The following is a 72089-nucleotide window of genomic DNA, read 5'->3' on the forward strand; positions in this document are numbered from 1 at the left end:
TGAAAGTATCTTATTTCTCCATCAAGTTTGACAGATAGTTTTGCAGGGTACATCAATCTGGGTTGGAGGCCATTTTCCTCTGAAATACATCACTCCAAGCTCTTCTTGCCTTGAGGGTTTGCATTGAGAAGTCTGCTGTGATTCTGATGGGCTTTTGTTTGTATGTGATTTATTTCTTTTCTCTCACTGCTTGTAGAATTTTGTTTTTCTGTTGGGTTTCTGGAATCCTAACTATTATATGCCTATGTACAGATGTTTTTTGATCAAGGCTAGCTGGAGTCCTATATGCCTCACTTATCTGTATGTCAAGTTCTTTTCCCCTGCTTGGGAAGTTTTCTGCTATCACTTCTGTGAACAGTTTTTTTTATGTCATCTGCACTCTCTCCTGTTTCTTCATTGACTCCAATCAGTCATATTATTCTTCTTTGCATCATCTAGCAGCTGCTTGATTAATTGCTTGTGTTCCCTTAAAATTTTAAAACAATTTTTCTTTTCCTGGTCACTAATTGCAATCTTATCTTCTATATCTGAAATTCTATCCTCACATTGGTTCATTCTGCTGCATAGGCTTTCGATGGAGTTTTTAATCTCCTGGAAATCTGTTTGGATCTGTTTTATGGATTCCATTTCTTTCCTATGTTGAGATTCCATCATGTTTCTCAGATCCTCTGTTTTTTTTTGTCTGTGTCCTCTCTAGATTTATTAATCATGTCTTGCACTATGGGCACAATCTTTGATCTTATCTGAGAAATTATTTCTGATTTCATGTTTCCTTGATCCTCTTTTGTTACCAGTTCAGGGAGTCCAGGTTATTGAGTATCAGATTGTTCCATCTTGTTTCCCTTTGGGGTTGCTGTAGGTGACCTGGAAGTCTGTTTTTGAGGCTTGTTTACATGCCTTCTCATTTCCACAGTGGGGAGGTGCATCTGGCCTCTGCGTGGCTCACCTTCTCTGCCCTAGGAGTGTGGAATGGCAGTGGGGGAGCCTCCTACTTGGCACTGGGCCTGGATCACCTTCTCTGCCCTAGGAGCATGGAATGGTGTTGGGGGGGAGCCACCTCCTGGGCTAAGCAAGGTATCTTTTAGCAAATCATTTGAAATGTTTTTCTTTGATATTATTAGTTTAATTATCTAAGAAAGTATTATAAGTGATAGAAATTTTCCTCAGTAGTTTCTTCCTGAAATTTCCTAACATTTTAAACTGCACCTAGATAATTTTACTCTCTAACATGAAATGACCAATTCCCTAGATACATCTAGTGATTTGAAGAATGCATATACATTAAATGAAATTCTCAGGTCATTGAGAAACAACTTTTCATACCTGAAAAGTAGCTGGCACAATAAATGGTTTAAAAATTCCCAACTGAATGATTTAGTAGCCCAGGATATAGCTACACAGTGATTTTTCTATTAGCTTGAAATATATACAGATTGCCAACTTCATTCTCCCGATGAGACCCCAGATTTTCACTTTAGAAAATTTACTTTTGGGCCCAGAGTATTTTTTTCTATGAGTTAGTTGTAACTTCCAATGAAGACAGTATGGCTACTTTTATATCATGGCTCAGTTCTTGCCTCAGAAAGAACTGGAGAGGTAGGGATGTGGTTTAAGGGATCACATAAGAATGTTCCACATAACATAGAGCACTTCAGCCTTCTAGGAAATCAATGTTCAGGCTTTCCATAATTTTATAATATCATGACAATATTCAGGGATAGCTTTCATCCACCCCATTTCTGAAAAAATGTTTTTCTTATATTGGCTATTTTCTCTAAAACCCTGTAGAAATGATTTTTAGAATCACGTTAAGTTTACCTTTAGATTTACAGAAAAATGAACAAATTTCTCCCCACATCTGGCCCTCTCCCATCACCCAGATGTGCTGAGGCAGTGGAGTAGGATTCTAGGAGATAGAATAAAAATATTTGGAGATGGCTTCCATGAGAGATCAGGTGAGATGAACTATTTTCCTCTTCAGGTTACTGCCAGGAGCAGTTTTTATAGATTAAACTGCATCAGTGACATCATTAGCTATTCTTTTTCTACCATATGACCAGCATTCTAAAGATTGGGTGACTTAGCATACAGGCAGGAAGGCTACTCCTACAGTTATCACTAGTGGTCCAAGTTACCAGCATCTTTCAGAGAGCACCCACTGGACATTCTGGTCCCTGTCCACTTAGAATGCCCCCTTGACTTGGCAAGTGTTTGGGAACAGAAAAGAGAGGTTTCAGGAACATGGCATCAAACATTCTTACAATACTCAGGCACAATATACCACAGCCCTTAATATTAGTGTGCATGCTGGCCCAGTTTCCATGAGCTATCACCTGAGACACTGGCTTTCTGGCTTCCAGTTTTCTCACTCTCTAAGAAGCTTCCAACTAAGAGCTGGAAGAATTGAAGGACAATTATCCCCAAGGCATAAAAACATTTATCCTCTTACTTGGGTTTAGATTTTGTCTTTGATTGATCTGTATGTCTTAATTCTACTTCTCTCTCCTGAATAAATATCTGATTTCTATAAGACTTCTAATTCTTTCTCATAAATTTATTCTATGCAAATATACTATATTAAAGACTCTATATATTCATAGATTTGACTTCATTCCTGTTTCTAAATAGTCATTGGATTCAAGTGCCCTCCACATTTTAAGGGTTGAACTATCTCAGTAGTGTATCATTATTATAAATTGTCAAGATAATTCAGTGTAATTAACTTAGTTCATGAACTGCTCCATGGAGGATATGGTGTCCATCCAGACCTGCATATTCAAGGCCTAGGAGTTGTAGTTCTGTAATATAATCACAGTGAATATATTCTCCAATAAGATTGGGGAAGTAATAATTTTAGAATCAGTTTGGATCAAGAAGCAAAAGTTAGAATATTTAATATACCCATGCATAATCTTCTAAAGGTAAACAATTGGTTAGGGAAAGTTCAAGCTTTCCCATGAAGTGCACCCATGTCTGGATACTGCAAGAAGGGCCAGGTATAGGTTTTTGTATACACTTGGTATAAATTTTGCTAAAAGATGCACAAGAAATAAATTATTTTATTGTTCTCTGATCAGCATCTTTCAGAAACATGGACACACACAGCCTGCTGAAATCATTAAAAGAACAACTTTTTAATTTCTATTATCTAAAAGGCTCAATTTCATATTAACATTCCATCAGTCCTCCATGGTCTTTCCTTGGCTCAATACTTTCTTCTGTTTCCATTCTGTCCTTGTGGCATAGGAATCTTTTCCAAACCAGAAAATCCCAGTGACTAAAGTCTGATTTTTTTTAAAGCACAAAAACCACATTTCTTGATTTTAATTTTTTAAAGTGATGAATACAAATTTTACATGCTTATGTGATACCGTATATTGATTCAATATATGTATACATTGTGAACTATTTAAATTACATTAAGCATATTTACCTCTTTATTTCTTTGTGGTGAAAATATATTTAAAGATCTTTCCAGTTTGTTTAAAATGTACAGTACAATACCACTAACTATAAGCTTCTTACTGTGTAATTGAACACCAAAACTCATTTTCCTTATATAACCATAGTTAATACTCATTGATCAATATTTTAAAATTTAGGATTTGCCTACTATATTGATTATCATTGGTGTTAAAACCTGCATCCAAGCTTCTGTAGAACACATAAAACAGCTTCATTCTTGCTATTCAAGTATTTTCTTCCTACTTGTGGGGAATTTTCTTATACCTTCCCTATGTCTTCCTAATTACATCTTGTATGATAGGGCTCAGCCTTTGAAAATCTCAAACCAAGAATTCTTGGAGATTTTGTATCTTGGAAGTAGTGAGAAACAAGTGATTAATTATCTTGGTCACAAAAATTGAAGGAGGCACCAAAATCTCAATAAAGAGGACTAATTATATTTTGATACAACTTCTAAAATTCAGTAGAACATTCATGATGAACAAAGATTCAAAGTTTTAAATAAATACATGAGTATTTCTGATTTTTCTTTTTTCCTCATATTGAAATTTCAGTATTTCTTAGAAAAGTGCTGTTGGCCACATAGTTCCTAAGACAAGGAAAGACCAAGTATGCTATTTACTTACATAGTGGAGAGAGGAGAGAGGAATATAGAAAGTCATATCTCAAAGTATTATCCAGCTCAGTACAGAGGTGTGATTTTGTTTTGTAGAGTGAAGTTTTGAGAACAGCAGTTTAAACTCACATATTTGGGAACTACATTCTCTTGCAATTCCGTTAGGATAAATTGCATTTGAAAATATCTGGTACCAACTGTGAAGTCTTGTGAAGCTTGAGACCTCTTGTTCTTTCCAAGAGGCTTTTGTTAGATCTCCTTGTTAAAAATGCCACAGGTGAAATGGCAACTCAGTGGCTTTAAGATAGGCCTCTTATATTTCACTAGAGCCTAGAAGGAAGGAGACAGTTCCCAACTCCGTAGTGATAGGTGAGGGATAGAAAACTGACCAAGGTACTTTCTCTCCGTGCAGCTAGGAGAGATTTACTCACTTATCTCCCATACCCTCCTCTTCACCCTGTGGTAAGTTCCAGTATGAGCAGGTATGGCTTCTTCCAAATGTTTCAGAAAATAGAGCAGGATTGTTCCTTCTCAAAACTTCAGAGTTTTTCCAGCCTTTGAAACTATTTGACATTACTCCCTGGTAAATCATCAAGCAAACTAATAACTAATAAAGCAATGGCTTTCGTATCTTTTTTTTTTTTTTTTTTTTTTTTTTTTTGGTGCTGGGGATTGAACTCGGTCCTTGAGCTTGCGCAGCAGGCAGAGAAACCACTGAGCTAAATCTCCCGCCCTTGCTTTCGTATCTTACACTTCATAGGAATAGCTGAGTTATCACTTTGCCCCCCAAAAACCCACTGGTGCTTACTTAGCATTTTTTTTGGAGTAAGTTTCAGTTTTCTTATAAATGAAAAACTGAAGTTATTAACCTAGTAACTTGTTATCCAAAATATGTTTGATAGACTAAAAGGATCAATAATAACTATCAGAAATATGGTATCTCAGTCTTTCTATTCCTAGTGAATGAGAATTTGCAAGCAATTGAGGTGATTTATGTATACATCAAAGATTGAGAAGTGCTGATACAATGCAAATTGCACTTCTTTTCCTCTAGTTTATATTTATCTTATTCTCTAGTGTATGCTTTGATGCCTAGTTTGCCTTTAATTTCTTACTATTTGTATCTTTTCCTTGGTTTTTAAGTAGAATATTTAAAAACCTAAATTTTTAGCATTTAAATTCTACAGAATATTATCTTACCACTTACTATCCCCTGCAAATATCTTTCATATAATTAGAACTAAATCTGAGTCATTTCTTTACCTGTCACTCTAGTGTTTCAAAATTGTTCATGAGATCATGAATTTTTTCCATGGATGTTGTAAAGAATGAAGTTTTTTTTTTTCAACCTGTGCAAACTCTTTATTAAAACAACAATCAAAATTCAGGATGGATCATATGTTTTGTTTTGCTACAGAATGAAGATTTTTTTGACAACCTTGATAAAAGTCAATTTGAACATGGAATCCAAACTGATAAAAGGATCTTTCACCAGGTAGACAGTGAAGTACTAAAGCCAACTCATACTGGCTCAAGAGAGTCAGTTGTATGCATAATTTCCCAATCTTATGGCCATTGACACCATCACAGTAGCCTTAAAATCACCCATAGTAGAGTTATTGACACCACAATAATTGGCAAATGCTACATATCAGGTTTTAGAATTATTTTTCGTATACCACTGGAGTAGAAACAATACAAGTTATCCTAAGTCATACTAATAAACATTGCTTGTGCAAGAATAGTTTAGCATATTTTTGTTGATTTTTTTTCCTTTAAAATATTACCTTGAATTAACTACAATGTGAAGCACAGAATGCAAAACTTAATTTCAAATAACAGAATATGATGCACATTTCCAGGTAAGGAAATTGAGTCTTAGGGATTATTAGTAGTTGGTCTAAAGTCATATGATTAATAAATAGTAAAATAAGTAATGATATATTTATCTTTATTTTCTCTGAAGCCCTTCCTGTTTTTGACATACATAATGACTTTAGACAGGTCCATAAAGATTTTGATGTTTGTGTGTACACTGCTAATTTGTTCATGCCATGGAGAAAGTTTCTTAGGAATAATAAAAACATAAGCCAACCTTTAAAGAACAATTGTCATAAACCAGGTACAATTTAGATTATGTCACAGATATTATCTTGTTTAGACCACATGAAAAGTAAAAGTTTAATTCACTTTACATGTGGCATTAGAAACTCTGACCAATCTTTGATAAGCAAGCAGTAAGAGGTTGACATGAAGTTTAAACACAAGTTATGTTACATTATTGGCCACAGAAATGGATCTTTGTTTATAGAGGCTACACTGTAGTAATCAGGATGGCTATGTCCTTAAGTGTTTTGATTTTGAAATAAGAATATGCCTTTTGTTCACATAACTGTCAACAGTAATTTTACAGTCTAAATTTTAATTTGATGGAGTAAATTCATAATAATTTTTTTCTGCCAAGATTTCATCCATGAACAGATTTACACTGAAAAGTATGGCTACACTTCAGTATAAAGGCACATGTAGCCCAAAATATATTCTGATAAAAGAACGACAATATACATAAATTATCCTTCAAGAAAACATTCCATTAAGTATAGACAGTTGACCTTCATTGCGTACAAAGTGATTTATAATGTAGGCTGTTTGTGTAAAATAAATTCTGGGAAAGGCAACAGTTGTCTAGATCTTGGCAGTGGTTTGGTGTCATTTTGTAATTGAGCATTAGATTTATGAAGTCAATAACATCAACAATATATTCTGATTTTATCTTAATTGGATGCAATTAGACCTAGGTGTGCTTTTCATAAAATTAAAGATCTGAAGGACAGAAATATCAAACATGCCAGTGTACTTAGCTTAAATTAAGCTTTTATGTACTACAAGGATTTCCACATATTTATGGAGATAAATGCTCCAAAGTGGGTCATATTCTCCTGATTTTCATTTCTCAAGATTGACAGGAGAAAAAAAAATGCACTCCCTAAAATTCAGTTTTCATTCATTAACTCAGTTAACAAACATATTTTGAGGATAGCTAAGTGCCAGGCATGAGTGAAAGCTCTGAGGATACCTTGGTAAACACAAGACAAATGTACTAAAATGGATTGTCTTGGCATTTGCAGAAGCAGACAAATATTAACATAAATTAATATTTTTAACATGATATGGTTTACCTATACATAAATATACATGGACTACTATACATATATATGTAGCATATAATATGAATATAAATTTATATGTACCATAAATTCTACCTATAATCCTTCTTTTGAGACTTCATGGTGAGGGGGTATTTATTGGAAGTAGGAGGAAATTTAACTAAACAATTCTGGAAATAAAACAACTATCAGTAAAGTTTGTAGATAAAATGAGTATATTTTGAAGAAGAAAATAGAATTGGAATATTTGTTTATCAAGGAAGAATCTTCCCAGTAAAATAGGTAACCATGTTTTGGAGTATGAAGAGCAAAGTTATCCTGGGTGAAGGAAAAGCAAGTAGAAAGCACTTAGAAGTGGACAGTGCTGTGGAGAAAAGGAAATGGACATGAGAGGGAATGGTCAGTGGCCCAGGTAATTCTCACAACAGCTCTATGAGGAAGATAATGGGATCTCCATATGAAAATAACTTTTCTGGAATAACATAGGGCTCAGGATTTGAATTAAATCTTTGCCACTGGATATATAGTAGAGTCTAATTTTAAAAGAGGTGACTTTCAGATTCAGACTAAATTCTAGCTTCTCCACTTGGTATAAAAACTTGATCAAGTTTTTCAAATACTCTATAGTACTATTCAAATCTTTGTAAAATGGGACAATAACAGGACTTGCTATAAGAAGCTACTGTAAGAATTGAATTAAAAATTCATTTTAGTTGCTGGAAAGAGAGTTTGGATATTATAAGGGTTCAATTGGATTTAGCTGATAGTGTTTTTATCTATTATGTTTTTAGCCGTTCCTATAACTTTAGTGGCATGAACAAAAGAATGCAGGCTATAGATGAAAATCACACTCAACCACTAGAAAGGGGCTACCACAGCTAATTCTGCCTAGATTTATCTCAGGGGCATGATCAGGGAAAGGAATTGCTGAAATAGTTTGTCAGAGTCTAATTGGGTCACCAGAAACTAGAAGGCAGGTTTAGTGGTAAGTGGGTTTACTATGGATTGAAAGATAAACTCCTATGAGAATTTCTGCCTTCTGTCAGGTAGTAAGATCTACACTAGGTCTGGATCCATAGGATAGTGTCTTCTTTCTTTATCTCTTAGTCTTTGTCTTCACTCACTATCTTCTTTGTGCTTTCAGCTTGTTGCGAAGTTATCCATCTCATTTTATCCACAAGTCCTTTTCTGCTTCTGCATGGTTTTGTTAAGCTCTGCTTTGTTTATTTCCTATATGTATCCAGACATTTTACTGAAATCATACAATGTAGATTTAGGCTAAAGAGGAGGTAGATGCTAGGTCTATCTCTCCTCTGGAAAATACTTCAATTTAGTCTTGGTGTGACAGTTAAGCCAGATTGTTCTCCTGATTTCCTTAGGAGCCACCTGGGATACTAGTACAAAACACTTCTTAGTGTGTCACAGGGGATCAGGGAGGCATGACTTTGGGTACTAGGTATTGTACTTGGCCTCTTTCTTTCTGGTGCTGTTGCCCTGCTCAGTTCCTTGGCTGTTCCATGAATTGAGCAGCTTAGCTCTGCCATGCCCTTTCTCCATGAAACTATGAGCCAAATTAAACCTCTCCTCTTTTAAGTTATGTGTGTCAATTATTTGATTCGAGCAGCAAAATGGAGACCAATATACTTGGTATAGCCATTGGTTTTGGAAATATGACTCCTCTCCTAATAGTCTTCTTTTTTTGCAGTAAGTGTGGTGACAAACTGTGGAGATGGTAAGATGGGAGCGGGGACTTACCACCCACAGGATCTTACTCATGTCCTCTAACCGTAGCATGTGTTTCTCCATTGCTGCACGACCCTATGTACTTTGGGAAGCTATTCATGCACTGTGTTTGTGAGAATCTCATTTTATTTTTCTCTTTCTGGGTGTCTCAGTTAAATAAGCAGAGTACTATTTAAAATAGACAGGTTTTCCAAGAACACTTATGTTTGTGTTAAAATTCTAATATACAGACTTTGTTTAAAATAATATAGTCTGAAATAAAATCACTGCTTGCCATTATTTATTTTAAAAGTAACAAATATATTCTGTGTACATTATGTATTAACACAAAAGCCAGAAAATTATTAATTTCTTACTTTAGTGGAAAATTAAAAATTTAAATACTTTAGCACAGTTGCTTATTCAAAAATTATGCAAGTTTCATTTTATTTTAATAAGTAATAAATTATATAGTTATATTTAATTTCTCTTTTAATATTATGATTTACTTACCATTCCATGTCTGTCACTTCTTTTACAAGTATGCAGCTAAATGTTTTCTTTTAAAAATCTGAATAGAGATGTTGGATTTGTCTCTATTGAAATTTTTCTTGATTTTCTTTTGTCTATTCAGAGTTTAAGATACAAAGACCCTTCTTATGTATCATCTTTAGAAGTGGAACTATTATTATCATTGGCTGTTACGTTTAAGACAGTCTTCAGATCCCACTCTTCTCAATTTGTAACACAAATTCTACCCATACCTTCATATCATCACCCTGGAGAGAATCTTCTGTTGCTCTGTCTGCCTGAAAGCTTGCTGTTCTCTCCACTTATGCTCACCCAACTATTAGCACCTGCTGAACCTCTCCCATCAGTCATCAATCATTGGCAATCAGGCAGCTCCTTGATAATTAGTCGAGTGGGGGAAAAACACTTCAAAGAACTAAAAATATTTTCCACAGTGACTCTGTGCATAAAATAATTATTTTCCTTCTATTAATCCACTTATACATCTCTGTGCAATAGGGAAACATACAACTGTGGTGCACATGTGTTGGTGTTGTTTAATGCACAGTACGCTTGCTCAGTCACAGTTACCAGTTTATGGCTAATGTAAATAATTCTAAGGCATTATATAAGTAATTTTCTTCATTTTATATGTATCATTTCATCTTTATCATCTTTCTTGATCAGAGATTGAAGAAAAAAAGAGGCCCACAGAAAAGAGCTAAAAGCTGCTTTGTGTTCAGTGCCAAACACTGCACTAGTATTGTTATGTAAATTATGTGTGTCCACTCTCTGAAGGCATACAGACACCTAAAAAGAAGGTACAATTTTTATCTCTACATTACAGATGAAATCTGAGGCAGTATGTGTATAGGGACGTGGGGAGTTGCCCCAGAAACTTCCCTAGCTGAGTTTCCAACACAGGCAGTCTGGTTCCAGATTCTGTCTTTGACCACAGGGTTTAGGCAGGGTGCGAAACCCATGAAATGACACATCCAGCATACACATTCATGGGAAGCATTTTGTGCCTATTGTTTTAGTGAATATCCATTTAATTAAAAGCCACATATTTTCCCAAAGTATCAATATAGAGATGTCTTCTAATAATAAGATAACATTATATAGTTACAAAAGATGATATTGAATAGTAGATAATAATTTGGGGGTATTAGTCTACAGAAGACATTAATATTCTTTTTATGTTTCATCTTCTATGACATGTTTAGATCCCAGATTATATACCAAAGTTATGGTTTTAATTACTGCTTATTAATTACAATAATGCCAAATGTATTACTTTTCAATCAATTTTCAGATATTGCCAAAACTTCGGTGAAACATTTTCAGTATGGCTTTTTAAAGTATTTTATAATCTTTCATTTTTTTTTTTTTTTGCTTGGGTCTGTTTTTCTCTCCTGCAAAAACAAAAAATAAAACAAAACAAAACCACCCAAAATAAAAGACAGAGAACAATATTTATAGAGTAACAAAAATACAGAGAAGCTTTTGGTATAAAAAAACCTTTGTGTTTGACTTTTGCCCATGTTGTATTTGAAATTTATATACATATACATATATGTATTACACATATACACATAAAGATATATTAGCTAGTCCTTTACCAACTGCAGAATCCATTACATCTAATTTATGAAAATATTTCATTTTGTGTAAGATGTGAATTAGAAAAGATGTAGAATACATCCCTCACTTTCTTGGTTGAACCATATTTCAAATATCTATCCAAGGTTTTAATCAGCTTACTTACCCAGCCCCTGTGCTGGCCTGTCTCATGAGGCTGTTTTTGCATCGAAATGTCTTTAACACAAAGACAGAAATAAACGTGAGTGGCAGCTTTGAAAATATGCATTTCACATGGATATTTCATGAATGTTTCCACTTTCTAGTAGTTATAAATTCATTGAATAATTATTCTATTTTTTGTACATGAACACAATTTTGTCCTATTCTTGTGTGAAGAGTAATGAGTAGCCACAAATATCCTAACTCAGTAAAATACTGAAATAGAAAAAAAATTGATGATCCATAAATGGCACCATACCATGAAGATATATGTTTTTTATCACTATTTTTTCAAGTATTTTGGAATTAATTTTCTTTTTACAATTTAGACTTACGAGTCTGAGTTCAAATTATCTCTGACAGTAGAACTTTAAAAGGGAAAGTACTGGTTATTTTTTATTTTGTTTTCCAAGATAGGAATCATTATATATTTTTATCCTTAAACTTGTGTCTGTAATTACACTGATCCTGATGCTAGTTCTCTTTCCTGATATATTTACATGACGAGGAGATGCAAAGTCAGATCTTAAGGTGAAATTTAAAGGAAACATTGCAAAGGCAAAGAAAGGAAAACAGAAGGAGAAAGCTTCATGAAGTCTTTCAAGCCATAAACTTACACATCATTCATTTTTCTCATTGTTTTAATTTTGATAGAAGCAAAAGTAGGAGGAAAGACTACTTCCTTGTATGCTTTCAAAACAGTGACAACCTACATAATATTTAATTCAGTAATTATAAAAAAAACTCTTCCGGACTTGCCATAAAGCTATTTAAGAGATCCAATAATGTTAAGTAGAAGAAAGAAAAAAAAAAAAACACCTGATAAAGTAACAAAGTGAGAAATACAAAACAGAGAACAGAAACTGAGAAACTGAGATTGGGGTTTAAATAAAAGATGTAGACATCCAACAGCAGATAAAACTTGGGAAAAGATGCAGACATCCAAGAGGAAATTAAGGTTGGAAAATGTTAGAGCTGAAAGCACATATGCATTGGAGTCCAGCAGCTTCATCCCAACTGAGTGTGATATGTGAATTATGTGGTACAAATGTGTGACATTGCCCAGCTTAGAGAAAATTTTAAAGATATTTTATACAACATTCCATATAATTTCTTAATGGAAACTTAAAAGTAATACTTACAACCATATTTAGAGGGAAGAATCACAAATGCCTAAGAAAAGTAAAGGATGAAAACAACACCCTCCCAAAAAAACTGCTAAAATCAGAGAGACATATAGAAAAAGAGATAGACAACAAGGTTAATTTTAATTCAAAGATAGGTCTTTCAAATCACAGAAAATTGATATCGTTCAACTTAGTGGATGCTATATTAGAAAGTGCAAATTAACTTGGCTAAACTTTGGGAATATACAGTCTTAATATTTCTCCAAGCACCAAAAGGTCAAGATTAAAGACATTTTAATTTTATTCCCCTTAATTAAGGGAAAAATGGTCTCTTGGATAAAAATAAAAGTCAGTTTTTGAGGAATTTATCAGGAAGGACTAGCTGAGCAGTCAGAAATTGTATATTTTCCTTCTTATCAATAGAAAAATACTAACATTCTATTCGTGTGTTTGAATTAAAAAAGGTGATGGATGTTTTCTCTGAAAAATAAAAAATATAACCTTTTCTTTTCTTTTCTTTTTTTTCTTTTCTTTCTTTCTTTTTTTTTTTTTTGGAACTGGGGATTGAACTTAGGACCTTGTGCTTGCTAGGCAGGCTGGGTGCCAAAGAGCTAAATCCCCGGCCCAAAAATATAACATTTTCAAAGAGAGGGCTTCAATCTATTTCCACCAAAAGAGTTTTAAAATTTTTTTTTATTAGTACATATTTGCAGTACATAATGTTTACATTCTTAGTGTGGAGTTAGTGACACATCATGTAAATAACACATCTCAATTCCTCTTAAAAATTCCCTTTCTTTCCCCTTACTTCCCCCTCCTTCCATCTGTTGATCCTCCTTCCCATCTGTTGATCCCCTTCCCCTTCCTATTTGAGAAAGGTCTGTCTTCTTACTTCCTATTATTTATCTTGTATTTTCTCTCTAAGTTGGGTTTCTCACATAAAAAAATCATGTGATATTTAAGCTTGTGTGTCTGATTTATCTCATGTAACATCATGGTCTCAAGGCACATTCACTTTCCTACAAATGACTCAAGTTAATCCTTCTTTATGGCAGAGTAGTACTCCATTGTGTGTCAATATCACATTTTCTTTATCAGTTCATCTGTTGATAGAGGTATAGCTACTTCCAAGGTTTAGCTATTATGAATTGTGTAGCTGTACACACCAGTATGAATGTATCACTGTAATACGATGTGTAACTCTTTTGGAAAGGTACATTTTCATTTGTACATTTATATATGGAGATCTCATTTATTTTTTGCCCTACAAAAAAAACAAAGTGAAACAGACAGCTGAATTGAGTTCAGTATTCACATTTCTCTTCCCACCACAGTCAAAGTTTCAAAGTATAGACTTTTCTAAGGTGCTTAAAGTTTTCGATTTGATCATTAGTTCACATATGCTCTCCAGATTTTAGGTAAGAGACATAAATAAGTAAATTTCAAAATAAGGAAAATTCTTAGTTAGTGGTTTGTGCAGAACAGGTGATGAATAAATTGTTTTGATGATATCTACCTAAATTCCATGTAAATGTGGAAGTACTAGATTAAGAGCCACAAAGCTCATGTTTAAGACAAGTAAGCACATAAGGCCTAAGAGTTGGATTCATTAAAAAAAAATGATTACTTATTAAGAGGCATTTTGATTTACCTACTAGATTATAAGCTAGACTTATGCTTTTGACAGAATCCTTATTTCAGACAGAATATGTTGGAAGAAGCCATATTTAGTATTTAGCTGGACTAATCTTGCAAATGAACATGTATTAATTATCCAAACTGAATTACATGGATAGTTCATTTCATTTTCCTTATCAATATCCATGTTTTAAAAAAATTCCTGAGTTGTTTTGTGGGTTTTTTGGCAGTAATATCTAATCAGTAATTATTGCCTAAAAGCTTTATCTGAGAGTTGGCTGCACGTAAACATCCAAAATAACCCTCGCTCCTATAACAATTATCAGTGTCATCCTTGTTTTTACATTGATTTCACTTACATTATTCACTTGTACAAGTCAGCAAACCTGTGAAATAGATACCAGTAATTGTGTGCATGTGTGTGTGTGTGTGTATTAGAGTAATTTTACAGAACTTTCTGAGAAACTAAGTGGAGGGGCAAAGAGTTACTCCACATCTTATGATGTTAAGTTCTGTGTTATTTCTGCTATACTGTATCACGCTGTTTGATGCAGTGGTTTATATCATAGTTTCTCCCAACTTACTGCTTGGCTTCAAGTTCTTGCATCATATATTAACTGTTTGGTATTGAGAGGCTAATTAATCTCTCTGAGTCTTGGTTTCCTCATCTGTAAGTTAGAAATGATATTAATAATATCATCCTAAAGGTCCACCCACATACGTTGCAGGCACCATTACATAATAAAAATGCAAAGATTATGTTCAAGAAGCAAGAAAAGTGTGTAGTTGAAATTATGAAAACATAAAGTTTTTCCTTCTAGCTCTGTTGACTGGTGATATTGTTTCATATTTATTATCATTCTAAGAAAAATTCTAATGGTTAAATTATTAGCACAAATTATATCATTTCTGTATTATATCATCAGTTTTATATCAAATATGCATATTTAACTCATATATGGAAAGACTGATATTACCCATTTTTCATTTCATACCTCGGTCATATACATACAAGTTTTGCTCTTACTAAGAATGAGAACTGCAAAACTAGCTCAACTGTTTTTATTTTACTTTTTGGTACTGGGGATCAAACTCAGGACCTTGCGCTTGCCAGACAGGCGCCGGAACCACTGAGCTAAATCCCCGGCTATTTTACTTTTTGATACATATACATTCTACCAATACTCTTTACTTGCTGAAGAGGAAGGAATGATAAAAAGGAAAAGTGGTTGGCCCTATTTTTCTTTTCTTCCTGTGTCATCCTTTTAGTATACAAAATTGGTTAATATTTTGAAATAATATGAGTAGGAAAAGATGGGAAAGATTCCCTAGTTGTTCCTTTGTCTTGAATGGCATTGGTTTCTTTCTGTGTCAGAAACAAGTTTTATTGAAAGAGAAAGTTCAGCCTGCTTGCTCATTAGTAGATACAACACATTGATCTTCGATCGCCCTGAGTCTCACTGAATCCTGTGCCACTGGTGATAATCTGCAATCTGGGGCAACGCGAATGCTGCATGCAGATCAGATGGTAAAGAGCGGGGGCTGCAAACTGCATGCACTTTCTCTGCTCATGTGCTTTGCTTTACTGTGCCATCAATGTCAATACTCTGAAATATATTATTGAATAGTATTGAAACATTACATATGATATTATTTAAACATGAAGATGTGGACAGCAGCATCAAGCCTGGGCAAAGCTACAGATCACAAATACATAAGACTGGCCCTGTCTACCTTGAAGCATTGCAGGATTGATTTCAGGAGTAATACATATGAATTACCTAGAAGAGTTCTTCATTCTTAGTTAATGGCTAACAAATGTTGACCATTTCTTTGCCTATAAAAAGCTAATGATGATCACACATGAATAAGGTTAGTTTTGAAAATTAATTCAGGATCTACAAGTAGTCACTTATTCTTCATCACATTATAATTATGATTATTATATTTAAAGTCTGAAAACAAAAATTTAATCAGCTCATCATAAAAGATATGAGAGAAGGATGAGTACAATTAAAGTAAATAAAATTATAGGGATATAAATACCTTAGTACCTTTCTTCACAAAGTTAATCTGTGTTACAGTTTTGGAGAAGAGGGCCATGGTTGTGTTTGTCACCTGATGTAGAGGGCAGGAATGGAAGCAGAATTTTGTCGAATGCTTTTGAGAACCAAATTGTTTGCAAACAGAAGCATTTGTGAAACAAGGTATTAGTGTACCTAATTTATGTTTATCTTTATTAGTTCAAAAATGTACTGGCTATTGAAAGACAAGCACTAAGTGCAATCTATGTTGGTTCCAACATTCTAAGGCAGGAATGGTGAACATTTCAGAGACTGGGTGTCCAAACTACACCCCCAAACCCACTTATTTATTGCAAAGTGCCAACACTGCAATTAAACCTGAATACTGAGATCTTAAGTTGAGAAAAAACAATTGTTATCTGGTGCTAAACTGCTGGGGCAAGTTGGTTTGGATCCCTCCCAACTGAGAGGGCTTCATGTGCCCACTGTGGCACGTGTGCCATAGCTTCACCACCACTGTCCTAAGAGCTACCCATCTTCTTTTGGAGCAGTGGCCCATACACCTGCAAGGCACTGGCTTTGTAACACACATAATTCAGTGTCATTGTCTTGGAAACTTTTACCCTGCTTTAAAGAATTCAGGAGCAGAGCAAAGAAGTGAAAGAACTGATGTGCCAGATGTTATAACATGTTCTAAGAAAATAACTTTAAAAAACATGAAAATTTGATTTCCCATATCTCTTTTGGATACCAGGTCAGTTAATCTAAATTGATTGATAATATTTGAACTAGTCCTTCAAAAGACAGAAAACATCACTGTAATATTCAAATGATTTGATTTGTCATTTTGCTCATTGTAAAAATTCTTCAGGGATTTTCTTATGGTGTGCCATATTCTCATTTCCTAGGTTTCTTTACTTCAAACCTGAATTCATATTTTGATATTCTACTCTGAGATTTTTCCATTTGATCTTATTTCTCTCAAGTTTTCACTCAATCAAGTAATGTTGTCAGTTTGAAATGCTAATCCTCATCTTCATATAGCAATTGAAAAACCCGTGACAATTGCATTTAGCCTATGGTAAATGTTTTAGTTTTTTTTTTTTAAAGGTCTCTTGCCTTATGATTAAATAAACCATCTCAGCTGGTTCTGAAATGTATAATATTTTTAAACCAGTGTGCTTATTTTTATTTATTTTATACTGCTATAATTTATTTAGGACTTTTTCTTCCCAAATTCTGTAATATACAGTCACAATAATATCCTCAAATACGTAATAAGTGAATACATTAATCAATAAATGTTTAAATGGTTTATATTTTAACATAATCTTAATAAATTGATTAAATGCTGCTCTCTCTACTTACAATTTTTTCTCAAGAAGTTAGAAAGTTTTGAGCACTCATTGTATCATGTTAAGTAGAACATTTTAAGAGTAATGCAGAGACCATTACGCTATCAGAAGTTACTTCATCTCCTTGTTCAAATCTTGTTTGCAAAATATCTTCTGTGTTAAATATTTTAACAGAAAAATGTCAGCTTAACACACACACACACACACACACACACACACACACGCACACACACACACATACAGAAACTAAAGAACTGGTACGCCGCTAAGTAAACTTTTGGTCACCCACTAAGAAAAAAATACTTTTAAAAAAATTCAAAGTGAATAGGATTACTTAAACAAGAATGAAAGAAATAGTAGAAATTAGTTTGTAATTGCAATGATTAGAACCTATTTTACAGATAAGTTTTATACCATAATCACCATGAAGTGAACGATAAAGAAGATATTTCAGTACTAACTCAAATACTATTCAAGCCCTAATTGCTTAAGTCAGTTTTACTGATACACATATTCATGCCAATATTCTCTTAAATAATGATAATGAGGAGACTAGAAGACCACTCATATTTACTTACGGATAGAGCCCTGATGGCCTATTTGGGAGCTTGCACACTGGCATGGTTTGTTGGCACAAAGAAATATGGGATAAAGCCAAGCCCTTTTCATACCCACGAAAAGTGCCACATTCACAAACTCTATGCCAGCTGTCAGATATTACTGAGATGGAAAACAGCAAGGTTGAATGTTTTTCTCTCATATTAAAAGTACGTTAGCCAAACAAAAGGTCCAATTACCTCTTGAAACAGCATACTTAAAATGATTTCTGCAAATGTATGAGATATTTGACCTCAAGTAAAATGTTTACATATATATCACAATGGAAGAATAATATACACTTGTTTCCCCCAATGCATTTTAGAAATTCAAACAATCTCCTAAAATTTGCTTCCTTATTACAAGACATACTGTATTTTTGCATTTTTGCTATGTTAAGCACATCTTTCTGTCAATGTTTAGAATGATTAAGCTAGAGGGAAGAATGACTTCACACTGGAAACTGGTCATTGTACACATTTGTTTAGTAAGCAAGTCATGTGGAAAAATCCCTCAGATCTAAGTTTGCCTCAAACATAATACATCTATCCATTCGATCAGATATAGGGGGACCGGAGACAGTCATGCTACAACCTCTCCTTCATGCCTCCACCTTCCAAAGCATTCTCAGAGCATCTCGTCCAGCTTCCCACCTTACCTCCTACCAGTGTGCACAACGGAGCATTGCAGAGCAACAATTAACATCTGCCTTTTGCAGAAAAGAAAGACAAAAAAGTAAATAAAAATTTAACAGGTAAAATAAAAGCTTAACTGCTAGTAAATGTAAAATTTTTGTAATTCTAGTTCTTCACATCTCTTAAATATATTTGTCCTCACTTGCTACAAAAGAAAAAAAAGTGAGCCATGTAAGACCAGAAAATGAGCTTTCCTAACTAGGCTTTATTAGGTGGAATGTGTAGGGGAGGAAAAATATCTTTTCTCTAGAATTTATAAATTATTAGTTGGAAATGATATCTGTAACAAAAGACAGATCAATAAGATAAAAACAAATAGGAAAGTTATAATAGCAAGAATCAACAAGTGGGTTTATAATTGACTAAAAAGCTTCAGCATAGCAAAAGAATCAGTAGAGTGAAGAAATAACCTACAGAATGGAAAAAATATTTAGCCAGCTACTTCTCAGATAGAGGACTAATGTCTAGAATATATAAAGAACTCAAAAAAATTGAACGAACCGAAATGAAAGACCTAGTCAAGAAATCGTCAATAGAAATGAACAGACACTTCACAGAGGAAGAAATAGAAATGGTCAACAAATATATTAAAAAGTGTTCAGTATCTCTGGCCATTAGAAAAATGCAAATTAAAACAACACTAAGATTCTGTCTTACTCTGGAAAGAATGGCAATCTTTAAGAAATAAAAAATAACAAATTGTAGCATGGCTCTGGTGAAAAAGGAACTCTCCTTTATTGTTGGCAAGAATATAAACTAGCACAACCGTTTTAGAAATAAGTATGGAGATTTCTCAAAGAACTGAAATTAGAAATTCCATATAACTCAGCTATCACCTTTATATAGGTGTCTTATAGGTGTCTTACCCAAAGAGCTTAAGTCATTATACTAGTGATACATGCATATCAATATTTATAGCAGCAAAATTCATAATAGCTAACTCCTGGAAGCAGCCTTTATACTCATCAACAAATGAATGGATAAAGAAAATGTGGTATCTAGATACTATATAATGGAATACCACTCAGCTATAAAGAATGACAGATTTGAGACATTTGTAGGAAAATTGGTGCACATGGAAAATATGATGTTGAGTGAGATAAACCAGACACACAAGCTTAAATAAAAATATGGTATCTCTCATTTGAGTGAGGTGAAGTACAAATGAAGAGAATGATAAAGGATGAATAGGACAAGCATATAGATTTCTTGCAATAATGAAGTGGTCCATGGTAATAAGGGTAAGGCATGAGGAGGAGGGGGAGGGAAAATAAGCAGAATAAAGATATGCCACATACAGGAATCTAATAATCCAATGAATATAAACATTATATGCCATAATATGAGCTAAGATGAATAAAATCAACCAGAATGAAAATCAGGATAGGGGAATTAGAAGAGGAGGGAGGGAGGGAGGAGGGAAAGGGAAGGGGATTTTTAAAAAAGAAACAATCTAGATCATGGTGAACTGCATGTACTGCAAATGTATACTAATAAAATTTTTTAAAGTTATAAAACCAAACAAGAATATATATAATATATAATGTGCAACATTATCAACACTAACATTAATATATATAAACATCATATATTTAATATTAATAAGTTAATGATTCTTCCCATGTTTCTGTCTCACGGTTTTGATATTCACATTTGTGTTCTGTTTGTCTCGATTAGTATTTTTTCTTTAATAGCTTGTAGCTTTATTTATAAGGGTCCCTCATGTGCCTTGTCTCTTTATACAATTCTAAGGTCTAATCACATGAGAAATATACCGTAAAATTAAACATTATAGGGTTCAAAATGTACAACGATAATATGTCATTTTCACTTGTGGTGTGTGTAACCTACTCTCTCATGCTCTGGGTGCACATATGTAATTATTTTTACTTTGGCCATATAGCAGAGGGAACAAGCACCCTATTAATTGTTGCATAGGTGTTACAACAAATTCATGCAAGTTTGCAAGGCTACAAACTGCTGATGGTTGTAAAAATGAAAGAAATTCTTTTAATATAGAATTAATACAAAGGCTAAATAGAGTGCAACTATTTCATGACTAGGCTGTTTACATATAAAAATGGGTTTTCTTCCTACTAGATGTAAGGCAGAATTTCACTTTCAACTCACTTTGAGGGTAGACATCGTTGGTAAACTACTGAGGCCAATGAAAAGTAGACTTGACAGGAATCTTGTCTTGATGACAGTCCCCAAAACCAACCTGAAGGTCTTCATGTATGTTCTCCCTGCTGTCATCAACCAAATACTCACGGAGACAGAAACTCTGTGATAGACAATGTTATAAAAAACACTTTGTCCCATTCATACCAGCATGCTGGTTGAATGGGATTGTGATTGTCTTTTGACATTAAGAGAAAGTCTTGAAAAAGAAATTGACATTTTGTGGCATTTAAATTATATCATTCTTACCTAGACATAAGTATTGTTTAATGCTTCTACTGGAAAGCATGAGTCAGCAAACTTGAAACAAATTTTTATAAGAGATAAATAACCTGAATGTGAATACAGATGCAATATAAATGTTTTGCAACAATAAAAGGTAAACTAGAGAGATGTGGACAATTTTGTATTTTGAATCTGTAAAGTTATGAAATACCTGGTGATATCTCAAACCAAGAAAAGAATTAAATGCTTTAATACTGATTGTCTTTTACTACTTCCTTTTAATGTGACTTGTTTTATGGTGAAATATATTGTTTATGAGTATGAGAATTAGTATTTGGGTTAATTGCTAGGTGTGAGGTACTACTGAATTTTTTCTTTTCAAGTAACAGTTCTATCATCTACCAAATGAGCATGAAAATACATCATAGGTTTTAAAGTGAGAGACAAAGAAGTAATCAAAAGAATTCAGCTTCATGGATGGTTATTTATTTAAAACTTGTGCATTTATTTAGAAGCATTTGTTAAGTATCTCTTACTTTCCCTAATCGTTTTCCATTCTTTCTTTGATGAAGTGAACTGTCCACTTCCTTGAAAGTCACTACTGTTGCGAAAATTTCAGTGGTACTTTGATTCATGAACTTAATTTGTTTTATGATTTGGGGGAAGATGGCCACATTTGCGTTTGTGTGGGGAAGATGTCTGTGGCTGTGTTTGTCACCTGATGTGGAGTTTGTGAATGAAAGCAAAATTTTATTGAATGCTTTTGTTTGAGAACTGAATTGTTTGTGAACAAAAGCATTCATGAACCAACATATTACTGTGTTTTCCAAGGAGACTCTCTTCACACTGCATTCAGGCACAACCTATATCAAATATGAAGTTGATCGAGTTTATTGTCAAAATATTCAGGTAGACACGCACAATATCAGACTGCAAATATTCATGTAAATTTAAGTCATATGGAAAAGAGCATGTCCACTGGTATGTGTTAGATATACACCACACATACACACACGCGCGCGCACACACACACACACACACACACACACCGGACTTATGCATAAAAACATGGTGAGGGGTTGGGGTGAAATTCAGTGATACAGCTCTTGCCTAGTGTGCATAAGATCTTGGCTTTACTATTTAACACTTAAAGAAAAGCAGAACCATGCTGAATATTTGTATCAATCCCTTCCCAAAGTTTTACAATCTTTTAAAATTTGGCATCAAATACAAGGATTGTTTTGAACAAGCTTTTTTTTTGTTAAGAAAAATGCTCATTAATTTCCCTTTGTGGGATACAATAATGACTATAGCTATGAGCATTAGGTGGTTAAAAATAATGATTTTTGTATTTTTTAAAAGAGTAATAAGTACAGTTAGGTACACAAGTTAATTATAATCCTTCAACTTTGTATATCTTTATTTTTAATACTTGTGCTATTGCATACTTAGACAGCTCCATTTACATAATTAGAAATATTTTTCTGCAAACAACAAAAACACATTTTAAAAATGTAAATTTTTTTGCATTGGTATGAAATTTCTTCGGTCATGAAGTCTTAAGGCAATGTGACATTGTCAGCATAGACCTTAGAATTTATAAGATGTTTAAACAATGTATTTGTTCAGTAACTGAAGCAACTAATCCTTTTAGCTCACTGTGTCAAGCTTGCTATCTTTATAGGAATGCTGCACTCCTGAAAAGGAAATTGGGCAGATCAGACAAGGCAGAACTGGTAAAATAAAATAATAAATAGACAAGGTTGCAGGAAATGGCTCAGCCTAGAAAACTTGTTTGAACCCACAGCCCAAGAATTTCTGCCCCCTCCCATAGAAGCTGGAGTAGACACAGAGAACCAGTGAAGGGATCCTCCAATAGTGAGCACTGTGGCTCAGGAAGCCTCTGATCTTAAGGGCCAGAGAGTCTCTTTCTCAGCCAGAGACAATGAGTGCCTAAGAAACATTAGGAGGAAGATTCCAACCACACTGTTTCTCCTGCTAACACAGCAGGAACTCACTTGGGAAAGCATCTTTCACCCTATCAGGTATTATCATCAGAGGCAGGGAGACCTTAGTTGTATGAAATAAAACAAAAAATAATCCAAATAGCACCTCAAAGACTCTGAAAGTTGAACATTCATGGGAACCGCATTCCACAAATGTAGATAAAGATTGGTGTGCTGAACCTAAAGAGGTTTCTGCTAAAATATAAGAGCTGAATAAGATCTAAAATTTTTTGACAAAATGCCAAGTTGACAAATACCCATTATACCAATAATGAATAAAACATGACTTCAATGACAAAAAAATCAACTGATAATCATACCAAGATAAATTATAGAGTGAAGGTACCTATAGAATTGAATTTGTATATAGCCATTATAAAAATGTTTCAACAATCAGTTACAGAGCTGGGCCTGGTGATGCATACCTGTTATCCCAGCCCTCGGGAGGCTAAAGCAGGAAGACAGCTGCAAGCTCAAAGCCAGCCTGAACTACATAGTGAGTTCAAAACCAAACAGAACTATATGGCTAGATTTTGTCTCAAAACACAAACAAAAAAGAAATAATCAATTATAAATTCTCTTAAAACGAATAATAAATAAAACTCAGCAAAAAATAGATATAATAAGAAACAAACAGAAACAACAGAATTGACAAATACAGTAATAAGTAGAAAAAACCCTTTCTAGATGGGCTAAATACAATATTGCAAGTAACAAGATAGCCAATAAATTTAAGAATTCTACCAAATATTTAAACAGGTAGCATAGGAAAGAAGTGTCCACAAGTCATTTCATGAGGACAGTATTACTTTGATTCCCAAACTAGACAAAGATAAAACAGTAAAATAAAAAACAAAAGGCTCACCCCTCACACACACACTTTGTATAGGTCCATTTTCTGTTACTATTAAAACAATAACACATTCTGGGTACATTATAAAGAACAAAGGTTTAGTTTATCTTGTGGCTCTGGAAGTCTAAGGTAGAATGACCATATTTTGAGGTGCTTGTTGGCAGAGTTCTAAAGTGTTACAGGATATCATGTAGCAAGAGAAATGGGGTGTGTATGCATGTGTCTTCTAGTCTCTTTCCCTCTGCTTATAAAATCACCACAATTCACAAGATTCAATGATTGGGCTCCATCCTAATAACTGTGTCTAATGCTAATCACCTCCCAAATGCCAAATGTCTCCCAAATGTGTAAGCATGATAGTCAGATTACGTTTTCACCCTTTTAATATCATGTGATGGGAATTAAATTTCAACCGATGAAACTTTGGAGAGACAATCAAATCATAACCAAACCAATGCACATGTACACATAAACCCCCTAGAAGACTCCAAACTAACATTTTCATTAATTTAAATGCATAAACCTTCAAGAAAAGATTAGTAACCCAAGTAAATCAATGAGTAAAAATAATTATACACTATGATGAAGTGGTACCCAGGTAATCAAGTCTTATTTAACATTTGAAATCAATCAATATAATCAATAATACCAACATGCTAAAAAGATCACATGATCAGACACATGACAGAAAAAGAATTAGAGGCATTTTAAAAAGTTATTTTAAATCAAACCCTCAGCAAGTTAAAAATAGAAGGCAATTTATAGTTCAATACAATAAAGATTGTCAATTAAAAATATAGAGCTAACCTCATACTGAATGGTAAAAATTAATGTTTATCTTCTAAGAACATGAACAAGGGAACATTATCTGCTTGTACCATCCTCTTTACACAGTACTAGAAGGTTAAGGAAAAGAAACAAAAGACACACTAGAAAGGAAGTTAAAAGTTTCATTTGCAGATGACATGATTATTTTCAATGAAAATTCTAAGAAATTTTCAGAAACGCACTTAGATATTGAGTTCGTAAACATAAACAGATACAAAATCAGCCCTCAGAATCAATGACAGCTACAATATGGTTTAGATCTAAAATCTCCTCCCCAAATGTTGTGTTCATTGGTAGGGGTTTTGGAAGAGGGCTGCATCATGAGGGTGCTATTCTCATTAGTATATAAGTCCATTAATGAGTTCATAGCAAACTGTGCTATTCAGAGATGGATCCAGTTGGGAGAGATAGATCAGTGGGGACAATATGTAAAAGGTTATGTTATTGTTCCCAGCTACTCCCTTAACTCTCCTTTCTGGTCACCATGATATGAGCAACTTTCCACCGCCAGATCCTTTCACAATACAATTTCTGTTTTGGTACCAGTGACTATGGACTGAACCTACTGACACTGTAAGTCAAAATAAATCTCTCTACCAAGGAGATTTTGTCCCAGCAGGTATTTTTTTCCAGCAATGGTAAAATGACTAATATAGAAAAGTGGTACTGGGAATGGGACTGTTGCTGTGACTATACCTGACAATGAGGTTTAGAAGCCTTTGAAAATGGTGTTCAAGAAGAATTTGAAAATGTTTGATGATTCAGTCTCGAACTCTAGAATGTTATGAGCAATGCATTACATACAATTCCAAACAGACTTCAGAAGACCAGAATGTTAATAGGAATGTAGACAGTAAAGGACAGGATCAATATGTTTCAGTGGCAAACCATGGCTCCAATGGCAGTTGAACTAATGGCCATGTATGTCACAGTCTGGTAGAAAACTGATCTACATTTTGCCTACCCTAAGATTTTGTAAGAGACTGAGGTTAAAGGTGGTGGACTAATTAATCTGGTGGAGGAAATTTCATGGCAAGCCAATAATCATGCTGAGGCATGAGCAGAGCTGGTCGCTTTCAGCCAGATTAATGAAAATCAGGAACAAACAACAGAGCCAAATGATGTGATGCTTGGCCACAAAGGAAGTGCCTATAAAATTGGGGCAAAGAAGAAAAAGGTTACCAAAATATTAGGATTGAAAAGAAACCAAATACTTTGCATCAGTACAGTAGGAAGGATGGGTTGAAAGCATCTAAAGAATTTGCCACACCTCACCATTTACAGCCTTATGGATACAAAAGTGTAAACTTTTCATTGCCTGGGCTCTCTTCTTAGGAAGGGCTGTCTGTCTGGTATATGGATTCTCTGAAATTCATTTCACCATGTTCAACCATCTAGGTACACAGAGACCACTGCCCTCATAGTTGAATAGACTCTGAAACTATAATCCAAAATAAACATCCCCACCTTTAATTTGCAGGTGCTGAGTGTTTTATCTCAGTGATGGAAAAGCTGACCAGTATATCTTCATACATGACTACTCTGAAACTCATTGACTTTGGTAGTCAACATATTTCTGACACAAGTATTTTGCCCCTGTACTTATTATTTGTTTGGTACTCAATACACAAAGTAGAACTTGAATTGCCTTGTGACTCATTAACATTTCCAGCAAAAAAGAGTTTGTTTGGTAATGGTTTTTGGTATGCCTCATGCCTCCCAGAATCAATTAATGATGAATAGTGAGGTACTACTGCATTACCTTATGTATATACTAATAATGAATAAATAGAAACTAAAAATAAAAACAAAATTCCATTTAATGCTTGAGAATACATGAAATACATCCATATACCGAAGACTTAAAATTTGTTCAGTGTCTTTGTGGTGAAAATTACAAAGTGCCAATTAAAATGATAAGATCAAATAAACTATGGTGATATTAAGTTCACAGATTAAAATTTAGCATGGTAAAGATGTCAATTTTCCCTAAACTGATAGGTAGGCTTAATGCGATTTCTAACAAAGTTCCAATGAGTGAATTTGTAGTCTTAGATAAGCATACTCTGAATTTATAAGAAATAGTATAGGTCTTTTAGAGAGTAAAAGGAATCTTAACAAAGAAAAATAAATTAAGTGGAATCACTCTACCTGACATTAAACCTTAATGTATAGCTGTTAAAATTAAGACAGTGTGGTATATGTGTGATATGCTGTTGGTTTGGATTTAGACACATAAATCAACAAAACAGAGTAAGAAACCAGAGACAGACCCAGACAAATATGCTGAACTGGTTTTTGATGTAAGCACATGCTATGATTTGGATCTTGAATATTTTCCAAAAGCCCATCTATTAAAGCCCTGGTTCCCAAGACCGTGTTACTAGGAATGGCTGAACTTTTAAGGGTCTAATGGGAAATCCTTGGGTCACTGAGGGATGACTATGAAAGGTAATGTGGCATCCATTGGGGATTTGGGCCTCTTCCTGGCTCTCTTATTGCTCCCTGGTTCTGAAGTGAGTGGTTTTGCTCTGCTAGGCACTGCAGGAATGAAATGCTGCCTCACCCAAAACAACAGAACCAACTGAGCATGGACTGAACTTCTAAGACTGTGATCCAAAATAAAACCTTTCTCTTTATGTTTTTCTCTCAAGTATTTTTGAGAGAAAGATGACTAAGACTGTGCAAAAGCAGTTCAAAGGAAGATGAAGAGTCTGGTCAACAAACACTACTGGAAAAATTAGAAATCCACAGGCAAACAATAACAGTCACCAGCACACAAAACCCAGAGCTAACCTCACACCATGAACAAAAGCTATCTCTAAATGGATAGTTGGATTAAAAATAAAATGAAAAATTTTACAATGCTTAGGAAAGGAAAAAACAGGAGAAAATCTTCTAAAGGGTACTTGGGCTTAGCATCAAAATTGCAATATAAAAAAAGGAAAACTTGATATATCAGATCTGATGTACATTAAAACTTATACTGTGTGAAAGCCCATGTGTGCAGAAAAAAGTGAAGCTCTGTAGACTGAGAATAAACATTTGTAAATCTCATATAGGACAATGATTATTATCTAGAATATATAAAGGATTTTCAAAACCCAAAAGAAAACAATTCAATTTTAAAATGATCAAAATACTCCAGACATGTTAACAATGTGTTAGAAATGGTGGAAATGTATACTTTTGAGGGTAATTTTCTTAGTAAATAATAGGTTATAATTAATAATTTTCTACATTTCATACGATTTTTGACATGGGTTAACCCAAACTACCTGTGAAATTTTATTTTTCTCATTTCAGTAACAAACAAATCATGTTTACAGATTAATGCAAAATGTATTATGAAATGAAAATGGATGATGGATGATGGCAATTAGCCTTTCATAGACATGAAAGAGAGGGGAGAGAGAAGGAGAATATTGTGTAAAATCACAATGCTTGGTTTAACCTTAATTTTACCTCCTACATAATAGGACTCAGGTATCTGGACTATTTATACAATTAACATTTTTGTAATTTTTAAATGAAGCAATTAAAACTTTATTTAAACTAGTTGTCACTGGAGGTTGTAGTGAAAAATATCCCTCAAAGGCAATCTTAGGAAAAATGTACAAACTGAATTTATTTATAGTACATAGCGTTAATACAACCACTGTATGAACTCAAACTACTGGTAAGAACATATAATAGAATGCATATATATTTATATATGTTTTCATGCATACACAGGTTCTTATTAATTGAAAAGTTATTTCCATATCTAACCTAAATCCTTCTATTCTTAATTGAGAGTTTATAAATAGATGTGTTCTGGCGTCTTTAGTCACTTCACTTACATATCCATTTCACTTGTTTAATCTTTGTAGTTAATGATTGTCTATTCAAACATTATATTTTTTTTCTTTAGTGTAGTTGTAAAATCTGTTTTAAATTCTTTTCAGTGCTCAATTGCATTTACAAAGCACACAGCTCAGTGGTCAGAATATACTGAAACAGAGAAAAGTCATTTGTTGCAAAATGCTGTGATCTTGTGAGCATTTATTCTGGCTACCAAGATCTGGTTTGATAAATTATTTTATAGAGTGCTTGAAGACACATATTTTCCTTTGGAGCTTTGTATTTGGTTATGGGGGATACTAAACTCAAGAGGAGATTTATACATAAGAACATAGCTACATTAAAAAGGTACCAGTACTCTATCATCAAAAGAGTTGAAGGTACTATAAAGCTTACCTCAGTTTCCCTGGTACAGTCCAGGCTTATACTCGTTGACCAAGTAAATTTTCTAATGCTGCAACTTTGATGCACAAATGTCTCAATTTTGGCAAAAATATATATTAATCCTAATTATGAGATATATGACCCTTGTCTTTAGTTACTTGAAGATTATCATATGGAAAAGGCATAAATATAAATTTTTATGATGTAGAGATAAATATAGTTTACTGAGTAGATCTTTTAAAAATATACCTTTTGAATTATTGTAAGAAAAATAGTTAAATTTGGAGATTATCTTTCTTCAAACGAGGAAAAAATATTGTCACTGGACACACTTAAACATAAAGAATAATTCTCTGGCTTTGTCAAGGGAATTTAAGTTTTAAATAAAGTATGGATTTAAAGACTCTTTACAATGTTCTCAGTATATCAGGTTCTCTGGTAAATGCTTTTCATGTTTCCTTACAAAATCCTGTAAGGCATTAGGACTCTCTTATACAGAGATGATGAAGTCTTTTTTAGTCTAGTTGAACATGCCAGGCTGTATAGCTCAATGCAAAAAGGATATGAGATGCTCGCACTGACCTCGAAAGTGTTGGATCCAAATTCTTCAAGAAAATATTCACAAACCTATATTTCTCTTCTCATCTTCTGGCTCCACTTACACTGTATTGGTTTAAATCTCAGGCAGGCTTTCTCTGTGTAGAAAGCTCAGACAATTGTAGATTTATGTCATTCTCAGCAGATAGCCCTATCTGGAAAGGACACAAACTCCCCCGTTGTGAGTTAGCATTTTCTCTTAAACAATAGCTGTTGGTCTAGGAACATGATCACCACTCAAGGGTGTTGGTAGCACACAATTGACAAGTCCACCAGAATCTCATGAAGTGGCCCTGAAATTATATGAAGAATGTCATTATTACAAGAGGAAGATGTGCTGGAAGATACACACACATATTCTATACACATATAATATTTTATAATAATGAGATCTATAAATAACACATTGGTGCTGATGTATCTTCTGATAATAAGTTATGTGCTCAATGTAAAGAATTACTGACCATAGTGAATTTTCAAATGGAGGATTTTTATGTTTTGAAATTTCTGTGTATACCTTGCACTACAATAAAAAGTATTCATCAACAACAGTATATAATTGTATAAGCTTTAGTTAATAGTTCAGCCATTACTTCCTCTAATATTTTTTCTATTATATATCTTTAGAGTTATATTGACAAAGATAAATTATTGTATATTCAAATAACTTAAATTGATAATTCACTTGCCCAAATCTCTAACTCTATAAGTGAGAAATAGAGTTCTTCAAACTAACAAATCAAGTGCAGATAAATAAAGCAATAAAAAACAACAACATAAACAAGGTTGCTTAAAGTGCATATTGGTTTAATTTTTAAGGATGGTATTAGTGATGATTGATGAAATAATTGATCATCAATCAATTGATGTTATGTCATATCAATAGTTTAGAAGCATACATTGTTCTTAAATTGTATGCTGATTCCAGTTCTCTTTACTATCATATTGAACAAATGTCTTATATATAATACCCACTAAGAACCACACTTCACATAAATTATTTGCTTTTTTATAAAGCAAACAAGAGTTGTTTATATCTAGTATATATCTGAAAAATTTAGGAAATGGCTTCTTCCTTACTAAATACAGATTGAAATATATGTTGGAATATGGGGAGTTTTGGGGGAATGAAATACAATTAAATCTCTCCTCTGCTCTACAAAGGAGAGACATACTTATTCTAATTCTAATGTTGCTCTATAAAATTGAGTGAGAGAAAATTAAGATTGTAATTTGAAGGCAGAAAGTAGTATACACATAATGTTGAAGAAGCAGTTTGGGGGGCACTTTTCTATGAAAAGAAAATAGACATTGTTATATTATTTTGAGAATAAATCCTTGAAGGAGGCAATGATCTTTCTAATAATCAGTCAAAGGTTGACTATCCCAGCCAAAAAAGGTATATAAATTGATAAAGAAAAATGATGAAAAACGCAGAGAGGACAATGTGGTAAAATTAGACAAATCTTCAATTCTAAATTAATCATTGTTTGATACAGTACTTATATTTGATTGACTTTCAAGTGACTTTCAGTGAAAATCTTGAAACTAGTGAGTCTATTTACATTTCTTAAGATAAAATGCGTAATTATTGACATAGATTGATTAATCTTTCTGGACTATTGTGTACTGAAAAAACTTCAAATGGAAAATCTTTCAAAACAAATAATTATATTCAAATACCATGGATTTATCATCAGAGCATCTCTTTTATCTTATAATTTGATGAATTCTTATTGACAAGTCACTTCAGTTGCATGAGAACTAAAGAAATAAATTTCTTTGAAAAATGTATTCTAGCATTCTAATAAGATTTTTATTAGTGTATCTTTGTGACACATAATTACATTCATCTTGGAGAACTGGTACATAAACATATCACATTCTAATCATTTTTATTTCCCCTTTCTCTCCATTCCTTCAGATGCACTTCCACCTTTTTCAGATACTTTTTCCATCTCTACAAACTCTACCTCCTTGTTTTTTGTGTCTAATGCTTAGCTTGATAATGTAGTCTCTTGAAGCATGAGGGTCACACAGCTGCTGCATAGCACCTTGAATGCCTTTTCAGTTCCCCTGATTTTTGAATTGTTGTTGTCATGTTGTATGTGATACTCTGCCTTCACCAAAAATGTGAAATATCTCATATACATTCTGAAACAAGCTACACCAGTGTTGACTAATTACAGGCTCAATTCTATAAAAACAAACAGAAAAGACAGAAAAAGATGAGTGGCAAATACATCTGAGTATTTGAGTTTGCGTGTTAGCTATAAAATAAAAAGTGCATAGTGATTTTTTGTGAGATACTTCTGGGTTTCTATCAAGTTCCTGACAACTTTGGCTATAAAAGTTTCATTTAGCTTATTTTCTCTCATATCTTCATCAAAGCATCACAGTAGATGGGCTTGCATCCTACCAAATTATGTACCTATATTTTTCTCTGTATGGATACATAGCATAGTGGAAGAAGCATTGGGCTTTGTGAAAGGTGACATTTACAGCTGTGCTCTTCTACTCATCAGCTGCTTCCTTGTAAGATACGTAACCCTTCTTCCATCAAGTGCTACTTTAATCTTGAATTCATATCTTAAATGGTGTTTCTATATGACATTCACAAATCCTTTCACATGATTTTTCCAAGTTAAGAACACTTTTTCTTACATTTTGCACAGAACTATCCAGCTTTCTTCTTCAAAGACAACATACGCAGGGGTATTCATTACTCCACCAAAATAGATATGATATTTTAGTACCCACAATTCTCCATCTGTATGCCAGATGCTTGCAGCCACGTGGCACTGCTCATATTTCAAACAAATAAATGTTAAATATACAAGATGGGTAAAGGGCAGTGTTAATGTTTTACACATGTGCCACCATTATTCAGTACTATATTAATCTCTGAGATTTTAAATACCATTTGAAAAATGAATACTACAATTCTGAGAAACAGACATAGAAAAATAAATCAAGATATTTCACTGCTCACTTCCAACCTCATACATAATAACTTTGGAAATCTTTTCAAGGCAAAGAACAAATTATGTTGACACAAAACACAAAGTGTAAAAGGTTATAGAACTGTAGACAAATTTTATGTCCAGAATTGCCTTCTTGAACTCAATGAGATATTGATTTATTTATTATTATTTACTGGAACTTAATAAATTATTCAAAAGATGGAATTCAATTTTAAAATATGTTGTGAAACTAAAATCTAGGATCAAATATGTGTAAGTCTAAATCTAGGATCCTTTAATCCTAAATCTAGGATCAAATATGTGTAATGTAACTTAAAAGTATAAATATATACTTTTGTATATATGTTTTCTTATCATTTTTCTATTGAATATTGACATTTTTCTGTGCTCTTTGCTTATGAAACATGAAAAGCATGTTTGCTAGAATACCTTGTTCATCTCATTTATTTTACTACTCTCCCAATTACTTTTCTCTTTATTACATCAAATATATCCTGTCTAAATAACTTAAATGGCTTCTCTGACCTTATGTTCTTTGCTTTTACAAGATCATCCTGGGATACTTATTTTTACTTAAAAATAACCACTACATTTTTCTTACTTCCTGTTTCAATGAACCTTCAGTGGATTTCTGTTTTCTTGAGAGACATCCCAAACCTTTTAGTTTAGCTTAGCTTTCACATTGTATTAGTTTATGTACACACTTCCCTAGTTCTACTTCTTACAATTTCTTCCAAGCACAGGTTACTCAATATATTTAGGATTTATTTCTTATGCTGCTCATTTGACTCTTGACATTCAAAATGTGGAGGATAAAGTACCTTACTTGTCTTCAACAGCACTGCATGGTCAAACTTAATATTTAGTTTTAAAGTAAAATATCTAAAAATCATGATGTTAAATTTATTGGTTATTCCACTATCCTATATGAAAAAGGTACATGCACATATATTGAATGGTTATACACACATTAAGCATATATTCCTGGGAGAATATATATACCAATACATGGATTTCTGATATTATACATTAAATAGTGCAAATTTTCTTTAATAATTACATAATGCAATCAGAAAGGAAGAATGAACTAAAATTAGAGAAAAATATTCTGATAATGTATTTCTAAAATAATTAACCATTCACCACTATATTTAAGTTATTAATTAAATATGTACTGGGAAATATCCCTGTATTATAACTGAAAAATGAAGTTTTCTCTTGCTACCTGGTATCCTCAACTAGTTTTTTAGGTCCTTGAGGAAGGAAACTTTTTCTTATACTATTATGAACCGTTAAAAGTAACTCTGAGAGCATGCTACATAGAAAAAGGATGCAATATGGACATTATTTGATATAATTGGATCCAGTTATTATTTTCTACTAGAATTAAGATACTAGTGTATATATCACTTATTATTCTAATTTTGAATGTTTTGAACAAAATCCAAACTTAACCTTCTGCATACCAGAAGATTAAATATGTAAATTTATCACTATGATTTTAGAAACTATCCTCTGATTCCAGATTTATTAACGACAGAACCATATGGATCATTCTTTTTTATTCGTTAATTTTATTGGTACATTTTAGATATACAATATAATGACATTCATCATTGGGAACTTGTACCTTTACATGATATATCTTGGTATTTATTTTTTCCCCATTCCCCTACCCTCCTTTCAACCCCTCCAGGCCTCCCTATTTACAAAGACTTTGTTTTCATATTTTCCTTTTCTCATATTTATTCCTTTCCCTTCTTTCCTTTTCCCCAGCTCCTCCCACTTCCCCTTCCCCTTCCACTTTAGACCTTTTCTTCCTATCTCACACTATCTATTAAACATTTTGATCTTCATTTACACTTTCAGTTTCTCATACCAGAGAAACTATTTGGTAGTTACACATGTGTGTCCTATTTATTCCACCTAAGAGTACTGCCTCAATGTGCACCCATTGAGCTTTAAATGTCTCTAGTTTCTCATTCTTTATGGCTGAGCAGAACTCCATTTTACAAAACACATACACACACACACATCTTCTTTATCTAGGCATTTGAGTTGTTTCCAAGATTTAGGTATTACAAACTGTGCCACTATAAACATGGGTGCACATATATTACTTGCTCATTTAGTTTAATTTTTATGTCCTTGTAATAATTTTAAAAGAATAACAAATGAATTTGTTTTTGTTTTGGTGAGAAATATAAATAGTGCACTTTCTCATGATACATCAGTGGAAAGCAATAATAGAAGTAGGGATTTCAGTATTCATATATCTTATAATCTGTGATACAACAGTAGCGAACTTGTGATTTTTCCTTTGGAAAGTTTTGGCCAAAAGCACAAGATCTCACATGCAAACTTGTCAAAACTAAATGTATGACAAACATGAATCTGAAAATGCAATGTAATTTTAGAAGACTTAACAAGGTAGGTAAAAAAATCAGTATGTTTCTTCCTCCATGCCAGTTTCACTTTATCATCCTCTTGTAGCAGGTAAGAAAGATTGAAGCTCCAAGAGGGCCGGCATGATAATTGGTCACTGCTCGGTACAGAGAACGACAGGGGTTCATAGAAGCACTCACACATTTGCTGAAGGGTTTGAAATAGGTGAATCTAGTATCCTATCCACAGGGTCCCAGGACCACAAAACAAAGACAGATTCTCCTGCAAAGTTAAGCAGGAAAACATTGCCCAGGGACAACCTTGCCCAGCTTCCATCCTTACTCCTCAGGTCTGTACCATATGAAAGTCAGAGGGGAGGCTGCGAGGAAGACATGGAAGGCAACAGAGCGTGCCTTTAAGATTCTGTACAGTGTGTGCAGCTATGCTCTTGTCCTTTACCGGGGTTGCTCTATAGCTGAGATGTACACAGAAAGCCCATCTGAGAGAACAAGGTGTGGATAATACAACTTTTCTCATGGATAAGCATGAGCTGCCATTTGCTAGTAGGGGAAAAACTAATTCCAAATCTTTTGAATGTTGTTTTCCCTACCATCTCTTTGCTCTGAAATTATCGAAAAAGCATTAAAATCCTCTCCTCCTGTACATACAATCATTTCTAAAAGTTTATATTTAGAAGTTTCTGCCATGAGTTTCTGTCATGAAATGGTATAGAAAGTAAATGGTTTCAGTCATGGAGCAGATACCTAATGATGGAACTAAGCTCCATTTTAAGCCCTGAAATATGCTATTTCATTGCAAGTGGCTTTATTTTTTTATAATGCATCAAAATATGGATGATCTTTGTAAATATTAAAACCAGGCTACTAAGATAGAGACTCAAATTGGAAAGCTACAAAGTAGTTAAATTTGTTCTATGAGCAAAATAAGTAAAAAAGATATAGACTTCAATTCTGTCTTAAAAATAACATTCTAAAATGAAAGTTTATATTTTCCAAATCTTTTACCTATCCTGGCCCATCTTCAATTTGCTAGACTCTAATAATCACTCAAAAAATCTTTTACTGTTATCTCTAGAATGATTTAAAAATGTTATTTTGTTGTTACTTCATCTGTACTTGTTATAAATATGACAAAATGTTATCATTCTATCGATAGTCATAATTTAAATTACTCTTCACACATTTTAATGGTGTTCTACAGTGTTCTTAATGAAGGTCAGGGCTCTGAGATAATATACTATTATTGGTGAATCCTGGCTATTTTGTATGCATTATACATTTGACTAAAATAGGGCTTCAGAAGAGTCACTTCATTTACATAGAAAATGCTTTGTTATAAGCAAACCAAAGCATGCCTGCATCCAAATATAGAAATGTGTTGGTGGATTGATAGTTTTATTTTGTATAGAAAAAAACCCCATAAATATATTCATATTCTCTGGGGCTCAGATAATGAAGATAAAATGCATTTTGTGACTGAGAGTACTCACTTTCCTGTTCTTACTTGATCTTTTGTTCATTTGTTTTATTTGTTTTGGGCTTCTTCGATAACTGTTTAATTGTCGAATTGATCACTCATTTCATAAGAATACTATGCTTAGTGTTCTGTAGGTATTTTTCTCAAGACTCATGGAAATATTAATGATAGTTTTGATGTATTTTAACTCTAAAGAACTTAATGTTTGATTCCCAGAAAATGTATGTATTACAAATCCAGGTTAAATTCAAATTTACTCCTATTCCATGAGCTGCTATACTGTATTTCCTACCCAAGAAGAAGAGGGATAAGGAGGTGATCTTCTATTTTTTTTGCCCTTTTTGAAAAAAAGTAATCCAAAATTATGCACATAATCTTAAGACTTATGATGATTTTTTTAAAATTCAAGATTCCTTTCACTTTGGGGTACACATGAAAAAACCTGTTTTAAATAATATAAAACTTTTATGGTAAAGGTATGAGACAAGATGAAGTGTTTTTATACTTTTAGATTATGTTTACATATGTAGGAGAAATCTTGCAGTTGAATAATTTTCCAATAAATGTAATCAATACAAAAAGCAAACCTAGAAAGAAACATTAAAATCCGTCAAAGTTGGAATTGATATGAATGATTGATTTAATTTTTCATCATAACCCTGGAAAACAGCATAAATCTGGGTGGAATTTTAAATTGAATTCCCTTTGAGTGAGTACAGACTCCTGAGGTTAGTTTTTGCATTGTGTTCAATACTAATAGATCTTTCTCACAGCTCCTTAATTTGTTGTTTGACTTGATTCATTTTGAGTCTTAAAACTGAACTTCACTTACTTCAATGTGTTCTCAAAGAGCATGTAAAGGACAAATAGTTTTCTTTTTAACTTTTATTTATTGTGGGGAATGGAAACTAAATAATCAATGGCTACCTGATCCATGACCACCATCACTGATTGCCTTATATCACCAGAAGGGGGGGAAAGAATTGACAAAAACATTACAAAGCTTAGGTGAAATGGTTTAAGGATGAATTGTTGGAAATAATAGGTCCAGTTTTTCCACTCAGCTGAGGCACACCCCCCTTTAGGACTCTGGGAGGTATGTCAGTCACTGCTGTTGCAGAATTTATCCAGGCATTATAAATGAACAAAGAGAAATTATCTTTAATAAAGAAAGTCATTAGTGCAATCAGTGGTATATTCTATTCACTTTGGTAGTCTTGCCAATCCCTGAGATTAGAACACACTGAAATATCTATGAGAGACGAAGCAAATGGAAAATCAATGTTCCAAAGAGAGAATGCACTGGTTTTCCCTGCCCACCTTTTCATCTCTGACCAGAGGGGCGTAAACGCTGACCATTAAGAGTGGAGTGACAAAGAGAGGTGTGAAAAACGAGAGATCTGTTATATTTCCTTCTTTGAGGTTTTGGAAGAGGAATGCACAGTTTTAGCATGTTACACACATTTTAATCAGCTAAGCTATGAGCTTTACAAATGCAGTATAGGAAATTAAGCAAAATGGAAATGTAGGGTGAGAGATTTATTTCCAATTTAATTTTGGCTGAAACATGAGTGAGACTAATATGGGGGCAAGAGATATTGAGAATTTTGAGACTATTTTTATCTTTCCATGCTGAGGATTCCCATAGTAAGACTATTATACTATGCTTATTTATTTCCTTTTCTCATAAGAAATCCACACATAGAGAAATACACTCACATCAAAGTCCTATCTTGGAAAGTAGCAGAAGAAATGTATATGCTCTAAGTATATTAAATTAATTTCCTTAGAAATTAGTTCAGAAAAATTTCTTTTATTATTCTGGTGTCTGGTGGAGAGATTCAAGAAACACATCTTCCTTATTTTCATTCATCCATTATTTCATAATTTAAAAATTCTACTGTACATGATTTTTAACCCATACTGATTCCAAGTAGAGTGACAGTGAAAAGATTTAAGTACATTGTAAAAACAGTACAAATACACAAGCCAAACTAGATACAAATTAACTCTGAAAGTTTAACAATTTTATTTTTGATCTTGCCAAATTTATCATCTGGACAAAGAATTACCAGGTGCACATGAAGGGCATTATTGACCCATTCATCTAATTTCTTTCTCTCTTCCCATTCAAACTACCAGCAAGCAGTTCTGATTGCTCTTCTGTTTGCAGCTGTCCTGAGATTGATTACTGGAACTCTCTCTTCTAGCTTCATTGCCACTGGCAGGCCTGGAGGTGAGATCCCTTTCCAATTCTTTGCCATGCTCTGACAGAATATATCTTCTAGTCTCTTGCCCAAAAGCCTCTTTTCATGGTTGCTTATTTCATTTCACTGCTGAATATTTCATTTTAAAATGAACAGTAGTGTGTGTATGCTTTTAGCTTCATCTCGTTGAGTGTTCTCTTGCTGTTCATTTTGCAGTAAAGCAGGCACTAATGCACTTGCTGGCAATAAAGGGAAGTGTTTTTCTTTCTTTTTATGTCATCACTTCTGTTTATATCTAAGAATACAAATGATTACCCTCTCTCACATTCTGTTTTATTAATGTTTTCATCTTATAAACACATGTATGTATAAATCTTGTGTTAAATATGTATGTACTTAGAGATAAAGCTTATATCTTTAAAATTCAAGTATATGGACTCAGAAATAATTTTTAAGAGAAAAATCAGATCTCATTTCACATGGATTAAGTACCCTCTTCTTAGGAGATATTTGGATACTTCCCATCACTCTGCACAAGAGGCAAACAGAGGTCATATACAGTGATTATGAGCTTGTGCTATAAGTAGCTTCTGTAGATTTCATTTTTGGCTTTGCTACTTATTTATCATGTGATCTTGAGCAAATTATTTCAATTTTCAACCCCTCAGTTCCTTCATTTATAAAAACTTAGAAAAGTATCAACTTCAGAGGGTTAGAACGAAGAGTAAATTAAAAAGTTAAACTATGAAGGTACTCCTTCACTTCTATTCAGTATTAAATAAATGTTAGATGGTACCCCTTTGATATTGATAAGATGCAAGCAAATAAATATTGATTTTTTAAAAAGTAGCTTTATGTTTTCAAAAGAATTTACCATGAATTAATATATTTGTTTATTCACTCTCATTTTTCTAGCATTAGATATGTGCTTAGATATATAATTGGTGCTTAATATATGTTTAATATATTTTTTTGCTTGGTTGAATGAGGAATAGTTTTCTGGAATAAAGCACACACAACACACACACATATACAGTTGCATATAGACACATACATGTATATGAATGCATCATAATTTTATATGAAAAAAATCATTGGAGTAGCTATTAACTAGTATTTAATTAGCTATTTTAGTTTGAAAATTTAAGGCACCTTTGAATGAAGAAAATTAAAGACAGGAACTAGGTGTTAGTTAAGAAATTCAAACATCTGGGAAGACTTTAGTGTTACAGGTGGTATGACATCATGGAAACCACACGTAAGCAAGTGCCACAAGACCTTAAATCCTGCTGCTGACTTGCTTATGAAGTTTTAGTTAATGCACTTAACATCTCTGAGACTGTTTTCTATTAACAGTGTGCTGATTTCACTGGCTAGCTTAAATAATTATAGAATTGTAATATTTCCTTCAAATTGATTTCTAATGAACTAGAATTAAATAATTACCTTTTCTTCTCACTTATATTGTTTGGTAACAAATTTAGAGATGCCTCTCCCAACTCTGATTGTCAGTAGTAGGATTGGATAAATCAGTTATCATCAAGGCTTATCCATCCAGTAGAATCTAGGTTAAAATGTACTTAAATTCCATACATGTCCGTTTCTGTGGAAAAGAACAAAGTCCTTCCTAGAAATTCTACAAATTACTCAAACTCTCATGATTTTACAATCACTTTTTGTTGCATGTATGTGTCTGTATCCATTCATGAATTTTTCAGCTGTTACTTTACCTTGTCTTGTCAACACAAATGTGGACTCAGCCTATTTCCTTTAAATCCCCTCCCCCCAAAAAACATTGTATACATCAAGCTTTTGTGAGATGGATCAAAATATTTGAGGAGTCAGAAGCAGTACATTACAAGACAGGGACACAGACTATTTAATATTAAATATTTTCTTGTGTTTAAAAAAAATCTTTTCATCTTTTCTTTAAGTGACTCAGTGAAGGTAATTCCTGTCGATGCAACTCATTCTTTGGAGTCTGTTATGGATTGTCACAAAAATGTCACCCAAAAATCTCATGTGTTGGGGAGCTGATTGAATCATAGGACCCCTGTACTCATCAGTGGAGTAATCCACTAATCCAGCGGAGAAGTTCACTGATGAATGCATAACTGACTTCTTTTCAGAGGAGGGGCCTGATTAGATGTAATCACAGGAGACATGACCAGGAAGGGTGTATTCTTGCTCCTCAGTCCTCCCTTGTTTCTCAACTTTCTGGCTGCCATGAGATGAAAAACTTTCTACCACTATGCCCTTCCAACATGCATTTCTGCCTCGGAGCTATGCAACTTTGGACTAAACCCACTGGAAAGTGAACCAAATAGACCTTTCCTCTTTTCATTTGTGGGTGCTGGGTATTGTGTCCCAATGGTGGGGAAGTGACAAACACAGAGTCCTTTCTTCTATTACTTTATAATCAAGAGCAAGCTTCCTTCTACCTAATGATTCTTATTGACATTTTCCTAAAAATGAAAGTTTTTCTTCATAAAAATTTGACATTTTGTAAAAGTTATGTTCCTTCACATTGTAGTTAAGCATACTCAGTTTCCTGATCCAATGAAATATGAAAAAAAAATGTGATGTTGTCATACTCCTTGTTCTGTCTTTGTCAATAGATGCAATTTCACTTTGCGCTCCCTGCTCTTTCCTTCATGCTCATTTACAGATGTAGTCATTTGTCTTAAAATTCATAAATAAAAGATGGTATAAAAGAAGGCATAAGGATTTTGAAATGATATTTCTGCCCACCAGAACCACACAGCATACCAGGCTTGGATATTCTTGTGAAAAAGGAATGTACTTCCATTTTAATTGATCACCTATAAAGGTAGATATCTATAACATGCTGTGAACTTGTATCTTAATCATTTGCTTTTGAGTGCATATGATATTTGAATCCCAAAAGCTTGGATTATGTTCATAAACTAATTGCTTTAGTACTTGCTGTATTCTTTCCCTGAGAAAATTAACCAGGAGTTACCAGCTGATTAAATTTTTCAGGTGACAGAGGACAGAATAAGATGAAAAGAAAATTTCTAGAAAACAGAAGTATAATATATGTATTCCTGCCATGACTTCAAAGCCCAGAGGACTAAAGTGTTTCAGTAAAGGCTGCTTCTTGTTGTGAAGAGAGCTCTCACCTGACAGGAAGAGTTTATATATATATATATATATATATATATATATAAATAATATATATAAATAATATATATAAATAATATATATTATATATAAATAATATATAATATATATATTACATATATATATGGTTAGGTGAATTATTTTAAATTTACATTTTTAATAAGTCAAATAGAAGATTTGAGAATTATTCTTTATGGTATTGAACTTTAAGTGTAATATATTCTTTAGAAATATACAGCTTTAAATAAAAATGGAAACAAAAAATATATGTAAAGTATAATACTACCACATAGATAAGAATGGAGTGTTTGTATTCAAATGTCAACAGACTGCTACAAGCTCAGCTAAAACAGGAACAGAGCACAGCTTCTTTGGGAATGCTGTTTATGTTCTACAGTAATGCATGTCTCCTAAGATATGTTAAAATTATTAAATTGAGAAAATCAAAAGGTAATGAAAATAGGAATTTAGGAAGCATTTTTATAATACTCCAGAAAGAGAGTAAGAAGTTTAGCTAATGCAATTGACTTAAAATATTGAATTACAAAAAAGAACAAAAAAGATACAGCTAGGGTACTATCTCCAGAGACAACTAGAATCAAATTTATATATTTATTCACTCATCCCCTTTTCTACCACCATTTTTTTAAAAGTAAAGATATAGCTATATCCTTGAATGATTTCAGAACATACACAAATGTTCACTTACAAATTAACTACTATAGATTGATGATTGAAGGAATAATACAAAAAGTATGGAACAGTGGGAACCATAGTCTTGTGTTTACTGTTATTTTAAAAATTATAATTTATCTTTAGAGGCTCAGCAGGACAATCATGGCAAAGTAGAGGATGCAGAAGGAGCCCTGCAGATCAATCATAAGTTAAACAGTGGCTTGTGTCCACAAATCTACTCTTTGGATTTACATTTGGGTGAATAAAAATCACAACATTAAAGTGGGCAGTGAGAAAGAATTTGACACTTCCGTCATCATATGTTGTCAAATGTATGCCATGAAGAATGATCTTGACATTCAAAGAGGAAATAAAACTAATGGCATTGAAGAAAGTATTTCTGAGATGTTTGCTTTCAGTTGGCAGTTCAACATTAATGATATGCTTGAAACCAAAAAAGGAACCACTCCGAGCAACAGCTACCCAAGTCTGCAAATGCTACAACACATAAAGCTTTTAACATTGATGGCATTTATGGACTGGCACGAGAAGCCACAACACTCTGATTTCTTTTCACTGGGATGAATAGTAGTTTTCTGAAGAGAGTTGTGACAGAAAAAGAATGAATACTTTGGGAAGTCCACCAGATCATAGAAAGATTTAGCCTTTAGCTGACTCTCTATTAGTATCTTTCCAGAAAAATATGGATCATACACTCATGTAAAATTAAATGCTTATATACCAAAATAATTATGAAAATTCAGAAAGATAAGGCGAGCCCCCAGCCACACACCAAATTGCAAGATGATATAACCTCTTTGTCCAGGAAAGGGAAAGTCATAAAGAAATAATATGTGAAAAGGGGACTAAGAAGCGGGGGAGTTAAAAAGTGTGGAGATGTGTGATGTACATTTACCAGCTCTCCATGGTGAACATAATCATAATGTACTGCAAACATGTATTAATAGAGATTACACCAAATAATATAGTGAGATAAACTAAGATGTAGAAAGATAACTGACTGAAGTAAGATGAAAACATATGGAAATTCACACTTTTTATTGATAAATTAGGTTCATTTTTAGATATTTGCAAACAGAATTAACACTTCCAAAATAATCTTAGTTTTGGAGGGAAAAACTGAATATCTTGTAAAATGAGAGTAAATAAAAAATGATGAACAAAGAATGATTATTAAAAAAATGAGAAACTATATCACATACAAGGTAATAATTATGAATAAACAGAAAATCAAAATAATAGAAACAGAAAGTAATAGAAAGTCACAAAATTGGAATATAAATAATAAAACAAGATGTGGATGAAAATATTTCTGAACTGTATACATGTATAGGATAAAAATATATGTTTGTATGTTACTGTATATCTTCACATAATTATCACATAATATTTATATATGACATCTAAGTAGCACACAATATTCAAAGAAAATAGAACATATTTAAAAAATTCTTAACTTAAAATCCGAGGGATTTTAAGATGAACAATAAAGAAAAAATTGTAATAAAATTTACATGTAAATAAAAGCCTTAAGTTACAAAAGAAAGATATCAGACCAGGATTTTGCAAAGTTAAGTACCAAGGCACAAAAGTACATCAAATGTGTGGTGAAGGAAATTGAGGATCAAAGTTTCTAGAATGATCACATGGAATTTCCATTCAAAGTTATTTGAAAACGATGTGTAGATGGGCAGATTTGGATGTATATCATTTATATGTTAGCATACGCAAATTATTGGGATAATGTGAAACTAAAAGTTCAAAGTGACCAGGAAATAGTAATAGCTGAATCTTACATGTAAATAGCTGTAAAATTTTGCATGAATCACAAATGGTAAAGCCATCATTAAAATATATAAAGATAGGGTATAAGAAAATCATAAACAATATTGTGTGAATGATCTGTGGTTAAATTGACATTTGGTAGTAATTATGTAGAATGGAAAGCTGCAGGACAGGGATAGAAAGGATTTGAAGCTGAAGAACAATTTCAGTGTGCAGTAGAAAGATCTGTGGACGAGGCCACTATCGAAAGTTGGCAAGGTGGACCAGCACATCAGCAGTGATGCTCTGAGCTGCAGAAAATCAAAGTCAGGAAACAAAGTCAACAATTCCTTTCTTTGTACCTTCCAAATCTGCAGGGGTGTGTGCAGGTGTGGGTGTGTGTTCAATTCTAATTTGAACAATAAATGAAAGATTTTTTTTGAAAAATACTTCCAGATTAGCTCTGTTTAACATACTAGAACAAAGGCAATACATTTCACCCAGAAACATCTATTTTTCATCATTGAGGTCCAAATAAAATAATGTTAGTTTCATAGTACATAATACAAATAGTCTACATCCAACCTTTATCTGAAAGAAATTATGAAGTTCCTTGAACTGCCAGTCATTGACTTAGATCCATCTTTGATTGATGTTAAGTAGGTAGATGAAGATATATGAAAGCTATAAATTGCAAAAAGAAATAAAAAGTGGAAAATATGATAATACAAACAAATATATTCACACAAAAAATAAGAGAGAAATGTTCATAGTTATTACAACCTTCATTTTTGCAATTTTTCAAAACATTTCTATGGGTAGTCAGGTGGCAAAACCATTAAAAGAAGTTGCTATCCCTTCTCTGAGAGCATTTCCTTCTTCCACTAGCCATCCCATTTTCCCTCGGAACTACAAGTCAACAAATGACAGAGTGGTTGTGAGAAAGCATTTAATTAAATGCAATGGATCCACCTCTTGGTAAATGCAAACCTACTAAGACCAATCAGGGGATAAAAGAGTGCACAGAAAGGTTTATTACTTTTAGTAAATATGGAGAACACTAGAAATAATCCTCAAGGCAGTGTTCATCAGGAAAAGGAAAGCAAAGAGTTTCATTGAGAAAAATTATGCATATTCATAGAGGAAGACACATCACATCATTACATGTAGAGGTGAGTTCATTCTTGAGTATGCTCAGTTTGAAGTCATGATTCTTATGTTCAAAAATGACAGATGGTAACTCTTCTGGTGGAGAACTTAGTCTTATAATGAGCAAAGTTTAGTCTAGTTCATCTAAAAGAAAGAGTGAATCAGAATGACTAGGAAATTTTGGCAGGTTCCACATAAGTTTCTGTAGCAAGCCTTATCTGAAACATACAAACAACAATTTTGAAGGCATGAGTCATTTAAAAGGGTAGTAATAGCTATATGAGCTCGTCTTAGGTAGACCCTGCCTCAAAATAAAATAAGAAAGGGTGGGGCATATAAGTCTGTGTGAAGGCTTTGGTTCAATCTTAATACTGAAAAAGTAAAAAGTGCATGCATCGAAGCTGATAAACACAGCAGTACATACAACTAAAATTGAGTTTCTGATAAGAAAGTATTTTTATTATAAATATATGTTAAATATTACATGAGTCATAATTAAATTTTTAAAATGTTATTTATCTGAAGTTCAGTTTTAACTGGGAATTTAGTAAATCTCACTGTCACAATCATGGCCTGACTCATACGATTGTGCCTACCATAGTGTAGTTCACTCTAGTATTTTTTGGTCCTTATCATACAATACAAGGATACTAAGGTTATCCAGGCTACTTTTAATCTAGAAATTCTCCCTTTTACACCTACTATGAGTAGGTAACCCAAGTTTCCCTTGATAAACAGTATCACTTTATGCCAGTCTCCCTTCTTTGATTTGATCCACTGACATGAGTGTTTCAGTGCTTACAGGTAGTAGTCCCAACTTCTGGTTTAATGGAACCACTTTTGCTTTACCAAGTGGAACAATTCATCTTTCTGAATCATCTTTGCTAACATTTACAGCTTGATGAAATCTTCTGATTATAAAGTTGTAGAACAGCTTTCATGGCATTTTAGACTTGTTGAAAATCCTTATCTTGGAGTTTCGGATACTAGGAACTGTAGTTTCTTAGGATAGTTGATAATTTGATAAGAATAGCACATTTGTATGAAGTTTACATTGCCTCCAAATTCTAAGAGACCAATGGTCATTATAATTCTTTCTCATTGGTAGAGTGGCCAGGTGAGGTATATTTTCCTTCACTTTAGATTACATTGATACGTCCCAGATCACTAAACCTCTAAAATATTGCACAGGAGACTGCCAACTGAATTTTTATGGGAATTGCTGTCTAATGATTGTCTCACATATGCCTTATCAAAGTATATAATTACTATTTTCTTTTCATCAGATTCAATTGTATGAAATCACCAATAAATTAATTTGAAACATTGTTAAAGAGAAAAGTGCTTAATTTCATGCAGACTAGGTTGTGATATGGTAGTGTGGGGTTTAGATCACTTTAAAGTAACACTGAAAGAAAATCTTTTTTAATGCTCTTTATTAACAGATACAGGAAATAATGCCTTAATTAAATCAAGATCTATATACTGAATTATCCGTATGTGCATGCACACACACACTTCAAAAACACCAAGAATACACATCCAGAACAACAGCTATAGTCAAATTGTTAAGTTTATGATAGAACACTAGCCTTGTTCAAATACTTGTCTTCTCAACAAGCCAGATATTCAAGTAAAATCGACCCATAGTGATAATCAGTACTCTTATATTTGTCAAGCCCTATAATAACACTGAACAATGATATATCTCTGGAAATGTGAGCTGGTTTTGATATGTTATTTTGAAAGGAAGAGGATTCCATTTGACCTTTCCTACAATAACAGCTTTTATTCCATGGGTATTGTGACCAAACTAGGACTTTTACATTTTTCCAAATATGTATATTTCAACTCTGCATTCTAGAACTGGGTAAATAAACATATTAGCCATGGATAATGATAATTACTCAGAAAATGCAAACAATGGATGCACTTTCTTTCCTTTAGTGTCTTCATTCGAAGCACTTTGTTTAGCCTATCAAAGAAAATAATTTTAACTGATTACACTGACAATGATATCACTAGGATATGAAACTTTATATAGTTTAATAATGAAAAATTGCCTACATATTGACTCAGTTCTATAAATTGACATAACAGAGCATCTATCTACATTTCCTACATTTCAATACTTTCTGTCATATGCCTCAAAATTTTAGTGATACTACTTTTAACCAATATTTGAGCGTAACTCGGCATAAAACATTAAATAAACTGAATCAAAGTTCTAAGCAAGCCATGAATATAAACTTTTTTATAGACTAATTTAAAGTCCTTTCCTCATCATTGCTAAGTGCTGTAGTGTGATATCCATTCTCCAAATGAAATGTGACTTTGATGGATAAACTCAATTAAAGCTCAGGCACTAGATAAGTTAAACAGAGAATTGGAACAATCTTTACCAATCTATCTTTAAAAATAAGTATTTCAAAATAAAAGTCATAAATTATTCTGAAAATATGTTAGTAAAATTGGATTGAAATCAGATTCAATTACTTTTCTATACTTAAGAAAGCAACATATTTGCTCCCTTGAGTTTTGTATCTTACATATACATATATATATTTTTTTGGTACAGGGGATCAAACTATATTTTTAATAAATAAAATCAGAGACATACTTGTTATCTTTCCTACCTTTCTAAAATCTATCACATTTACAATATTTAAGTTTGTTAGAAACATAATTTTAAGATTAACAATATGAGATTTTAAATGATGATGTTTAATTCTTCTTAATATTTAAAAAATGGTTTAATGAGTGGCTTACCAGTGAAGATCTTTAATCTTTCATCAATGTGTCACTAATTTATTTACTTGATCATAAAACTAGATTTTATATATTCTTGATCAGTATGAGAAATTGGCCTGATTGTATAGGTGATTGAACCATGTAAAAAGAGACATGTGAAGAAAAATTTAGTTCTGTATGATCAATCCATTTCTAGACATCTATACAGGATGCAAAAAGAATAGAGAAAAGGAATTCAAATTTATCAGGGAATCTGGAGGATTCATTGAATCACAACATTTATAGTTTAGAAGAATTCCAAATATTGACATTGAACTCCATTATGTTGAAGTGGAAAGAACAGAGAGAATTTGATTTGCTCTTCCCAGCACCAATAGAGCCATGAAGAAGAACTTCAGTAATTAAGAAGTTTGTTGGAGAATCTAATAAATCTGACTTCAAGCTAAATGTCTGAAGTTACTGTCCATGTAGCCATGGGATCTAGTTCCAAATAGTATAGGGAGAATGATTATTAATAAACTCAGTGTTTTTTTGTGAAGTTATATGAGATCAAACACTAAACAGGGTGCTCATCAATTTCATAGTCTTGTTGTCTGAATCCAGTGAATCAATCATTGTAAGATACTTATGTTGTCTTAAATTGTTCTATTTATATAAATGTTATTCCTCTGATTTTTCTTATTGTTAGTGTTGGGGTATTTGTTACATTATAATATATATTCTTTTAAAAGTGTGGTTTTATGTAGAAAGCAAGGTATCTAATTTCATATGCAATATCCACAGACAAATTTATAACACCCTTTTTAAATTTTTAATGTGTGGATTTTCAGGAAACTTGGAGAGATAACTGAGTCCAGTCCTAAGGTGGGAAATGTATTACAACAAGGGTCTGGAATATTGTGTAGTGCTCCAAAGTAAGAAAGTGCAGAAACCCTAAACCAAACCAAACCAAAACTAAAGCTAAGAAAGCAGCAATGATTAGGATAGTTCAAAGGGACACAGTGTGTAATATGGACCAAATTGGAACAATGTGAACAAAAGAAGGAATAATATAGTATTCTGTTATAACTCAAATTATCAGTAAATATAGAATTTTAAATGGATATAAATGAATGACTGAATAGCTAAGTAAAGGAGAAAAAATAGATTAATCATTGATTTTCCTCTTGTCTAGCTATTCTCCCTCAGTCCACTTTTGAGTTTCCTCCTATCTTAGAAATCTTAGCCTTTCATTACCTCAAGTCCAGCCAGTAAATTTTTATTTCATTTTTCAATAAATTCTTTCATATCATCTTCAATTCTCATATCTTTACAACCTATAAGTTCTTTATGTACCAATAAATCTCAGAGATTTCTCTCCAGAACTCCCTCACAGGTTCTAGTCCTATACATCCAAGGCCTGACTTAACATCTCCACTGGGATGATTAATAAGAATGTTAAACTTAGCATGTCACACACTGAGCAATCTTTACTCTATTAAAAAATCTCATTCATAATTTTTACCAATCTTTGTTGGAGGCCACTCTGTCCTGATAGTTACTTAGGTGTTGATTGTTTATTCTGAGAATCTTGACTCTAAGCTTCCACATCGAATTCTCTTTACCTTAACATTTAGCTGCTGAAAACTTCTACCACCTCCTCCACCTCTACGAACCTGGTATGAGCCTCAGTACTCTTCATACGAAATTTTGCAATATTTTCCTATTTTTTCCCTCTGTTTACTCAACTCTATATTGCACATATTATTATTCAATAATTAAAATGTTATAAACATATAAATAAATTTATGTATCTTATATATTTATATATTGTAATATATTATAAATGTAATTATATATTGTATAATGTTATATAATATATTATATATAATATTATATATAATATATTATTGATGGACCCGGGTTGTTTTCATGTCTTGTCTATTATGAATAATACTGCAGTTAACGTGGTAATGCAGAGATACCTTTTTAGATTCTTATTTAAATTCTTTTAGAAATATTTGTATAACTAGGATTATGTGTCATGTATTATAGTAGTTCTATTTGTAATATTTTTATGAACCACCATGCATTTTCCCTAATAGCTGGACTAATGTATATTTACATTTACATCAGGTACAAGGGTTCAAGGGTTCTCTTTTCTTTTCTCAACATCTTTACCAGAAGTTGGTATCATTTGCTTTTTTGGTAATAATCATCCTAACTGATTTGGGATATTATGTAGTTGTGATTTGGAATTTGTGATAATTCTTGATACTGAGATTTTTTAGTCAGGTATTTGTTAGCCATTTATATGTCTTTTTACAAAAATAATCTAGGTTATTTGCTAATTTTTAATTCAGATTATTCTGTTTTGCTGTTGAATTGATATAAATTCCTCATATATTTTGGATAACACTTCATCAGATATATACTTTGCAAATTTTTTTCTTATTTCATGTGCTTTCCTTTAATTTTCCTGATTGTTTTCATTGTTGTGCAAAATATTTTGTTTTATGTAGTCCCAATTACCTATTTTCACTTTTTTTGTTTGTGTGCTTTTGATGCCACATCCAAAAATCATTAGCAAATCCAGTCGCAGTGATGGTTTTCTATGTGTTTTCTTCTAGGATTTTTAGGTTTTCAGGTTACATATAAAGTTTTAATCCATTTCAAGTTGATTTTTGAGTGATGTAAGATAAATAACAATTTGATTATTTCGCATGTGGCTCTCTAGGTTTTCAATCTCACTTATGGAAGAGATTCCTTTCCCCCCTGTGTATTCCTGGGAAACATTCATCTAATATTAATTAACCTCCCATGTATTTATTTCTGGGCTCTCAACTTGAATTTGTTGATCTATACATCTGTTTTATGTCAGTATAATTCTGTTTTGATTGCTATTTCTTTGTAATACTAATTGATCTTTGAAATCAGAAAGTGTGATCCTTTTAGTTTTGTTTCCTTTCTCAAAGTTTCTTTGGCTATTCAGGATTAGTTGTGGTTAAATACACATATTAAATTTTTTTATTTCTTGGAAAATGTTCTTTAAAATTTGCATAGGAATTCCATTGACTTTATACATCACTATGTGCATTATGAACATGTTACAATATGAATTCTGATTCATGAATGTGAGATATTTTTCTTTTACTTGGTCATATTCAATTTATTTCACTCATATATTGTAATTTTCAATGTGCTCACTCACTTCATTTTCTTGGTTAAAATTAGTCATAAGTGTTTTATTTTTAAAATTATTCATAAATGTTGTATTTTACTCAAGTGTTTTTAAATGTGATTATTTAATTTCTTTTTCAGATAGATAATATTTAGCAATGTGACTGATTTTTGCATGTTGCTTTTGATCCTCCAACTTAACTGGATTCATTTATTAGTTCTAACGATGTACCTCATGGTTTCTTTAGGGTTTTCTATGCAGGAGATTGTGCCAGCTGCAAAGATAATTTAACTCTTTCCTTTCTGACTTAGATGCTTTTTCTTACTTTTTTTTGGCTGACTGCTCATTAGAGGACTTCCAGGACTATGCTGAGTAGTGTGGACATCTTCTCTTCTTTTACTTTTGATCTTAAAGAAAAATTGTCTTTCACCATTGATTAGGTTGTCAGCTGCAAGATTTATTTATTGACTTTGTTGTGTTGAAGTTTATCCCTTCTATGTGCAAATTGTTGATAATTTTTAACACAAAATGATATTAGTTTTTTTCAAATGCTTGTTCTACAGCTATTGCAATCATCACATGACTTGTTTGTTTATTTGATTTTGATTATGCCAACTTTATTCATAACTGCCAAAAATTGGAAACAATTCAATTGTCCTTTAATGGATAAATATAAAAATAATTGTGGTTCTTCCATGTGAAATACCGTGAAACACATGAATGAATCTTGAAGACATTATGCTAAGTGAAAGAAGCAATCTTCTGATTATATCCCATATGATCTATTTAGGTGGCATTCTGGGAAAGGCCAATCCACAGGGATAGAGAATGGAAGAGTGTATATCAGAGGTAGGTGTGGGGTGAGAGTCTGATCACAAAAGGGAAGCATGACAAGCCCTGGGGTGAGGGAGGATAGAACTATTCTGTCTCCTGATAGTGGTAGTGGATACATCAATCTATGCATGTGTTAAAACTCACAGAACTGTACATCTAAAACAATTGATTTTATAGTATATTGATTTAGAATTTTTTAAATGAAAAAAGTCAAATGAAGTTCTTTTGAAGAAACACCTTAAGAGAAGTTTTCCATCTGGGTTTCTGATAGAAATGTTGCATTGTGGGTGCTCTGCCCTGGTGTAATGTGGGCCTGCTCACCCATCAGTAAGATGAGAAAAAATCATTTTTCTTTCCCTCTCCTGTCTTCTACAATTGCACCCGGGGGTCACTTTGTGAAAAGAAGTTTTGTGAGTAGGTTCTGAGAAGAAGGCTATTTGGTCTCCACTGGACTCTCTGGATCAAGCTGACCATCAGAGCAGTTGTGCCTTCGTCTCATAGACTGTCTGAAAAGCTCTGGATTAAAAGAGCTGGTCTTGAACCATGTCCTGCACCAATGGGTCTTAAGCAGCACTGGATTTCAAGACCTATTTGTAGAGTTCACTCATTTTTACCTTTGGCCACCATTGAGGTATTGGTTCCTAATGGCTAGTGATTCAAAAGAAGGCCTTTTAGGGAAAGTTGGAATCAGGCACTTCCTTCAGGACCTCTAGGCCACATGTAGACTAAATACAGTAGAAACTCTGTAATGGCTTCTAAATCTTGGCCTCTTCTGAGATAAAACCATTTTTCCCCATATAGGATGACTTTCTGAAAGAGTACTTTGTAAACAATACAGGGGTGTACAAAGGTAAGAGAAATGCCTTTATGAGCGTGACTGTATTGACCTGATACCAGCAGACCAAAACAGTGTATCATTCATGATGAGCTCTGTCTTTTACCCCAAGCACACAACATGTACCAAGCATTACGCTTTAGCATTGTTTAGTAATCACAGATGAGAACACTGAGGCTCCCAGATGCCTTAGTTTATTAAGACAGTGACAGGGTTCGGTCTTACATCTCTAGCCTTCCAAGCCAAGGTCTGTGAGAGGAACCCTTAAGACTCTATTTCACGTCTGCATTCTTCATGTGTCCTGGAGAAGAGGGTTAACTCTATTAATGTGGTTTATCATTTATTGATTTGCATGTAGTTGGTAATAGTAACTGATCCTTTAAATGTTCTGCTGAATTTGGTTTGCTGGATTTGTTATCAGGATAATGATAGCCTCTTAAAATGAGTAGGCATTCTCTTCTAATAAGTTTTTAAAATTTTTTTGAGAAGATCGACATTAATCTTTATTTAATTATTTGGTAGAATTTATCAGTGAAACTGGTTCCCGGGTTTTTCTTTGTGATTCTTAATCCAGTCTCCTTACTTGCTATTGATATTTTCAGATTTTCTATTACTTTATGATTCTGTATTGGTAGATAATATATTTCAATGAGCATATTCTTTTTTCTAGGTTATCCAGTTTTTGCTCTGAAGTTGTTTGTGATAATCCCATGATATTTTACATCAGCAGTAATGTTTCATCTTTCATTTCTGATTGTTTGCTTTCTCTCACATTTTCTCTATCAATACAATTAATACATTAATGCATCTGTTTTCCTATTGTACTTTTATTCTTTATTTCATTTATTTCTGCTCTAATTTTTATTTTTCTACCTACTAAGTTCAGCCTTAGTTTTTTTTTTTAAACTACTTCCTTGAGATGCAAAGTTAGATTGCTTATTTGACTTATTATTTTGTGTGTGTAAGAGACTGCCCGGTTAATTATACCCAAAGCAGGCTGTAAGTAGTACAGGCTATAAAGTGTTAACCATGCAATTGGCTTTTTTTAAGAAGTGAGTCTGACCAAAACCTATATGATTAAATAGCACTGCAGACAAGGTCAGAGGGACTTGCACCCAAATTCCATTCCCCAAATTAAGAATGCTTTGTCTCTTGCAAGCTTTGCTTGCATCAGCAATGTATCCCTAGCAACCACACATAGCCTCTCCCACCAACCTAACAAGATTGTGTCACCGATAAATATTGACACTCTGGATGTTCAGGGCCTTTGCTTATGCAAGCACTAGCCATGCTTATTTCAGTTTTTCTCTAATTCTGTCTCGAGTCTTTTCTCTCACAATGTGTCATAGCACTGAGCAGAGGATTGGGATCCTCTTCAGGGATCTCTGATAAATGTAGGCATTTGTAATGATTTAGATCTAAAATGTTCTTCAAAAGGTTCATGTATAGGAAGCTTGATGCTCTGTGCAACAATGTCCAGAAACAGGGCACAGAGAGATGATTGGATCATGAAGTGTTAATGTCATCAATTAATCAATCCATTGATGAGTTCATAACGAAATGAACTATAAAGAGGTGGATACCACATAGAGGAAGTAGGTCATCAGGGCCATGTCTTATTCCTGGGCACTTCTTCCCTGGCTCTCTAACCATCTGCTTCCAGGCTACCAGGAGGTGAGCAACCTTTCTCTGCCACATACTATTCACCATGATGCTCTCCTTCACTATAGGCCTAGAAACAATGGAGCCAAGTGACTAAGGACTGAGATTTTTGAATCTATGAGTTAAAATAAACCTTCCCTCCTTTAAGTGGTTATTCACAGGTATTTTGTCACAGTAAAGAAAAGCTTACGGCATTTAAAGCAGTAAATTTGCCTCTTCATAAAGTTTTTCCTACATCCTATTAGTTTCAGTATGTTGGCTTGAAGCAGAACTTAAGAAAGAAAAAAAGGAAAAACAAGTCTCTCCAACCTAAGCAATTCCCCTTTAGTCTTCCTTCTCCCTGTGGTTGCTGTTCTCTGTCCTGTCAACTTTTTTCACTGTTACTAGTGCTCTTCCTTTGTTCTGGACTCAGCCTTTGGATTTCAATCAAGTGAGCCAGTGTGTACCTAACCAAATCCTCCTGTTTCATCCATTGATCTCTCAGATCTCTTAGATTCTGCAACAGTATTTCCATTTTTATTTGCCTGAATAAAATTTTTATTTCAATTTTGGTTTTCTCTTAATCCATTGGTTGTTTAGAAGTGTGTTGTTGAAATTCCATGTATTTATAAATTTTCCTCCTATTACTAATTTCTAGTTTAATGTTATGGGTATAATAAAAGACACTCGATATGATATTTGTCCTCTTATGATTTGATAACTTTTTGTGATGATATTTCTTTTGCTTTCACTTATCCTTTTATGTATATACTCCAGTTGATTTTGTAGCCTGTATGTAGTTTACATTAAATATGTAAACTCTGTCTTAGATGATAACAATTTATTCACATACCAAATTCTATACTTTTCTTTCTTCTTTCCTTATATGTTAATAATATTACAATATACTCTTTTTCTAAATATCATACTATCCAATATCAATTATTATTTTAATAGTCATTTTTATATAATTAATTATAAATTTATATCAAAATTAAAAATTATTTATATGCAATCATTACAACATAAGATAATTTTAACATGTGTATATATTTATATGTTTAAATTCACTAGTAAGTGGTATGAATTCCTATATTTTTAAATTGTTAATTAGGATCTTTGATTTCAGCTCAAAGAACTTCTTTTAGCATTTCTTTCAAGGTACGTCTAGTGGTGATGAAATCCTTAGGCTTTTTTTTGTTTGTTTAGGAAGGTCTTTATCTTTAATTTCCAAAGAAATGTTTGCCCGGCACAGTATAATTGTGTGAATGACAAGAAACACAGGCTCTTTTTTAATAGACATAACAATTTCTCACAGTATACTTCATCAGTAGACTTTCTGAAATAATAATGATGTTCAATTCACTCTTTGAAAAACTTTAAATCTACCCATGTAGATTAATGCACTCTATAATGCACTTCATTATAGCCTTGAAAAGCAGTCTAATCTTCTGCTTTTCTATAAAGTTAATGTTCCAGTTTAATGGATCAGTAATAGCCCAGGTTCTTGTGTTTGAAGAGGAAAGATTTGCCAAGGACACCCAGTAGTAAGTAGTAAGTAGCTACATTTATTGATGATGGTGGGAAAGGTAGCAATTGCAACAGAAACTGGGAAAACAGGATCCAATAACTCAGGTTTTCAGAATGTAAAGGCCAGAAACCTTTGGCTTTAGGTGCCTCTCACCAAATTTCCCTTGGCACCAGTGCTCTGTCGTCTAGGGCATGGAGATCTCCTACCATTTTGTTATGTTATTTGTTATCTTCTTTAAGATAATGAAAGGAAGAATAACCTTAGGGTGCTGTTCAGAATTAAATGGAGGGAAGGGAGTGACTCTCTCAGTTCCTTTGTTTCTAACTGTATTATTCCCACCTCAGATCCCTGGTCCCAGAAAATTTTTGAGGGGTTTTGAAGGACCAAGTTCCATCTCCTATAGCTACTTTCTGCTGAATAAGGGTGTTGGCCTTGCCTATGGGGAGATTAAAAAACCCTTGCCCTGACTGATTTATAAGTTTAAGGGAGCTAACCCTTTCCTCCAAAGATTTCTTAATGAACCCTGGATGTGGAAACAGGTTCTGATCTTGAGTTATGGTAATCTCCAATAATTTGACAGCTATTAAACAAGAAGAAACAAACTTGATTGAGAGATTAGGTATGTAAACTATAAAAATAAGGAAATGAGAAACATTAATAATGCCCTTGTTTAGGACAATAACCAAGATCCCCAATTTCAGATATTTTTCCAAGACATCCATGACTCATACTTTTTCATGGATCTTTGAACCACAGTTAGCCAGTTGTTTTTTTTTTTGTTTTTTTTTTGTTTTTTTGGTACCAGGGATCAAACTCATGTCCTTATGTTTGCAAGGCAGGCGGCAGAACCACTGAGATAAATCCCCGGCCCAATTAGACAGTTTTTGTGCCATGTCTCCTACTATTTTAGATTTATTCACAAGGGAAGTGCTTTCTTCTTTTAGGAATAAACGTGGCCCCTTTTTTTAGCTGTTAGGGGACCTAGTTCCCTGTGATGTTGTAAGGTCACCAGTGCTAATGAGTCCCTCTGGTCATGAAGAAAGGCAGTACTCTGAGCACGTTCATGTTCATCTAGGCTGTTTGTCAAGTTAAGTGGCTGTTGATGATAAGAAAAAAAGATGTGATTAGCTTTAAGGTCTCATGTAGGTAATCATTGTTTATAATCTCTATTAGAGAAAGTTTTTGACTAATTCAGGATGATCCCAAAAGAAACAGAAAAGACTTATAAGGTGTCATGTTATAACTTGGAACAGGGACCTTAAGTTTAGTAAATGAAACAAGAGTGAAACTTCTCACACACAAGGAGAGACAGAAATGATTGGCTAGGGAGTCAGAGTCTCTGGATAGCTAGTGTACATACAGGCACACTATCTGAACACCATAGCATTGCCTTTATCCACTGATTAAGGAAGGATAGACTCATCTCAATCTAGAAAACTAAGCAAACCAAATATTAAAACTAATACAACACAATCACTAAAAAAGTAAATAATGCAAATTATAGACTAATTTGGATATCTGATAAAAATAACATTTTTAAGCAAAAGAAAATTAAAAGGAAAAATTTAAAAAACAAGATTTTTTTATAGACTAACAGAAAGAAATCCCAGGGACTATCTTTTAAAATTATTGTAATATGAACGTGATGGGAAAACTAAACTTTAGAAAGCAATCTTCAATTCAGTATGGAAAATTGTGAAATCACTTTTTATATACTTAAAAATGAAGTTAATAACATAAGCTTTATATACAAAGGCATGCAAGTAAATACATCAATACACACATACCCAAACAGGTACAAAAATGTTTTATTTTAATGACTCTAGTATTTGAAGTTTCTATAATTTATGTTGCATGTCAATCAAATCAATTGTAGTAAATATTAATAAGATACTTCTTAACTCTTACTCCACTCCTACAAGTAGTGAAACATAATTTATTTCTACTACTGTCAAAAATAGAGACATTATATTATTATCTGTTCAGTTGAACTAAGTGTACCTTTAAAAAGAAGACTACTTTTGCAATTATAGAACTAGACACAATAAATTATCTCCTAACAAACTGCACAACAAATTATCATAGATCTGATAGATAAAATTTATAACATTAACAAATAAAGTTAAAGTTGTTCTTATGCAGTGTTTTGAAATTCATCAATCACAATTGTGTCAATTCCTATATTGTAGATGTCGGTTGCTATCATTAACAGTTCTATTTTATTGCTGTATTAAATATCTCCTTCCTTTTTACAGAGATTTCAGTTTAGTGCATGGTAAAAAATATATGTCTAGTTTTAATCTTCAGCAAGTTGAAACCCAGTTTTTCCAGCACCATTTATTAAGGAGGCTATCTTTCTTCCAGTGAAAGTGTTTGGCTCCTTTGTCAAAGATAAAGTGACTGAGTATGGCTGAAGTATGGCTGCATCTTCTAATCTGTTCCATTGATCCTTGGGTCTGTTTTTTTTTTTTTTTTACCAGTACCTTGCTGTTTTTATCACAGTAGCTTTGTAGTATAATTTCAAATAAGAAATTGATATGTCCTGTGCCTAGCTTTTTCTGCCTAGTATTGCCTTTGCAATTGTCAGTCTCTTCTGGTTCTAAATGAATTTTAGGGTTGTTTTCTCTCATTCTGTGGGATATGCTGTTGGAATTTTGATCATGATTACATTAAATCTGTATAACAATTTTGCAAATATGGCCATTTTTATTATATTGTTTCTTCCTACCCAAGAACAAGGGATATCTTTCCATTTTTTAAAATTAATTTTATTGATACATTTGAGGTATACAATATAATGACATTCTTCATTGGAAATTTGCACCTTTACATAATCTCTCTTGGTTCTTATTTTTTCCCCATTCCCCTGCCCTCCCTTCAACCCCTCCATCCCTCCTTATTGACAAAGACTTTGTTTCCAGTTTTTCACTTTCTCATATTAATTCCATTCCCTTCTTTCCTTTCCCCTATTCCTCCCACTTCCCCTTCCCCTTTGCATCTTTTCTTCCTATTTCACATTATTTATTAAATGTTTTATTCCTTATTTATGCTTTCAGTTTCTCACACTAGAGAAACTATTTGGTATTTACACATGTGTATCCTATTTATTTCACTTAAGAGTATCACCTCAATGTGCATCCATTTGATATCCTCTTCAATCTCCTTTTTCAGAGTATTGTCATTTTCAATGGTTGTTTTCAAAAAATCAACCAATAACAAATGCTGGTAGGGTTGTGGGGGAAAACTCCACTGTTGGTGGGAGTGTACACTCGTGCAACCACTGTGGAAATCAGTAAGGAGATTCTTCAAAAATCTAAAACCAGAGCTTTCATTGGACCTAGGTATTTCCCTTCTTGGTATCTTCACAAAGGAATTAAAAAGCATCATACCACAGCAATATATGGACACTCATGTTTATATTGACACAGTTTTTCATAGCTAAATCTTGGAAACAGCCCAAATGCCCATCAATCGATGAATGGATAAACAGGATATGGCTTTTTTATACAATGGAGTACTACTCAGCCATAAAGATAAACTTGGGACATTTATAGCTAAATGAAAGCACCTTGAGGCCATACTCTTAAGTGAAGTAAATTGGGCACACATATATAAATACCAAACTGTTTCTCTGGTGTGAGAAACCAAAAGTCCAAATGAGGACCAAAATATATAATAGATAAATAGGAAGAAAATATTCAAATGGGTAGGGGTACTAGGGCAAGGTTGAGGAAAAAGAAGGAATGGAAAAGAAAAAAAATGAGAAAAAAGAAAAAAAAATGGAAACAAAGCTTTTGTAAGTAAGTATGGGAAGAAGAGTTGGAGGGAGAGTAGGGGAATGGGAATAAACAAGAATCAAGATATATCATGTACCCGTACAAATTCCCTAAACTGAATGTGATCATTATGTATACCTAAAAAGTACGAATAAGCTTAATTTTCAAAAGTGTAACCTGAGGTAAGTTAGCTTTTTTAGTCTCAATTTCCTTGTTTGGAAAATGAAGGATTTGGCCTAGTGATTCTGCAACTTTCTATTCTCTTAACAATAAGTAAATTCTATTTCAAGCTCAATTACCTCATTATCTTTGATGGTCCAAAGAAAGTGTGATTAACAAATATATTAAAGGTTTTGAGCTGATTTTAGATTGGATCTTTGATTCATTGCTGAATGTGGCACAGTATCTAGAACAAAGTAGAAAATAGAAAGGCTTATGAAGTAGGAACAAGGAATGGAAAAGTTTGCATAATGCCTTTAAATATGTTTTTAGATTATGCTAAGTGTTGAAAATCCAAAGATCAAGTAAAAATAGCTTTTCCTTTGGAAGACTTGGAGACCAATTGCTTCCTTTTAGGAGACCTGCCTATGCTGCTTCATTATGGTGGTTGCATTTTAGAAATATCTCAACCCAGAGAGATAGTATTGTTGGCCTTGAGGCTGAAATAATTTATGGAAAATAAAACTTAAAATCATTTCCTTTAGTTACAATATGATTCAACTAAAATAATTTTCTGAAAACATAATTTCTTATTCAATTTTTAAATCTTAATATTTTTATAGACTTTAATAATATTATTTTGAAATCTTCAAGTATCAATAAAAATTCAATTATATCAAAAGCCACTCTGTAGTTCAACTCACATTTTTATTTGAAAATATAGATAGATAAGATCTTCCAGATGTATGAGGGGGCCATGTTAATATAATATCTTTTTCCACTATATATTACAGAGAGATTACTGTAAACTTCTGCTCATAAGAACTTTTATAATAGACTATAAATAAGACAAGTAGAAAGTTTATATTTCAGATAAAAAATTACCTACCAAATTTTTTAAATGGACAAAGATCCTAATGTGAATGTTGCTTAAAAATGTAAGTTTAATGAAACACCAGGACTAGAAATGCACATTTGATTAAAGCTTTAAAAGTGATTGAGACACTAATTGATTCTACTTAAGGTCAAGATAATTCATGCATAGAGTAATACAAAGGGAAGAATAGAAAGATATGCAAACATTTAGAACTTTTTCAGATCATAAAGACAAATTCATTCTAATCATCGGACATGTGACAACTAAATCCTAGTCTGGAGTTACTGTGTAGACCAAAGGAACAAATGAAGGTATAAAATAAATTTTAAAATAATAGAAATTTTAAGGAAAAAACATGGGGTTATTTTCCATAATAAATCATATTGTGCCTTAATAGAGCAGGAAGAAGAATGAGTGAAGCAGGATTAGAAATAGGAAAAAGAGGTATAGAAAGATTAGGTGGAAAATGGGTTAAAGCACATTATTAAAAGAATATTATTTATGTTTCACAAAGATATCCATAAGTTCTAGGATTTGTATTAGGATTATCCAGAAAACAGAGCCAATAGGATATGTATATATGTGGATGTGTGTACCAGTTGGTAGGGCAATGGTATTAGAAAAAGCTCTCACAATGAAATGAAGAATGATACTTGCAAAATCTTCAGAGTAGGACCACAACTGGAGAAGAGTTGATCTGATGTTATGTAGTTCAAGTTCAAGGGTTTTCTTTTATAAGAATTTCCCCCTATTTAAAAAATTATATTTATCTTGTAGATGTCAATCTTTTGTTCTATTCAGGTTATTAATTGGATGAGACCCACCTACACTGTGAAGAGCCAACTGCTTTACTCAAAATCTACCAATTTAAATGTTAATCTCAGTTAAAAACATCATCAGCAAAACATGAAGAATAATGTTTGACTACCTATCTGGAGACAATGACCCAGCCAAGGTGACACATATAATTAAATTTCACTAAATTATTTCTGAAAATGGATATGTTCTGAAAGAAAAAAATCAAAGTTATTGAAACCATCTTGCTTTGGCTGTACTTTTTATAAATAGGGAGATATTGAATACTCCATCTGTTTTTCTTTTTTTCAGATTATGTTAATAATAAATCTTTTATCTCAGTGTTCTGAAGATTATCAGATAAGGCCAGAAATATGAAGCCTCAGGCATGCAGTAGATGGTCAATAAATAAAACTATCATATTATTAGTAGTATGCTTATATGATTATCATTTTACTGTTATAATGAAATAGGCTATTGCATGAATTAACATTTCTTGTATAAACATTGAAATGGAAACATATTTAAGGCATGTTTTAAAAAGGAGAGGTTACCTGACATTTTGAAAATATAATCATATTAAATTTACTTTTGGGATCAATTTACCCAAGTCAATCAAATTATTCTGAGAGAAGCCATGTATGTGGTTGACTCTATGTGAAAATCAATGTTTTACTTCTTAATAGACTGTTAGGCTTCTCTATCATATAAAATATCAACATATTGTTAAATATAACAGCTGGTTATGATTTGAGCATCTCTATGTTAACATCTCTATGTCAATTTATAGTATTTATTATTCAATAAAGCTTTTCTTCTAAAGGTTCTGTGACAGTAAAGTACAGTCAAGCTAGAGGATCAAAAACATATGAAAATAGTGGACATACATTTTCATGAAATTACCTGAATTCCCTAAAGTATGACTTCATGAGATTTGATGTATGCTGCAACAATTAAAGAAAGTTGAGAAAATAAATAGATATTAGTTTTAATTTATAGATATTCATTTGACTATTATAAAATGATAAGAATTTAACTATGTGAGCATTGTACCTTTGCATCTTATTTCAGAAATTATTTCTCTTTCAGGCATTCTCTATTTAGTTTCTTGGTTTCTTCTTCCAGTTCAACTTTTTCATCCATAAAGAATATTGGATTAAAGATCAAATTGTAAATAAAATATAATATAAGACCTAACTTCATATAAAATCCAAACATACTCTATGTGTGTGCATATATACATGTATGTGTTTATGTGAGAAGTTAAGCTAGGGCTACCATTCAAAAAAGCCATTGGCAATATTTAATAAATTTAGTACTAGCAAAATCTCCATGCATATTCTTGTGGAAATGTAAAAGAATGTACATTGCAAAATTAACACTGCTTATGGTAGCAAAGTAGTGGAAACAACCTAGTTGTTCATCATCAGTCAATGGATAAATAGTGAATTATGTCTGTAAGCACAGTGCAGCACCGAAGGTTCACCAAGTAATGTCAGGCAAACTAAAACACATGCAGGGACATACATTCATAAAACTATGTGATATATTCTTCTCATATTTCAAATATACATATTTTAGTGGTATCACACTGTTAATGTAAATTAGGATCACAGAGACTAGAATAGTGAAATTTTGGTTTAATATTAATGATTGTATACACAGCACTGAAGTTACCACTGGTAAATAATAATCTTGCTTAAAGTGTATGTTCTTTCAAATACAACATGATATGAGAAAGACTGTTTAAACTATGTCCTGTGTTTTTAAAATTATTCAAATCATGTTTGTTTCGTTTTGAAAATTTTGTTAATTTTAAATATAGTTTTTCGTCTTGCCAAGCAAAAATTTCTGCTATTGCAAGGTAGCATACAGAGAAGAGAGAAAAAAAAGCCTGTAATCACTTTTTTATTTATAGTTAAAAATAAATTTTTGTTTTCCATCTTTTTACTGGGGAAGTGAAAACAAAGTCAGGAGAGAGGATGGGAGGCGAAGAACATCATAAGCCTAACAGATAAAAAGTCTGTGCTAAAGCACAAAGTAGCAAGCAAAATGAAAGAGAATATTACAAAAAATATTAGGAAGCATCACAGCTTTATTTTTTTTATTTTAAAGCAAAGAAAATGAAGACAAACTAAGAAAAGTGATTATGTACCATAAGAAGTATTTTGCACTTTTGGAAGAGAAAGTTTTAATGATGATCTGGTTGCTTTTTATTGGGCCTAAGCCTAAAATGAAACATTCCCTTCATGGAAATGAAAGGGGGATATTTTAGTTCATTTAGCGGTCTTACAATCTTTTCTTAATTTCAAATATGAAGCTTCAGAGTCCCTTTAAGGTCTTATAGGAAATGACAGCATTATTAACTTTGTAGAGTAGTGATATTTGGTCATTTGTCATGATTTTTTAAATCCTAGCACTGAGGAGACTGTGGACACCACTTCATTCCCTCAAGAGAGTTGTAACTATCTTCCCTAGGCAAAGGCTTTCCTCATCACCATTCAGGGCATCTCTGATTCATGCCCCTCATCTCAGATGCCTGAATAAGGGAAGACAAATCACAGCTATGGAAAATTAAAGATAAAGGAGCCAGTAACATGCTTGTGGTACTATAAAAGACCATGACAATCTGGCAGAAAAAGATCCATAATTTGTCACAATTTTATGGGGTTTTTTTCTTTTAGGTTTGTTTCAGTGTGCAAGTGTCATTTTATTAATTTTTTCAGACCATTCTAGAGCGAAATTAGCTATGATTAGTCTCTTCAATGTCCTTATGTGTTCTAGAGTAAAAAAAATCTGAATTCATAAAGACAGATAATTAACATTGCCTAGAATATATTCTTTGAGCCAATTTTACTATAGGAATCTTCAACACAAATCTAGCAGAAAAATGATCTTACTTCAAATATCCATTTGCAAGATAAGTCAGACAATAATTTTGATTCATATAGCTTGTATGAATCAAGTCATAGACTATGTTCCCTACTTGATTGTGTGATGAAAACTACTTTTCCCCATTTTATTGGAGCTAAAATAACCATCCTTTGAAAGATATTCAAATTTTATTTTTCTAAGTAATAAAACAATCATCATTTATTATTTTAGGTGGAGAATCCTGTGACATTAATTTATATTTCAAATTATGGTAACTTCTTTGCTATTTAATGATACTTTAAAGAATAATGTGATATGAGTACTACTTCACATAATGCATCTTATGTGATTATGTAGGCATATAATTTTATAGATTGAAAAGTTATTTAAATTATTTGTTAAGATAAAAATATCACATACTGGTTATTCAATCTTGGTAAAAAATAATGACATCAAATATCAAATATCATCAAGTCATTAGACAATAATTCATATTCCTTCATATGATATAAGTAATCAATGATCTAGCTACATGAATCTGAAAATATCTTTTGTCATGTTCTTAAGCTTTCTTTACAAATTAAACATTTTCCAAATAGTGAGATAAATAAGATATTGGGGAACTTTAAGAATTAAACACCTTATGTAATCAAAGTTTTGCTCAAATCCATTCCCAATTCAGCCTCCTCAAAATAGCTTCTTAATGTGCTTTTTGTACTTATCAAGGAAATTCAAGTGTTGTCATGGTCTGTTGAATTGACTGACTTTAAATCTTGAAACTTCATGAGTTTCCTTCTTGAAAGGAAAAAGAATGAATTCAGTACCATACCTCCCTTGAAATCCAGCCCTTATATCTAATAGCTTTAAAATTAGCAATGAGCTCAAGGGAGTCATTTAGTGCTGTTCGGAATGTTAAAGCATGAAAAGTCTTTTGATTTGAATTTTAGAAAGCTTAAAAATTTTGTTTTACCTTAATATGAATTTAAGACTTAACTTTTTAAAAATTTGATAAGTATGCAAAGTGCAATATGATTTCTTATCATCCAATTACAGATGGTATACCACAAGAAAGAAAAATTTTCTGATTGAAAACTAAAGTCCTGAATTGATTGCTTCTTTTTTCATACATCTTCATGGCTTTTGTTGTTGTTGTTTTGCTTATTTATTTAAAGAGGAACATACAATCTGCACTCCATCTGCAGTTTCTCATTTGGAGATTCAAAGAACTATTGACTAAAAATATTCACCCCAAAAATTGCATCTATATTCAACATATACAGAATTTTTTTCTTATCATTTCTTAAATAATGCACTGTGACAATTATTTACATAGGATTTACATTGTATTTGAAATTGTAAGCAACCTGGAGATGACAGTATATATAGGAGAGTCTGGATCTGCAGAGGTTATATGCAAATACTGTAACATTTTATTTAAGACACTTGAGCACCTGCAGATTTTGTAATTTAGTGGGGGGGGGTGGTCCAAGAAGCAACCCCATGTGGATTCAGAAGGACAACTATATTGGGGTACATGATATTGACTGAGGTGATCTAAACCTGTCAATGAGAAAATCTGATCAGCATCATTTTAACTGTCTCACACCTAAATCAATATTATAGATAGATCCTGACTTACTTCTGTGGATGGCATGAATCTGAATAGTATTTTAACCCAAACAAATGAGATATATCATTTATTAACTAATAGTTTTATGGAACTGAGTTTGATGTATTATATTATGCTGCTTATCATTCACAACTAAGTCAGCCACATCAATTTTTTTACTGTTTTATTTGTAAGGAAAGTAAAATTATGAAAATTTAGCTAACTACCCAAGTACTTATGTTACAGCTCTCACCATACAAACTAAGCTCATTTTCTCATAAAGTCAAAGAATGAAACCATGGACAGAAAGGATGAAGGGGAATTCTTATTGAAAATATACAAAGGAAAAAGGATCCTGATAGCCTGGAGGGGTCCCAGGAAGTGGGTTGCACCATGGCCCATCAGACCAGAGCTTTAATGATAAGCAGAGCATGGGAGTTGCTCAGTTGTTTAGTGACCATATGTCACAGGCTCTGTGGGATTAAAATGACTATCTGGATCTCAGGCTCTCTAACCCAGTTACTCAGGATGTAGAGTTGAAAGGAAAACAAGAATTTAAAGAATAACCAGTTATTCTGCTTTTTAAAGTTCCTCCAAACTCAGCCCTGTCTGCAAGCAAGGGTTGCAACTCACCCCTGAATGTAGGGAGGGGTTATGTTTCCTGTTATGTGAGGTACTCCTTTCCTGATTAAAGTTTAGTTTTACTGCCTATTCTTTGTGTGTGTGTGTGTATGTGTGTGTGTTTTAAAGATTAAATTTACTTCAAAAGTACTTAGAAATGAGTGAGACATGACTAAAACATTTACAGTGAATTTTTCAAATAAATCATTTAAATATCTATCCTGAGTTTTAGTACAAGTAGAGTATCCTTTATTTAAAATACATGGGCCCAGCCAGGCACCGTGGTGCTCACCTTCTAATCCCAGTACTTAGCAGGCTGGGGCAGGAGGATTACTTTGAGGTCAGCCTGATCTGCTACTAGTGAGTTCAAGGCCATTCTCAATTACACAGCAACACCTTGTCTCAAAAAACCAAACCAACCAAACAAACAAAAAGAAATGGGACCAGAAGTATTTTGAAATATATAAATATACAGAGTATGATATTTTTGGATGGAACCTCAGTCTAAGCATGAAATTCATTTATGTTTCATAAATACCTTAAGTACATAACCCGAAGGCAAAAAATATAGTATTTTTCATGATGCTGCACATGATTCACAGTTGTGTGGTGTGCAATTTTCCCCTCGAGTCATCATATTGGTGCTCAAAGTTTTGGATTTTAGAGCATTTTAGGTTTTTGAATTAGAGATGTTAAACCTGGTGTGGTGGTGCACGCCTTTAATCTCAGCACTTGGGAGGCTGAGGTAAGAGGATTTCTTCGAGTTTCAGGCCAGCCTGAGGTACACAGTGAATTCAAGGCCAGCCTACAAAGCGAGACCCTCTCAGGGGTGACAGGAGGGAGGAAAAGGGCGAAGGGTCTGGGCTGCAGGGATGGGGGAGGGCCGTAGGTAAGGAACCTTGGAGGAGGGCACCGGCTGGGTGCAGTGCAGCTGAGGCTCAACCCTGACTTTTCCTGACTCCTCAAGGGGGAGGCAGCGAAGGGGTCCTGCACAGCTCCCCTACTACCTAGTCATTTCAATTTCTATCAGTGTAGCTGGTCACCCAACTCTATGTAAGGCCCTTTCTCTAGTTAGCTGTCTATTCATAAGCTAAATGAAACTAATCTATCTGTAAAATAAGACCAGCTGTATATTCCTCTCTGAATTATTACAAGGATAAGGTGAAATATTACATATAAATTACCTAACAAACAGTAAACACTTCAAGTGAGTAGTAGTTGTGTGTTATTGTCATTATAATAGATAGAACAGGTAAGGGTATATCACAATCTTTCTGACTTCAAAATTCCTTTTAATTTCTAGTAATATTTCTTGAGAAAATCTGAGTTTGAGGTTCTATGATTTATGTGGAAATTACATTTGAAGATTTGATATAAATTTTTATAAGACACAAGATTAATGGTTAAATATAAATTATCTTCATTGTGATAGAGTATAGCCTACAGTGTTATTTTTTTACAAAAAATTATAAAGCTTTACAAATAGATTTATCTGTAGTTGAATATGCTTTACCTGAATTTCAAAAAACTGAATATTCACTCTTAAGCTACTGAGTACGGCCTAATGAATACTCAGTGAAGTACAAACTTTGCAAGTCAAACTGTGCTCTCATTCTTTTTTATTTAATATCAACCATAATTAAATGTTCAAATCATGAATATTAAAAATATCTTTAAAAAGAAATGACTTTTCTAAAATAGAATACCACTTGCAATACCCAAAATAGTCTACCTTTTTTTTTTGATAAGTGGAAGTTGATTGATTTTTCACTGACAAATAAAAATTACCACATACTGATCTGAATAGGTAATGAACACAGACATTTATTTAAGAAGAACCAACTAACCATTCTGTGTCTTAAATTTCAAGTCTGGATGTGTGTTTTATTAATTGAAATCTTTCACATCTTGTTACCTACTCTGAACTTCAAAACAACATCTGTTATTGGGTTTTACACATACTCTTTCACATACATATACACAATGTCAATAAACTAAAGACAATATTGTAATTCCTCTCTTTTTTTTCTGTTTCAGCCTCAATAGCATGTGATATACAATATTCTTTTCAGGCCTAGGATATATACTTGAAACAATCTCTTTATATTTTGGCATTTGTTAGTTTCTGGAGAAATAAAATGCATATGTGCATGCGTGCCTGCATGCATGTGTGCAACTGTGTGTCTCACTTGAGTATGGGAACTAAGAAGTCCCAAGACCTGTACTCAGCCAGCCAGATGGAGACTTACAAAAGGCAGTGTAAGTAGATCAAGTCTGAATCTGAAAACTTGAGAACCAGGAGAGCTAATAGTATAGTTCCAACTGGAAAACTGGAAGGCTTTTTTTTTTTTTAATCCAAGAAAACCCAATATTTCAGTCTGCTCCTGAAAGCAGGAAAACATCAGTGGCCCCAGCTTAAGCGGTCAAATAGGAGAAATTCTCTCTTATTCAGACTTCTGTTCAGATCTTCTGTTGAGTGGGTGGAACCCACCCAGATTCAGAAGAACAACCTGCTTTGCATGGTCAAACAATTTAAATGCTTTATTTCTTTCAGGAACAACCTCACCACACACCAACTTAATGTTTCTCCAAATATCTGGATACTCCTTGACCCAGTGAAACTGAAACATAAAATTAGCCCTCAAAATGTTTCAAATTATTTTATCAAACTATTTATTTTTAGATGACAGCAAGTTTACATACAGAAAATAATGAGAAGAAAATAATTCCCCAGGAATTTCACATAGAGAAACTGGCTTCTATGCAATATCCCCAGTGGTAATGCTGTAGATGATTAGTTCAGTACTGCAGGTATGACTATATACTGACTGGGCAACAGTGAAGACAAACAACATTTTCATCAAAAGAATGGTACTTCACGAAAAATCTAATACTATTGGTAATAAAATTCAATGTTAGTAACTCCATTGGCAGGGAAAATCTACAAGCATTTCCAGGTCAATGCAGAAACTCTTCCACAGCCACAGTAGTGACAGAATACAAACCTCAACCAAGGAATGATTCAGTCTTGAGTCCTCTGCTACTCTTATTTCATCAGGAGACTTTTATGAGCTCATCTTCTTTTTGACTTTTAAAACTTCTGTTTTATTCCTTTTTTTTTCTTTTTTTGTTATTGGAGATCGAACTCAAGAACTTGGGCTTGCAAAGCAGGTGGCAGCATCACTGAGCTAAGTCCTCAGCCCTGTTTTATTCTTTTTTTTGGTACCAGGAATTGAACACATGCCCTGTTTTGTTCTTTAATTAAAAAAGAAAATCTGGAAGTATTCATAATTTTAACAAAATAAAGTTTTAAATTATACCTCCCACCAACAAACATCCCCAAAGCTTGCAATCCCTAACTTGGTCCCTATTTCTAAAACTTTACTACTTTCACAGTGTTGTAGAAGTGTGATCACATAGTGTATAACCTTTGGCAACAGCTTTTATTACTTAGCATAATTTTTTGGAAATGCAACCAATTATTGCATATATCAATTTTTCTTCCTTCCCTTTCTTTTTTTACACCAGAATTATTCCTTGGTGTGAATCTACCAGTTAACTATTCATCAATTGCATGACATCAAGACTTTTGAGCTTGTCTACTGCAAATAAAGTTTCTATAAATATTTTTGCCTAGATTTTTAAGTATAAGTACACATTTCTCTGGGATAAATGTCCAGAAGTACATTTTCTGGAACTTATATTAGTTACTGTGTTTAGTTTTCAGAAAAGTAATTTCCAGACTGTTTTTCAGAGTGGTTTGCATTTCCATCAGCAATGGGTGAGAGTGATCCAGTTTCTCTGTATCATCATCAGAATTTGGCGGTGTCATTTATGGTAGATTTCCACCACTGTGACAAAATACCCGAAATAATCAACTTCAAATAGGAAATATTTATTTTACCTCTTATTTTTGCAGGTTTCAGTCAAGGGTAGGTGGCCCTGTTGCTTTGAGCCTGCGACAGCACAGACCATCATGGCAGATAACATGGTAGAGAAACCTTGTTCCCTTCATGGCTACTGAAATACAAAGACAAGAAGGGACTAGGGTCCTTTTGTTCCTCTGAAGGGATGCTTCCAGTGACCTTTGACATAAAGGACCCACCAGCTCTCAATAGCACCAAAGCCAGGGGACAATCCTTTAACACATAGACCTTTGCAGGATTCTCCAGAGAGGAACTCTTATATAATTATATTTATTACACCACTTTTAATGAGTGTCTAGTGATGACTCCTTGTTTTGTTATATGAATTCTTCTGATCCCAATCAGGCTTGACATCTTTTCTTGAGTTTTTTTACTATTTTCATGGCATTTCTGATGAAATGTCTCTTTATGTCTTTTGCCTGCGTTCTACTTTGAGTTTTGAGATTTCCTTAAATATTCAAGATACTAATCCAATGTTAAATATGTGAAATATTTATTCTGTTTTGTAGTTTATTTTTCATCCTCCTAACAAGTTCCTCAATAATATTCAGTTTTATGTTTTACAGTTAAGTCCCTAACCCATTTTAAGTCATTTTTTAAATGAGATGTAATATTTAAATTGGGAAAGTGAGGATGGTGCCCTGTAGGGCCAAGTGGTGTCCATGTCCTACCTCTTCATTTTGCCTTTTGACCCATGAGCATAGAAACTCCTCATTTTGACTAGGAAAGAATACAAATTCCAGTTCTCCACAAGTCTCCAATGATACTACTAGAGTGGTGGCCTCATTAGCATAAGGCAATGGTTAAACTCCCTGGCTGACTAAGTATTGCTAATACTGTCCCACTAGGGCTGTGTAGGTGCCTATTTGCAGCTTCCTGAGGATGAGAATCAAGTCACCCATTCATCCTTTGGTGGTGTATATGGGCATGGAAACACAGGTTTATGTTTGGCTAGTAGTACTTTTTGGTTGCTGGCTTCTTGAGACTCATGTCTAAAATAGTTGAATCAAAAGAAAATCTGGAGAGTTTATAGCCATATTTCATGCAGCATAAGGAGTACCTGTTAGGTCTACCATCTTCTCTCTACATTTCCAAGTTTTTAAAAAATATTTGTTTTATATAAATATTCATAGATTTTAGTCATACTTAGAGACTATGAATAAAATCTATTCCATCTTTCTGCAACTAGAAATATGAACTACAATTTTTATTAAAAAGTGCTGACATTAAAGGTCAAA

The sequence above is a fragment of the Heterocephalus glaber genome, unplaced genomic scaffold, assembly GCF_053883595.1.
Source record: "Heterocephalus glaber isolate CG9 unplaced genomic scaffold, H.glaber_assembly_v1.0 deba00001586, whole genome shotgun sequence".
Classification (NCBI taxonomy): domain Eukaryota; kingdom Metazoa; phylum Chordata; class Mammalia; order Rodentia; family Bathyergidae; genus Heterocephalus; species Heterocephalus glaber.